The following is a 72,089-nucleotide window of genomic DNA, read 5'->3' on the forward strand; positions in this document are numbered from 1 at the left end:
ACCGACACGCAGACTGGTGCTGAGACTGAGACCGGCGCTGATACTCAGACCGGCATCGAGACCGGCGCTGAGACTGAGACCGGCGCTGCCTCGGGGAGCGAAGCCGGTGTAGAACCGAAAGCAAAGAGGCAACGGCTTCCGAACAAACTCAGGACTACTAGACTGGTGGTCACGGAGGTGGACGATGACATTTTTGAGCCAAAGGTGCCCGAGGAAGCGCGCAAGTGCTACAGCAATCAAATAGGCTGCATTGTACGGACAACCGCCACCATCAACGATGAGAAACGACAGAAGATAGATAATATGAGGCCCTCCCTCCTAAAGAAGTTTCACCAGATATTCTCGTTCCCGGGCCGGAATGAAAAGGATTATAAAGATCCAGATAAGGACCCGACAATGAAGAAGATAAACAAAGACGCCATGACCAAGTTTAGCGACGTGTTGGCCGCCTGGAAAACAAGGGTGAAAGCAAGGATCATCGACAACAAGGAACCCTACTCCGAGATTGTAAAGGATAATCCGACAATCACGAAAGAACAGTTTCAAATATTCAAGGCGACTTGCGAGGCCGTAGCTGCCCAAAAAAAGTCTAAGTACATGAAGGGGCTTCAAGAGAGGAACATTGGGAGCCACCACCTCGGAAGCCGTGGTTACGGTGGGAAGATGTCCAAATGGGCCAAGGAGGACGCGGAAGCCGCGAGTCTGGGCATCCCAGACCCCTTGGCGGAGTTCACCGTCCCGCAGGAGCGTGACGTCCTCAGGGCCCAGCACCGTTGGGACCCAGTGAAGAAGGTTTACGAGACAAATGCGGTCACGACGGAGTTCATTAGACTGCTGGTAGTTTTAGTTTCTGATCAATTCGACTACACACGTTAGTCATATTTGTAAACGATCCTTGTGCCTTTTGCAAAGAGAGCAACACAGGATTGCGGACGAAAGCGACTCACCGTCTGAGGCAATGGTGAGGCCCAAGTGGGACACTCCATTCAACCGGGCGTTGAACATATTGAAATGACTCCTAGTGGAGACTCGACCATCGTATGGACGCGTGCACGGTGTCGGAGACGGCGCCACATGGAAGAAGTACTAATGTGAGACCAGGGAGAGAAAGGAAAGACGGAGGTTAACCAAAGAAAACATCGACAAGAAGGTTGAGATTGCGGTTGAGAAGAAATCATCTCAGACACTCGCAACAGTGATAGCTGCCGCAAAATAGGTGGTTGTAGATATGTCTACTTACTTGGTTCCGGCCGTTTTCAATTGGACCAGGCAAAATCCAGAAAAACATGCAGCGGACTTTCCCCTTGCTGACTTCTTGGGGAACGTTGCACCAGCACCGGCTCCCGCACCGGCTCCCGCACCTGCTCCGGCACCGGCTCCCGCACCTGCTCCGGCACCGGCTCCGGCACCGGACGTGCTCGGCGGTGCTTCGTCTTTGGCTGAGCTCGACGCCCTCACGGTATCTGTCACACCGGCCCCCTTCAATAAATGTATAATCTCCCGTTTTCGTTGCCTTTCGAATGTCTCACGTCGTAGACTTTTCTTTGTAGGGTGACGAAACCCCATGCACCATATTGTACACCATCGGCGACCAGAAGGTGGACGTGGGGAAGGCGACGATAATGGAGTCAAAGGAACCATTGTTCCACAGCCGGCTGATGCCCCCGAACGTCTTCAAGGTTTCCGTGGCCAGTGTCAAACCGGGCCACGAGAATTTGCCTCCTCTAATACTAGTGGGGTATGACGATGAGACCCCTCAGCGGCTTGGTGATTGTTGCAATGGGTGGGTCCTCTTGTGGCCAAAGAGCCTACTTCATCTTGAGGCGGCCGGGAGCACACCCACGAGCATGCAGCAGCAAGGTATGAACATCAACACCCCACCTACCCAATTAGTGTCAGGTGTCGGATTGGGTGATAGCGGATGCGGTAAGTAAGAGGCTCCATTAGTTGCTGATGACGTCGCCATGGATGAGGATGAGGATGACGATGGCACTTAACAGTATGTCTATACTGGCGCCTACTTAGGGTTTGAGCGCCATGAGTCGGTGCCTGAATTGCCGTCTCCGGAGGCTGAACGTGTTATGGACGACCTTCCGGTAGTAAAGAAGTTTAGGAAGAGAGCGAGGAAAGGAAAAAAACCTAATTCTATGATCCAGCCGCCTCAGCATCCTCGACTTCAGGACCGTATAAATATCCCCGATGCGGATAAATGGCATATCCTCGGTCAACCAATCCTACCTGCAAGAGAGCTAGGGGCCAGATACGGCGATCTAAGGAGACTTCATGATGATGTGTTGCGGATAGAGAAAGGCCTCATCGCCTCGAAAGACCCAGGATACCCACTCTACGTGGTTAAAGTTCCGCGGCAATTGTCGTACGTCGAATGCTTCCCTGCGGATAAGTTCTTCCTTCGGTTCGATTACATATTCGACATGTTTCACGTGAAGAAGCTGGATTTTACGCTTGTCCGCCTTTATGCCCTGCACATGAACAACATCATCGGGCTTGAGCAGATACCTTATATCTGTGTCGCTGACCCGTACTACATGCATGAGGCCTTCTTGGGAGTCTGCACAAATCACCATGAATACGCGAGGGAATACATCGTCAGTTTCATGCTCACTAATAAGGACAAGGAGGCGATTCTCATGCCTTATCATCCCGTGTAAGTCATCCGCGCGGATATCCTTCCTTCGATTTCAATCATTCATTTGCACGGTGGAGGCTAATTAATTTGAGGTGTACTTATTTTGCGCAGCGGCGGGCGCGCCGTCCTCATCATCCTCTACCCCCGATACTCCCACGCTTTTTACTTGGACTCGTCGAAGAACATTCACAAAAAGGATTACACCCACATCAAGGATGTTCTCGACAGTGCTATGTTTTACTACCAATCACTGGGTGGAGAGGTCAGGGACAAGAAGAAAAGGGGCGGCCGTGTCACCTTCGGCCATAAGACCGACTTCTGCTGCATCCAGCAACCGAGTGATTCTCTTAATGATGGATTCTATGTCCTACACCATATGTTGGAGTACAGATGGGATCACCAGAACCTTCGCATCTCACCTAGATCCGACGATGCCCATATTCTGCAATGGGCAAAGAATGTAGGAGATATCGAGGATCATCAACTTCGAGCTGAGTTCTATCACATCCAGCGTGAACTTGCCCAAATCATCATGAAGGAGGTTGTCGAGAAAACAGGGATGTTCTACGAAGAAGGACAAATGTCGCGGGAAGACGTCCGAACATGGCTAGCCTCTCAGCGTCTCGACATGAAGCCTTTCACTAAGCTCGGGGACTATCTCCCTGACCTCGATGGATGGCACGACATGTTGGAGTGATTGTCGATATATGACAATGTGTCTGTTTAGTCCATACCTTCTGTATGACAAAACTTTGAGTTATGCGCGGCGAAACTTTATTTGTGATGTAATTAAACCGTCCTCCTCCTCACCTAGCGAAGATCACTCTAGTTAGGGCATTTTGGGTACGATGAACTTTATTATTTATGCTTATGATATGTTGTTTCTTTGTCTCTTTCTGTTGCTCAACTATATATGTTGCATATCATCGACTCATGTAACGATGCAGATGTATAGATCATCGATGGCGAAGAAGTGCTACGCCAGGAGTATATATACGACGAGTGGCCGGAGTGTCAGGCCCACGTGTACCGGTTTCCGGTTTCTGAGCGACAGGTAGTAGTTAGTTTAGGTTCATGCTAATGCGAGAGAGGGATACGAACTCATGTACTGCAAGTTCCGCTCTCACTCAAAGTGATAGCTCTTCTCGCGTATATCATTGTTTAGATGGATGACGATGTATTTGCAAGTAATCGAGACTTGTATCGCTATTTTCAAGATGATGATGAGAGACCACTTTGTGTTGGATGATGATTATGATGATGACATGATTTGATGAGACTAGTTGTATATATATGCTATGATTACATTTGTATAAAGCCTATTCAAATACAAAATAAATATGCAGGAAAAAAACTAATAAAACTAGTAGTAGCGATGGGCAAAAGTTAGCAGTAGCGCCGCCTTACCAGTAGCGTTGCAGATAATATCACTAGCGCTCTTCACTGAAGCGCGCTACAGCTATTCATGTATAGCAGTAGCGTGGGATGGCAGCCGCTACTGCTACACGTTAGCTGTAGCGCCTTATCAGTAGCGCATCGCCCCGCGCTATTGATAGGCCTAAAACCCGCGCTGCTGCTAGACTTTTCCCTAGTAGTGTACACTAGATGCATGTTGGATATCGGGCGATGTGTGGAGTGATAGTAGTAGATGCAGGCAGGAGTGGATCTACTGATCTTGGACGTGATGCCTATATACATGATCATTGCCTTAGATATTGTCATTATTAGTCGCTTTTCTATCAATTACCCAATAATAATTTATTTATTATTTTCTTGAGAGAAGCCTCTAGTGAAAACTACGGCCCCCGATTCTATTTTCTATCATATACTAAAACCAAAAATATCTTGTTGTACTTTTTATTTATTTATTTTATTTTTTGTTTTAGTTAGATATATTTATAAAATCTCATACAATTTAATCTATCTCAATCCCGTTGAGGGATTGACAACCCCTCTTACGCGTTGGGTTGCAAATTTTTGTTGTTTGTGTGCAGGTGTTGTTTACATAGTGTTGATTGGTTTTCCTGCTGAATTGATAACCTTGATTTCATAACTAAGAGAAATACTTATCTTTGTTGTGTTGCATCATCCTCTCCTCTTCAGTGAATTACCAACGCAGATACAAGCAATCAAGCTCCCCCGAGCCTCTATCGGCTACGTCATGAGCTCGTCACCGTGGACTATGCATCTGGCCATGTCCGACGGATCATCTCGCTGCTGCAGCACAACGTTCGTTCGTTCCAACGGCTACACCACCAATGTTGAAGCTGCCGGAAATAGGCCGAGGGCACCTGTGCTGGTTTGCGGCTATCGATGCCCTCACGATAAGAAAAGGTGTATAACATAAAATTTCTTGATCTTTTCCATCAAATTTGCACAATTCAAATCTAGTGACACGAACATCATTATGTGTATACACATCTGCAGGAAGGAGCAATATCTTGCAACACATGGATATGGGTCTATCTCGTGCAGAAATATGTAAGTGAGTTCCTCTAGTACCACCTTGGACCACCGATACAATAGTTAGATGAGATGCAGGTCAAGAATGATGAGATAGAAGGTCAAATAAAAAAATTCAAAAAGCTTCGATATGCACTTTTATCTTGTGTTATGATTGGGCTCATTCTCCCAGCTGGATCCGTGGCATCATTTCTTTTTTTGGGAGTCATTGCACTGTTTATGTTCATATTTTAGGGAATTAACTAAAACGGGTGACCATTATTAGTTATTGTTTATCCTTCTACTATTATGTATCTAGATCAGTGATGTTGTTCTCCTAATTATTGTCTTCAACTATTTAACACAAAACAAATAAACGTAAGTATAAATGTAAATATAAAAATAAAACATAAATATAAATATAACCTAACTACAAATAAAAATAATTGCCTAAAATTTTAAAAATAACCAAAATTAAAGTAATCATTAATATAAACAACATATAGGAAAATGGCGCCATGTCAACTGCGCAAGTCAAGGTGCGCCACGGGCCTTACAACTGGCTCGTTATTGTACATCTATTTCCGATAGTTTTTCGTTCCTTCAGTGGTAACAAACCTCTTATCTAATAGGACATGCTAGTTTGTTCTTTTGTTTTCGTTGCTTTTTTCCATTAATGTATTATGTGTTTTTTGTTTTTTGTTACATAGATCGTCCCATGCAACATTACTGAAGACATTGTGATCTTCATGGCTCCTGGGGGACCCTACACTCTGGATCTCAAGAAAGGACCAACAATGACCCAAATGAGAGGAGAAGTATTGGATCGCTTCATCACCCACAATCGTCGCTCTAGGGGTGAAATGATCAAATTCTCCTTAAGAGGACAAAAAATTCAGGGTTTCTGTTATTGTTGCCCACACCGATGATGAGGAGGAGGACCCATTTGACGATGTCGTCTTTGCCCAAAGAATGAGGCTCAACAAGGATGAGACCGACCACCTCTTCGACAGACTTCTGCCAAGCGAGGAGTACGTCGGGGTACCATTTGTGACCGTCTGACAAGGACCAATATTTTTGGCCATCTCATGTTATGTTACTTAAAGTCGTTTGATGGTTAATGCTTAGTGTACAATCTGACTGACTTGGTTAAGTCTCAGTCGACTGAGACCTAGCCACACCCTTTGATAATAGGACATGCTAGTTTGTTCTTTTGTTTTCGTTGCTTTTTTCCATTAATGTATTATGTGTTTTTTGTTTTTTGTTACATAGATCGTCCCATGCAACATTACTGAAGACATTGTGATCTTCATGGCTCCTGGGGGACCCTACACTCTGGATCTCAAGAAAGGACCAACAATGACCCAAATGAGAGGAGAAGTATTGGATCGCTTCATCACCCACAATCGTCGCTCTAGGGGTGAAATGATCAAATTCTCCTTAAGAGGACAAAAAATTCAGGGTTTCTGTTATTGTTGCCCACACCGATGATGAGGAGGAGGACCCATTTGACGATGTCGTCTTTGCCCAAAGAATGAGGCTCAACAAGGATGAGACCGACCACCTCTTCGACAGACTTCTGCCAAGCGAGGAGTACGTCGGGGTACCATTTGTGACCGTCTGACAAGGACCAATATTTTTGGCCATCTCATGTTATGTTACTTAAAGTCGTTTGATGGTTAATGCTTAGTGTACAATCTGACTGACTTGGTTAAGTCTCAGTCGACTGAGACCTAGCCACACCCTTTGATAATAGGACATGCTAGTTTGTTCTTTTGTTTTCGTTGCTTTTTTCCATTAATGTATTATGTGTTTTTTGTTTTTTGTTACATAGATCGTCCCATGCAACATTACTGAAGACATTGTGATCTTCATGGCTCCTGGGGGACCCTACACTCTGGATCTCAAGAAAGGACCAACAATGACCCAAATGAGAGGAGAAGTATTGGATCGCTTCATCACCCACAATCGTCGCTCTAGGGGTGAAATGATCAAATTCTCCTTAAGAGGACAAAAAATTCAGGGTTTCTGTTATTGTTGCCCACACCGATGATGAGGAGGAGGACCCATTTGACGATGTCGTCTTTGCCCAAAGAATGAGGCTCAACAAGGATGAGACCGACCACCTCTTCGACAGACTTCTGCCAAGCGAGGAGTACGTCGGGGTACCATTTGTGACCGTCTGACAAGGACCAATATTTTTGGCCATCTCATGTTATGTTACTTAAAGTCGTTTGATGGTTAATGCTTAGTGTACAATCTGACTGACTTGGTTAAGTCTCAGTCGACTGAGACCTAGCCACACCCTTTGATAATTGCATGTCTGGTCATTTCTCTTAGTGTAGGATTTTGTGTGTGTAGAATCCATATGATATGCTAGTTAATTGACATTGTTGCTATGTATAAATATGTTTTTTATTCTTTGGAAATTGCCTAAGAACCTAGATTTGAGTTGTGGCATCGACGCTGATGAATCATGCCTTGCTGGAGTACGACTTAGAGCATGGGGCACTGCTTTCTCCTCCAGGAGTTGTTGGGATTCCCCAAGTGTATGGGTGAAGCAGAACGGTAACAAGTGTTTCCCTCGGTTAGAGAACCAAGGTTATCAATCTAGTAAGAGTCCCCCAAGATAAAAAAGTGAACGACACTTGCACATAAAACACACAATACAATCGTCCACAGACATCAAGAGGATTGTCAAGCCCCTAGTCTTGCTAGTTACAAGATTAAACTGCAAGTGATAGAGATAGTAGATAGCAATGTAACATGTCATAGTAGAAGTAGAAATTACGTAAAAGAATTCATTAATGGAGAATAGACCTAGGGGACCATAGGTTTACTAGTGGCATCTCTCTCGCTCGAAACTATGGGTGGTAAACCCCTGCTGATTAGATGTGTATGTTGAATTACTGTGTTAATTTAGTTTCACGGACTACGTTCTTATTGTGTTTGTATTAGGTCGAGATGTTGTTGGTGTTGTATTTCATAATACCAGACAAAATAAGTGTTTGTATTTGTATTAACTTATGTTTGGGCAACAAAAAGGATGTTACTTTTACGTATAAATATTTGGGGTGTATATAAAACATATGTGAAATATTCTGACTGCAAAATATTAGGAATGCTTTTAGAAACAGTTTGAGTATCAAAATCAGACCGATCACTTTCATAATTAGTCACAAAAAACTTTTTAAATAGTTGGAGAATTTTCAGGAATATTCAGTAGCACTTAAAGACATAGTTTGAGAACTTCTAGAATGTCTGCAAACACTTTCTGCATATGTACCTTGAACATGAACCATATCATGCAATATCACGAGTGTTGAGAAATGTCGCATGTCATGAATTGAGATTCTACTTTGCGAATAATTCATGAAATGTGTTTCATATAGATCGTGTCGCTTCTTGGCTGCATTAGGCCTTTCCATCAAGGTGCGACGGGTCATCTAGTTTAATGAAGGATCAACCACTATACTATCAAGGTAGATTTGCTGTAACACCCCTCTATACCGGTCGATGTCGAGGGTGATGTTCTGGCCATTGAGGAAGAGCTCCCACGTCATGCCGTACCCTTGCCTGTTTATGGAGGCTACGTCGGTGAAGACGGCATGGTCCCTCGGATATTTGTACTTGAGTGTCGTCTCCTCGGGGGTTGTCTCGTACTGGACATACCGAAGCCCCATGTCAGCCGACGGTGCACCAAATGCAGCATTGGACCCCCAGCTCATGTCTCCCCACGGGACAACCTGCACCAATGTGGCGTTCCGCGGGAGGAACACCAGGTTGGTGAGTCCCGCGCCATGCACGCCCACCATCACGTCGCATGAGTTCACAACCTCTGCGAACCGGGCCATGTCGCTCACGGCCTCTGGGGCCCCCAACACCACCTCAAAGCCAACTTGTGTGGCAGTTGCGACAGCCTCCGCCTCATTCGCGAACGCCCTCGAGTTGCGGCGCAGCACCATGAGGAGGCGAGGCCTGTCGCCGGAGGTCCGGTTTACAAGGGTCGACCACTCGCGCTTCAGCGAGTAGACCGACCGGAGAAAGTTCCGGAAGTCCGTCATCGTGTAGCCCTTGCGGGAGAGAGCAGGGATGATCCCCATCTCCTTATGGCCTTCGGTGCCGACGTGCACCGACGGGAAGCAACGCACCTTGTCGTCGGTGTCAAAGTCGATGACCGGGTACATGGAGAGCGCGGCGAGAATGCGTTGGAACTTGTCGACCCACTTGCGGTTGTAGTCAGTGATCACAAGCTGGACGCGGCCATCATACTCCCTCACGGTGTTGAAGAGAGGGATGACGCCGTCGGTCATGGCGTGGAAAAAGTTGTTGAGGTAGGCGCCGGTGGAGAAGACCACCGCAGGGACGTCGTGCGTCACCGTGCACCGTGGCGCATCCAGGCCGCTCCAGCGGATGGTGACCGCCCGTATAGTCTGCATAGTTCCTTCCTCCGACTTGCGTGGGTACGGTCGGATCTTTGCCGTCCTGTTCTCTGGCCAGTAGCTGTCATCAGACGCTGAGACCACGTACACAGTGGCGGATTTGCCGTGCATACGGACGTCGCCTTGCACGGCACAGATGTCCATTCGTTCACTGCTGAAGTCGCAAATTGACTTGCTTCTTGGTGCTGCCACATCTGTATCATGCATAAAAGAGTCACTCCCTTTGTTTATAAATATAATATATTTTGGATATTTTGATATGGACTACTTACATAATGAAATTAGTCTTTACAAAAAAACTGATATGAGTGAACAAACAACTAAAATACGTCTATAAATCCGAATAAGCAAAAAATATAGAACATTTTATATTTGTGAATGGAGGAAGTATTAATTAGTACTCCCTCCGTTCCTAAATACTTGTCTTTCTAGGCATTTCAACAAGTGACTACATACGAAGCAAAATGAGTGAATCTACACTCTAAAATATGTCTACATACATCCGTATGTAGTAGTCATGTGAAATGTCTAGAAAGACAAATATTTAGGAACGGAGGGAGTACTTGTTAGAAACATCTCTTAGTTTTTTTGTTCACTCTTAGGAAATTTTCAATTGCCGTTGGATTATTCCATCATGGGCAGCCCATTATTATATACTCTACTACTCATCAATTCGTTCACGGGTTCATACATGTATTCTGACAATTATATGGTTACTATTAGTGGTATACCGTTTTGGACGTGAATAGTAAAAACAATAAATATTTAGAGAATTTAAGAAGTACTTCTGTAATGAACATGTTCAGGTCCTATACATGTTTGAAACTTTTCATGAACAAAAGAAAGATGTTGTGATCTGGGCAAAACAAAAAAAAAGGTTCTAAACGAAGGCTACTTTTTAACATGAAATATCTTCACCTACTTTACAACATATGTTTTTTCTTGGTAAAACTCACTACATTGTTAAAAGAGACGTTCATGTCTGTTTCAAAAAAAGAAATGAATTTTCTTTGACCATATTTGCATCTTTCTTATTTACTGTTAGTCCGGGATCTCGTGGTGTGGCCTTCAAAAGAAATATCTGAATTATTATCATATTAATTTCATGTGGACACTCAATATACAGTGGATAGGTTCCGATCTTTATCTCTCTGAAGTTTTCGTATTAGGCATTGGGCCAAAAAAATTGCAAGGTCATATTATTGTATCTATTTCCACACATTTTTTTTTGTTTTATCTAATTAGTCATGTCACTTCATATATATCTTTCCATGCTAGTTCGTACTAGAAGCTATATCTAACGAAATATCATGTCACTATTTCCCATTTATTTGCAAAAATGTCTTTTTAAAGATTATGAGGCCCATATGATCTACAAATTGACCCGGCTGAGACATTACATACCTTCGCGGGTTCTATTAACCACACATATTTTTGGGACTATTAACCATGCAAGGAGCGTGTGCCATCGACATGTCCACATGTGAGCACCTTTTTCTTAGTTACTGTTTGGCTGATTTCTTTTAACAATATGTGTTCCAATTTATATGAAATCTAATGCCCGGACTAATGGAATCTATGGTTTATGGATGTGCTTGCACTTTGTTAGCAATTTTCATCTTAATATAATTTTGGATTTCGTGTTTATATATACTGATTCTTTAGACTAATTTGGAAAATATCTTAGAACTGTTTATATATATTTTTGGAAAAGCTTACTACGTGTATATATACGTGATTTATGATTAAGATTGATGCAGTACGCATGCATAGAAATGCATTTTGACTGGGTAGACTGGGTACATGGTGATTTTTCAAAGAAAAAAAATACCAATTAGTGCACGTAGCTAGATTACATACAACACACTTATGTACACATATCTCGATGAAAGAGAGGACGAAGGTAGAGATTCTGCTTGCGTAGTACCCCTCCGTAAAAAAGAATGAACGTTTAGGTGCTACTTTAGTTATCTAAACGCTCTTATATTTGTTTACAGAGGGAGTACATGCACTAATAAAAGAAAGATGCATTAGTCTATTATAGGATTCTACTTTGCGAGGTACATAAACATACATACGGACAACCGAAGGGCTAATCGGCTACAAACTCGCAACGTGCAAGCGAATGGTTGAATATGTTAATAGAAAATGTGAAGGCATGGAGATCCAGGACTGCCAGAACATAGAACCGCGCACAAGTATACTCTATCTCACATTTAGTCTTAGTCCTCGAATTCAATTCGTTTGTTATTTATCACATGTTTTCTACTCCCTCCATCTCAATTTATAAGTCCTACGCGTATACCTAGGTTGCCAATTTTATCATCATAATATAAACTATATAACACAAAAATTATACCGTTTGAAACATCTGAAGTTTATATTGGTATATTTTTTGTAATATATGACTTGTATTAGGTTGATCAAATTGACAACCTAAAAGTACGCGCACGCCCTGTAAACTGAGAGAGAGATAGTAGGATTAACATGGTGGCTCTAATTAGTAGGAGTGATTACTATAATATGTTGGTACTGCACAACTAACGCAAAGTCTATCATTATTAAGTTTGTTTTCTAGTACCAAATTCTACTATGTTTTCTCGCGCCACAACCAAATTATGAATGCAAATACGCAGTGCTTGGATATGCAGTACTTGGTATCGTACCTGATTTTATCAAAGAAGCATCTACTCCCGCGTTCATGGCCAGCAACCCCTTTTCGTTTTGGAGATCTGCAACAGATTACAATATATTTAATTTGGCCAGACTTGACTTTTGAACAAGCTCGGTGCTCTGCAGAGAACAAGCAATTAATTACCTCTGTTCCGATCGAGGACGTCCCCGGGTGTCTCGCCGCTTGATGCCGGAGAAGGTGGTGCTTCGACGACCGGATCAGAATTAAACAAAGGATCGACCATTATACTATCATGGTAGATTTTCTGCAACACCCCTTTGTATCGGTCGATGTCCAGGGTGATGTTCTGGCCGTTGAGGAAGAGCTCCCACGTCATGCCGTACCCCTGCCTGTTTATGGAGGCGACGTCGGTGAAGACGGCATGGTCCCTCGGGTATTTGTACTTGAGGGTCGTCTCCTCGGGGGTCGTCTCGTACTGGACGTACCGGAGCCCCATGTCAGCCGACGGCGCGCCAAAGGCAGCATTGGACCCCCAGCTCATGTCGCCCCACGGGACGACCTGGACCAATGTCGCGTTGCGGGGGAGGAACACCAGGTTGGTGAGCCCCGCGCCATGCACGCCCACCATCACGTCGCACGAGTTCACGACCTCTGCGAACCGGGCCATGTCACTCACGACCTGTGGCTCCGCTGACACCACCTCGAAGCCAACCTCTGTGGCTGTTGTGACGGCCTCCGCCTCATTCGCGAACGCCCTCGAGTTGCGGCGCAAAATCATGAGGAGGCGAGGCCTGTCGCCGGAGGTCCGATTTACGGGGGTCGACCACTCACGCTTCAGCGAGTAGATCGACCGGAGAAAGTTCCGGAAGTCCGTCATTGTGTAGCCCTTGCGGGAGAGAGCAGGGATGATGCCCATCTCCTTATGGCCTTCGGAGCCGACGTGCACCGACGGGAAGCAACGCACCTTGTCGTCGGCGTCGAAGTTGATGACCGGGTACTTGGAGAGCGCGGCGAGGATGCGTTGGAACTTGTCAACCCACTTGCGGTTGTAATCGGTGATCACAAGTTGGACGCGGCCATCGTACTCCCTCACAGTGTTGAAGAGAGGGATGATGCCGTCGGTCATGGCGTGGAAGAAGTTGTCGAGGTAGGCGCCGGTGGAGAAGACCACCGCGGGGACGTCGTGCATGACCGTGCACGGTGGCGCATCCAGCCCGCTCCAGCGGATGGTTACCTCCCGGATAGTCTTCATCGTTCCTTCCTCTGACTTGCGCGGGTACGGGCGGATCTTCACCGTCCCATTCTCTGGCCGGTAGCCGTCGTCGGATGCTGAGACCACGTACACGGTGGCGGATTTGCCGTGTATACGGACGTCGCCTTGCATGGCACAGATGTCCATTCGTTCACTGCTGAAGTCACAGATTGACTTGCTTCTTGGTGCTGCCACATCTGTATCTGTGAGATGCACAAAAGAGTTATTAATTGGTAGAAAGAAACTTCTATTTAGTTTTGCTCTTGTCACTCTTGCAGAGATCTCAGTTGCCGTTGGATTATTCCATTGGTACTACTGTACAACTAACACAATGTCTGTTAGCATTAGTGTGTTTAGGCAGACTTAACAGCCATTCTGCTCTGCGGTGAAAAGGTAACTAATTACCTCGTCGACGGGCAACGTCGCCTTGACTTTTGTTTGCACGGATGGCGTCCCCGGGCGTGTCGTCGCGTGATGCGGCGGAAGGTGGTGCATCGACGGCCACGCCGGGTGTCTGGTCGCTTGTTGTGGGAGAAGGTGGTGCGCCGACGGCTTTGCCGGGCGTTTCATGGCGTGATGCGGTGGAAGGTAGTGTATCGACGGCCATGCTGGGTGTCTGCTCGCTTGATGCGGGAGAAGGTGGTGCACCGACAGCTTTGCCGGGCATTTCATGGCGTGATGCGGCGGAAGTTGCTGTATCGACGGCCACGCCGGGTGTCTGCTCGCTTGATGCGGGAGAAGGTGGTGGTGAATGGGCGACCAAATCTGAATTCAATGCGCCAAATTGATGAACCAATTAGAGAACAATCAAGCTCATGGGCAGTATACATAACGTGCTGTAACAGATATGTTAAATCGTTGTTACTACCTCCGTGCCCCTCGTATTAGTATTTAGAGTCATATTTCGTCCATGATTTTAACTAATAAAAGTAAAATTTAAACCTAGTAAAAATAATATTAGCGGAAACTATTTTCAAATACGATTCTAACGATGTAATTTTTGACGACATTCAGTAACATTTTTTAGTTAAATCTATGGTTAAAATTTAGCATAAAATATGAACGAGACCAATAAACCACTAGGGAGGTAGTACATGTCAACTCATACTATGGGTCAAGAGTTTGAGTAATGAGTCTTTGGGACGATGAATCGAAGATGAGCGCGCACACATATAGATCAGATGAACACTCGAAATCTAGACTTGTTGCTTGTAATGTAATCAAGGGGACTTGCAAAGAGTTGTTGCTGGTAAATCGAGGGGACTTACAAAGAGTTGTTGCTTGAAGAGGAAGCTGCGGCATGTGATCGGAGTTGAGCACGACGAAGACGAGGAGAGGAAGCAGAAACCAGACGAGAGCCCTTGCTGCGGCCTTGCCCGCAAGCTTCTTACCCTTGTCGTTCCTCCTGCCCTTTTTCATCTTGTCCCTACTGGCTTGTTCACTTAGCTTGAGTGAACAATGGAGGACACTGACCCTCACAGACTTGGGAGCTGCTCCTACTAGCTAGTATATGCATGTGTGCATGAGATTTAATGGAAGTGGAGGTCAGACCTCAAGACTCAGTATTCTGCAAATCTGTGAGTACTACAAGTGAAGCGTGATGCGATCTCCTTCTTGAACGCGATTCTCATATTACTCGAGACTGGGTCTTAAGTCTTAGGGTTGACCTCGACCTCGAGTGTCATGTCATAATGGCACCACTGCGCTAATCGAGCATACTCCTACTGCCACTAGCATATGTGTCTAGTACTATACGCTACTCCTATACTCTCTCTCTCTCTCCGTCCATTTGTACAGTGTCTGTACTCTAGCTAGAGTGGGTCTTAAGTCTTTGAGTTGACCTCGACCTCAGAGTGTCATGTCATAATGGCTAGCTAGAGTGGGTCTTAAGTCTTTGAGTTGACCTCGACCTCAGAGTGTCATGTCATAATGGCACCACTGCGCTTGAGCATATACTCCCTCCGTTCCAAAATAGATGACTCAACTTTTACTAACTTTGTACTAAAGTTAGTACAGAGTTGAGTCATCTATTTTGAAACGGAGGGAGTACTACTCCCTCGGTTCCTTTGAACAAGTCGTAAACTCTTAGTCATTTCCGCAAGGAGAGGTCAGGAACGTGGAATCTTTCCTATATTGCCCTTGGAAATGGGATCTCCCGTTACACATTAATCTCTCATGTCTTTGGCTGCTTCCGTGCTTGCCAGACTACCTCCGTCTGTGTATATCAGTCCTCATTGTCTTTGATCACATATTTGATTAGCAAAATGTTAATATATGTCAGCATAATTTATGTTGTTGGATTCGTACTTGAATGTAGTTTTCAACAATATTGTTTTTGTTAAATATAGGTTATATCTTATTAGTTAAAATCATGGTCAAAATATGACCGAAATTACAAAAGGAATGGATTAGTTGTAATAATCTACTACTCCCTCCGTCCGGAAATACTCGTCATCAAAATGAATAAAAGGGGATGTATGTAGATGTATTTTAGTTCTAGATATATCATTTTTTGTCCATTTTGATTACAAGTATTTTGGGACGGAGGAAGTACTCCCTCCGTCCGGAAATACTTGTCGGAGAAACGCATAAAAATGAATGTATCTAGAACTAAAATACATCTACATATATTCATTCCTCCAACAAGTATTTCCGGACGGAGGGAGTACTACTTAAGTATTAGTTTTAGTGTGAACCACAATAAAAGATTGGGAAGTTTGAAGTTGAGTGCGCATTGTCTCGGGATAGAGGCATTGAGCCTGTTGCATGTCAGATGATTGTCAGGCCATATGTGGTTAAACTTTCTTCCGGGCATTAATGATATGCATGCCATATGCTAATGTAGGTCAGACTGTATGAGACTAGCCACAGTGCATAGTAACATACACTAGTAACATACACATAGGACGAGGATTTAGAGCTCTCGGGTGCTCCGCACCCCTATATGTACAATACCAGGAAAAAAATACCGAGAAATTTGAAAAAAAAATCTGAGATTTTGGAATATCAAACGTGGGTTACCGATGTACTCCCGTATGAGGTTTGGTGAAAAAAATAGCAGGAAACGTATTCACGGCAAAAAAGACAAAAATTTCCTATGTATAGCAAAACACCGTTTGTGTACATTTTTTCCGGGCAGTAATTCCTTCGCCACGGATGCGTTTTTGGGTATTTTTTCACGAAATTTCGCACGGAAGTAGATTGGGGACCAGGTTTGACATCCCGAAAATTTAGATTTTTTTGATTTTCTGGGAATTTTTTACGAATATTTTTCGTATAGGGGTGTGGAGCACCCGAGAGCTCCTGTGTATTTTCCCATACACATATTCCTAGACTATGTTACTACCTTCATAGTGGGTAGTAACATAAATGTGATAACATGCAAAGCTTCATTTATGAGGTTATAGACTCATATTGCATTGGGACATGTGATGTTACAGTAACTAGCTAAGTTACTGTAATTATCTCTCTCCTCATTAACTCATTGCCACATAAGCAAATGTGCTGAGTTGGACTCGATGTTACTGCTGAAGTTATTTCCACTGTGGCTAGTCTGAGACCGTTTTATCCGGTTGTGCCGCTGTGTGCATGTGACCTTGTGAAGCAGAAAAGACAAAGAAAAAGTAGTATCTCCTTTCTCATACCCAGCCCATCGGATTTGTCAACCAAAATATTTTCAATAGAAGAAAAGACATACATGACCTGGCATATATACCACTATTAGAGAAAACAAAACCAGCGTGACGTCCAGCAGATACAAACGCCCCCTTCCACACGCACTTTGAACTATGGGCATGAGTCGTTGCAACACCACACTATTGTATAGTTGAACCGACAACATGAGCCGTTGCAATGCCGCTCCCTGACTCCAGATCATGACAAAATGATGGTTAATCTCCCTGACTCCAGAGCACGACAAAATGATGGTAAAATACGCAAAATCATATTACAAGGAGAGGACTTACTACAATGTTATACTCCCTCCGTCCGAAAATACTTGTCATAAAAATGGACAAAAAGGGATGTATTTAGAACTAAAATACATCTAGATACATCCCCTTTTATTCATTTTGATGACAAATATTTCCGGACGGAGGGAGTACTTGACCATCAAAAACTATGAACCACACATAGCTTAATATAATTATAATAAACGTGAACAGTTTTTCTTTACTTCATCAATCTTTTAATTTACATGGCTTCTTAGCTTCTCCCACTCAAGTGACTTGTATACACCTTACATGATTAATAGATTGCATCTCCCTCCCTCTTCCCAATAGATTAGCTATCTCTTGATTTCCTTCCTCCTCAGTTCAACTTTTACATGTAACAAGAACTTCGAGGCAAAAGTACATTTTCGAAAGTAACTTAATGACAAAACAGAAATGTAGATACGAAGATAGGACAAGGAAACAAAGATCAACCTCCACATTGACAAATCCTTTTCTGGATTAAGGACAAATACAATCTTGCCAATATCTCTAAACATTTCTGTCTAAGTGAACCCTTATGGGCTCCACCGGTTTTGTTTTTCGGTAATATACGTATCATCTAATAAATAACACGAAATTCCACAGAACTGAATACACTGATGAATGGACTATCAAATTTTAGTTGATGCAAGGTTCAGAAAGGAGTTACCAATAATTACATGAAAATATTTCAAGGCTATGGTCTGAGCATAGTTTAGAACATGTGATGTCACTTTAAGTATGTCATTAAACCCATATGTGGAATCTAGCATTGTACGTCTCCTTCAGAATTCTGAAGTCATGAACCAACTTGTTCTTGCAATCAAAGCAGAAACACTAATTTGCTTATGAATGGATTTTGCTCACGCGCTCTTAGATGATAGCAAACCATAGAAATATACCTTATCCTTGGCTAATCTCGGGCTGGATTTGAACAAGGCGTAAGTTCTTTATCTCTTCTCCCAAAGGAGAGGCCAGGAATGTGAAATCTTTTCTATATTGTTCCTGTAAAATCGGATCTCCCATTACGCATTAATCTCTCGTGTCCTCGGTTGCCTCCTCCGTTTTCTTCAGTGCTAACTCCGTCTATATATATTAGTCCGCATCGTATTTTGAGTCAAAGTTTGATCACATAATTGACTAGAAAATGTTAATATGTGTCATCAAAATTTATATTGTTGGATTCGTATTTGAATGTAGTTTTCAATGATATTGTTCTTACTACGTATACTTATATTTTGTTAGTTAAACTATGGTCAAAATATGGCCTATAAATTACGAAAGGAACTAGCATATCAGACCGGGTAGTCGTGTGAACCACAATAAAAGATTGAGAAAGTTGCAACTGAGTGCGCATTGTCTCCGGACAGATGCATTGGGCCTGTTGCATGTCAGGCCATATGTAGTTAAACGTTCTTCCGAGCATTAATGATATGCATGCCATATGCTACTACCACTACTGTATGAGACCAGTTTATCCGGTTATGCCGCTGTGTGCATGTGACCTTGCGCAGCAGAAAAGACAAAGAGGAAGTCATACCCAGCCCATCGGATTTGCCAACCAAAATAATTTCTAACTACTTGTACTACTATTGTTCTCATATATAAATGCAAAATACTTTCAATAACAAAAAGATATACATGATCTGGGATATATACTATGGATGCCATGAAGCATATTTTACCTCATTATTCAAAAAAAATTTGGAAAAGGACCTCATTGTTCACTCTCTCGAATGCCACTGCTGCTTCATTTTCTTAACAGAACATGAAGAAACCACATCTGTTGGGTTTCCTAAGCACATGATTGTGTATTACTTTAACTGTATGAAAGATTCATCAGTTAGAGAACAATCTCTAATCAACACAAACCATGGATCCAAGACCAAGCAGGGTCGAAACATATAAATTAGTACCTTCAGTAACATGTCCATGTTGAGAGAATGCATCCTTCAGAGCACTTTCATTAGTGTCATACTGACACATGGTGACATAGACAGACATGCAGCTGAGAGTTGAAGAAATAGCAAGCACTGAAAACATCATGTGCTATATCTCAACAATACTCTTGAATTGTACATTGATGTAAACTCTTCCTAACATTTACTTTAGTTAAAATTAGCTTGCTTCCCAAGCTACAATTGGGGAGCAAGCACACATATCTCAATCCCAACAGGACATTTGTGTCCGAACATGAAACAAATTGACAAGAAATTGTGGGGAAGAGCAGTATGAGCCGGTGCTCCAGCCGCTTGTGGAGGTGGAGTGCGTAGAGGGTCGGGTCATGCCCATCCACATGCCAGACAGTTACGACGGACTGGGACCTCGAAAGCAGATACGCCGCGGTTTTGGCACACTTCCATTATCATGCTAAAGGGATCTGTGCTTGCCAGTGAAGTATGCTTGATGCCCTTGTACCTATTGATTTTCATGGTTGGCTCTCCGTATATGTTTTCCTTTCTTTTCGCAGGGGGATATATGTTTTCCTTTGAGTTGGAGTGGAGTGGAAATTAGGTATAAGGGCGGGTATTGTTCCCGGAGGATGGTGTTTCACAGTCATTTATCCTCCCAGAGACGAATCTCAAAGCCTTCCTTGACTGCGAGGGATTCAGAGCAGAAAATGTGTCTGTTTGCCTCCACTAGACCAGCCCTAAAGTATGAAGACCCATGTTTTCAGTAAGCCTGAGATACTTCTTTTAAGCCTAGAAACTTGCTGCGGAGCAGAGTTCGTTAGATCCCTTTCTCAGTTAGAAGCTTATACTCCCTCCATCTCAAAATAAGTGTCTTAACTTTATACTAACCTTAGTATAAATTTGTACTAATGTTGAGACATTTATTTTGGGACGGAAGGAGTACATCTTTTTACCGAGTAAGGCATCATCTTTTACCTAAAAATCGTCCACCTAATCATTATTGATCCTTTGGGTGGCAAACCATATTCCATCTGAGATATTTATATTTCTTTTTATTTTCGCTTTCACCTTACTAGAAAAGAATCTCAACCTAATGTAATCCAGCCTTTTCAGCACCCCCTTAGTAGCTAGAAAAATTATAGCATGTAGAGAACCATATTTTTTTGTACTTAGTTTATTGAAAGTCGTCTGCCAACAATTAGCAACTTGCATTTCCAACTACCTTGGACGTTTCTCCTCCTGACCATATTTCCACGTCGCATTTGAGAGGCACCGGAGGTGAATCAGAATTCACAAGTACTCCCTCCGTAAACTAATATAAGAGTATTTAGATCACTACTTTAGTAATCTAAACGCTTTTATATTAGTTTACAGAGGGAGTATCTCACTGGGAATTGGTTCTGTGATGAGTGCATTTTCGGATCACTTTTATCCATTGTTTTGCATCATAGTCATTGGACTGTCAGAATTTAATCGCGTCGGCGCACCTTTTCTTGCGTGTATTTGCCAGGATCCCAAAGAAGCAAGAGATTTTGAGCATTGATTAGAAAACACCTTGGTGTAGGTGAAAATTGTGGCAATTAACGTCATAATAACCTACCATATGAAGAGGAGATCACGTGGGAACAAAACCAGCCACGTGGAGCTATCCAGAACAGAAGATGGTGCACCATATGAGCATCCTGCGCTAGTACCGATGCTCATACTGACCGTTGCGTGCAAGTTGTAAGATTCCCGGTGTATTTACCTCTTAATATTATAAACAATAATACCAACTTCAATTGCTAGTTAAAACATCATGAAGTAACGTGTTGCTTGTGATAAACCAAACCCGTTAATTGGGTGGATATTGATGAAAACAACTTAAAGTTTTATTAGGACATATTTAACGTCGACCCTCAAACCGCTCGCATATGTCTGGATGGCACGGTCCGGACCGTGAAAGCCATCCAACGCGGGCATGTATTGGTCCGCTCGGTGGTCCAGACGTACTTTCTCCCGCAAAGTGGAGACAAAGTGGTGTGGGGGGGGGGGGGGGGTGCAGGAGTTTGGACAGCAACCACGTTAGACTCTGATACCCCAGGCCCTCTAAATCTGTCCTCCTGGCCCCGTTTTCTTCAACTCTGCCACTTGCCCCACTTGCTTTGCATCCGCACCCTCCACCTCTACCGCTACCACTGTACCTCTCCAACTGCCACACAGTCATTGCCGGACGTTCGCAACCAGCACCGACGCGCCCACCCGCCTTCTTCGACAGTGTTCTCCACCCTGAAGCCGTTTGTACCAGGTACACTCCGCCACCCTGCCGACGACCTCCATGGTGGCTACCACGCTCGGCAGGTGTTCAGTCAAATGCCATTGATCGTACTTTCCAGACGCCATGTTGCTTTTTAGAGTAAGAAGGATGTCGGGGTTCTCGACCATGGTGGATGAGGTGTTGTGCGATGCATGGTTAGCCATATCCGCCGATTTCGTAGGCAAGAGCATAGGGTGGACCTTCTGGCAGCAAGTGCATGAATTGTTTCACGAACGAAAGCACATTGCGCCCTATGACATACACATCATCCATGATCACAATGTGAGGTCGTTATCGTATAGATGGTAAGCCATCCAAACCATCATCACCAAGTTTAGTCATGTAGTTTCTCAGCTTGAGGTAAAGTGGCCATTGCACGCGGCAGATGAGAAGATTGTAAGTTTTGCCTCTTCTTCCTGAACTTGCTGACTGACTCATTCATTCCCTCAATATTGCTATTCATGTTTTATACAACGTACGTGCTGCCGTGATGTACCACAGGACAGAGGGACGACCATTTACGTACACACACTGTTGGATGAAGCTGAAGGTACAACATGTGCGGGACCACATGATCTGTTGAAAAACTTGTTGGACATCGAATTTGGGACATTGTTGTACTTGCATCCTATGTATGGATGTGCTATTTTCTTTCCGAACTTTGATAAATATCAGCCGGTTTGCACGAATATCGTCCGCTAAGTCGAAACCTGACTTCAAATGCATGCTGGCAGCATTGAATTGCTCTAAGCGCTCCCTTTGGATTTTCTTTAGTTTTTCGCACGTGTTTTCTGCTTTTTTGATGTTTTTTTCGGCTTTTTGGTTTTCCACCAGTATTTCTTAGCTTTTGGAGAAAAAAATTGATTTTTTCGCGAAAAAACTCATTTTTTTTTGCATCCGTAAGAGGCACGGATATGCTTTCGTGAGAGGCATGGTTGTACCTCTTCGAAACAGAAAAAACGAGTTTATTTTTTTGCCTTCTGTGAGAGGCACGGTTTTGTTTCCGCAAGAGGCACGGTCGTGTCACTCAAGAACGAAAGAAAAAACGTGTCTTTTTTTCCTTTCGTGAGAGGCACGGTTTTGCGTTCGTGAGAGGCACCAACATGGCTCTCAAAAACAAAACAAAATCCCTTCTGCGAGAGACACGGGTTTACTTCTCATGGAGGCACAGATTTGCTTCCGTGAGAGGCACAATCGTGCCTCTTTCAAAAAGGAAAAAAGGTGCTATCGGTTCGGATTATTCGGGAAAAAAGTTTGTCAAAAGCTATCAACATGCGATCTAGTTTTGAAGATCTCAACTTGAGGAATTCAATGGTGAAAATGGTTTGAGATTTGGACACACGGTTTAAGAGATAAAACGCTTTGAATAGACGGATCTACGAAAAAAAGGAAAAACTCCAGGTTGCAACAAGTGGCGCACATGCAATGCACCGCTTGTCGCAAACTGGGGAGGCGGGTGTGATCTTTGGAAGAAGTACTTCTTAATTAGTGATTTCGGATTTACGAGCCATAACCTTTTTTCGGCTTTTCTATCTTGTGGACTGAGATGAGCTTTTCGTGTGTGTGTGTGTGTGTGTGGGCAGCCCCTGGTTTGTTTTTTTTTTTTCTATTTCAGGCTAGACTTGTTATTTCTTTTGAATTTTCCTTGCGGTTAGGATAGCCTTGGTATTGTTATTCGATGCACTAGGTCTCATTTTTGCTTTTATTATGCCTTTTTTCTTGGGTAACTGCTATTTTTTAGGCGAGGTGTGCACTATTGAAACCGCACTGCCACAAGTAGACTCATGTTCGGAAATTTCGATTACAACTGATCACCGTGATATCCTGCGGGTATCAGCAACATAGGGGTGACAACGCTCGTCCTTGATGCCAACATAGATCGCATCCCTTCTCGGCAGCATTAGATCTTTGCGTCAAGGGCACAACGTGTCATCTAGTTAAATGAAGGATTGGCCATTACACTATCGTGGTAGATTTGCTGCAACACCCCTCTGTAGCGGTCGATGTCGAGGGTGATATTCTGGCCGTTGAGGAAGATCGCCCACGTCATACCATACCCCTGCCTGTGTATGGAGGCAATGTCGGTGAAGACCGCGTGGTCCCTCGGGTATATGTACTTGAGTGTCGTCTCATCGGCGGTCGGCTCGTACTGGACGTACCGGAGCCCCATATCAGCCGATGGCGCACCAAAGGCAGCATTGGCCCCCCAGCTCATGTCGCCCCACGGGACGACCTGCACCAACGTCGCGTTGCGCGGGAGGAACACCAGGTTGGTGAGCCCCGCACCATGCACACCCACCATCACGTCGCACGAGTTCACAACCTCTGCGAACCGGGCCATGTCGCTCATGGCCTCTGGAGCCCCCAACACCACCTCAAAACCGATATCAGTGGCAGTTGCAACGGCCTCTACCTCATTAGCGAATGCCCTTGATTTGCGGCGCAACACCATGAGGAGACGAGGCCTGTTGCCGGAGGTCCGGTTTACGGGGGTAGCCCACTCACGCTTCAGCGAGTAGACCGACCGGAGAAAGCTTCGGAAGTCCGTCATCGTGTAGCCCTTGCGGGAGAGAGCAGGGATGATCCCCATCTCCTTATGGCTCTCGGTGCCGACGTGCACCGATGGGAAGCAACGCACCTTGTCGTCGGCGTCAAAGTCGATGACCGGGTACATGGAGAGCGCGGCGAGGATGTCTTGAAACTTGTCAACCCACTTGTGGTTGTAGTCGGTGACCACAAGCTGGACGCGGCCATCGTACTCCCGCACAGTGTTGAAGAGAGGGATGAGACCGTCTGTCATGGCGTGAAAAAAATTGTTGAGGAAGCCGCCGGTGGAGAAGACCACCGCGGGGACGTCGTGTGTCACCGTGCACTGTGGCGCATCCAGCCCGCTCCAGCAGATGGTCACCTCCCTGATGGCGTGCATCGTTCCTTCCTCCGACTTGCGCGGGTAAGGGTGGATCTTCACTGTTCCATTCTCTGGCCAGTAACTGTCATCAGACGATGAGACCACGTACACGGTGGCCGATTTGCCATGCATACGGACGTCGCCTTGCATGGCACATATGTCCATGCGTTCACTGCTGAAGTCGCAGATTGACTTGCTTCTTGGTGCTACCACATCTGTATCATGCATAAAGTGTTACTCCCCTTGTTCATAAACATATATGATGTTTTGGATATTTTGATATGGTCTACTTACATACTGAAATGAGTCTTTACAAAAAAAACCAAGCTTATATGAGTGAACAAACAAGTAAAATGCGTCTATATAAATCCGAATCAGAAAAAATGTAGAACATCTTACATTTGTGAATGGAGGAAGTAATGATTAGTCTAGTTAAGAACGTCTCTTAGTAATTTTTTGCCACTCTTGGGAAATTTTCATTTGCCGTTGGATTATTCCATTATGGGCAGCCTTTTATTATATACTCTACTAGCCATCAATTCGTGCACCGGTCCATACATGTATTCTGTCAATTATATGGTTACTATTAGAGGTATACTGTTTTGGAGGTGAAAAGTAAAAAGAATTAATGTTTAGAAGATTTTTAAGTAGAACTTTCCTAATAAACATGTTCAGGTCTTATACATGTTTGAAACTTTTCATGAACAAAAGAAAGATGTTGTGATCTGGACAAAAAAAAGTTCTAAACACAGGCTACTTTATAATGTGAAATATGTCCGTCTACTTCACAACATATGTTGTTTTTTTGGTAAAAAAACACTAAATTGTCATAAAATACAGACATGTTTGTTTTAAAAAGAAATATACTTTTCTTTACCATTTTTGCTTCTTTCTTACTTAGTGTTAGTCCGGGATCTTGTTGTTTGTGCTCCGAAAGAAATATCTGAATTATTATCATATTAATTTCATATGGATATTCGATATACGGTGGATAATTATCTATCTTTATCTCTCTGAAGTTTACGTATTACACATTGGGCCAAAAAAGATTGAATGGTCATACTATTGTACTCCCTCCGTCCGGAAATACTTATCCTTGAAATGGATAAAATGAATGTATCTGTAACTAAAATAAATCATTTCAAGGACAAGTATTTTCGGACTGAGGGAGTATCTATTTCCGCACAGCAAATTTTTATTTATCTGCTTAGTGATGCCACCTCACATATATATCTTTCCATCCTACTAGTACTAGAAGTTAGTATATCTAGCGGAATCTCGTGTCACTATTTCCCATTTATTTGCAAATATGTCTTTTTCAAGATCATGAGGCCGATATGATGTACTTCCTCCGTCCGGAAATACTTGTTCTCCTCCGTCCGGAAATACTTGTCCTCGAAATAGATAGAATGGATGTATCTATAACTAACATAAATCTAGATACAACTATTTCGAGAACAAGTATTTCCGGACAGAGGGAGTAAAATTTGACCCGGCGGAAACATTGCATACCTTCGCGGGTTCTATTAACCTCGCTTCTTTTTGGGACTATTGACCATGCACGGAGCTTGTGCCATCGACGTGTCCACATGTGAGCACCTTCTTCTTAGTTACTGTTTGGCCGATTTCTGTTAACAATATGTGTTCCAACTTATATGAAATATAAAACTCGGACTACTGGAGTCTATGGTTTATGGATGTGCTTGCACTTTGTTAGCAATCTTCATCTTAATGTAATTTTGGATTTGGTGCTTATATTGATTTTTTAGACTAATTTGGAAAATATCCTAGAATTGTTTGTGTATGTTTTGAAGAAAGCTTACTACATGCATCTTATGTGTATATTTATGATTAAGATTGATGCAGCACGCATGCATAGAAATGCATTTTGACTGGGTAGACTGGGTACACGGTGATTTTTCAAAGAAAAAATATATCAATTAGTGCACGTACCTTTTTTTTTAGAAAAGGAGGATGACCCCCGGCCTCTGCATCTGGGCGATGCATACGGCCACTTTATTAATTATTCTCACAAGACCTTACAAAGGCATACAACAGCAAGACTAAAACCACCATCTAAGCAACAACTGTCGCTACACATATCCAATTGATGAAGGGGCGCAGATAGTCTAGGCCTAATACCAAACAGACATCGCAGCCAAACCTAAACATCTAAGACCTGAGGTCCCAACTAGAACGCCTGCCGGGTATGGGGCACCTACCAGTCCGGCGCACTCCTCAACCAGGACGCCTGCCGGGTATGAGGCCGCCGAAGCCACCTGCCACCAATCCATCTTCAGTGTTGTACTGCTGCATCAACCTTGTCTGGTCTAACTGCCGTCGACGCCACCACGACACCAGGCAGCGCCACCTCACTGCGCGAGTTCATCTCCGCGCATCGGACTCCGAATCTCCACAGCGCCACGCCGCCAAGATCCGCCGCCATCAATGTATAAGATGAAGTACCACTCCATCAAAGAAACCGTCCTCTGTTCCCCGAGCCCGTGTGTACCTCCATGAATGACGCCCCCAAGGGGGAAACGACACCAGAGTGTCGCCATCATCCGATCAACTGATCTAGGGTTTCCCCCGGAGGTAGCAGAGAATGACCTTGAACTTCTTCACGGCGATGCCTTTAAGAAGGGAACGACACAGACAGCGCCGCCCCCGCCGGCCTTTGCAGTAGTCAAAAACAAGTTTTCACTCAGATCTGTTCGAAGAAACTTCATCTCTCGTGAACGGGCCACCTCGTCCTGCGACGTCCCCGGGAGCGGGATCCCAAGATCCGCCGCAACCGATGCCGCCACAAGGACCCACCACCCAACCGTCATCCCTGAAGGGGACGACGCCACCATCGTGCTCAGATCCGGCATCACGCCAACGCCTTCGGCCGCCCCCAATCAGATCGGTGAAGGAGGATAGCCAACGCGAGCGCCCACCACCGCTTAGGGCCGCCGGACGACGCCCAAGCCCGACCACCCGAAGGAGAACCGATCTGGGGCGGGAAACCCCAGATCCGCCGCCGCCAGCCCCCGCAGCGCCGCCGGGATCCCATCGGGCCGCCGCCCGAGCGCGCCAACTCCGCCTCCATGTTGTACGCCCAGGGACGCCGATGCATCTCAGCTAGAGGATCCCCTCATGAAGAAAGGAGGAAGGCCCGCCGTCCGCCGTCCGCCGGGCGAGCTTCGCTCGCCAGCCTCCTTCGGCGGCGGCGGGGAAGAAGGGGAGGAGGGAGGTCGAGGGCGGTGGCGGTTGGGGACACAGATCTCGGTGAAAGAGAGGACGAAGGTAGAGATTCTGCTTGCGTACAGATGCATTGGTCCAACTCAATAAAAAAGGATAGTCTAGGATTCTGCTTTTCGAGGTACAAACACATATGTACTGCCAGAACCTAGCGCGGCGCACAAATATACTCTATCTCACATATAATCTTAGTCGCCGAATTCAAATTGTCTGGTTATTTATGGCATGTTTTCTAGGATTAACATGGTGGCTTTAAAGATGCCTCTAATTAGTACTCCCTCCGTTTCTTTATATAAGGTATATTTGTTTTTATAAAATTTCAGAATGTACTGCGCATTTCTTCTACCTCATAATATCCTTGTTAGCCCTCTAGAAAAAGGGGAAAGTATCTCTTTTCTCATTGTCTATATCTCTCTTTGTAGCAAAAGAAGGAAAGTATCTCTCTGACGATTGCATGTATCTCATACTTTTCTCGACTAACTGATTTACATGCCACTAACAAATAAATTTGCCAAGGTTAATTTCGTCCTAACATGTCTATAATTTCATGCCTTGGTCACGATGCCAAAAATGATACACATCTATCTATACCAATATAAAAAGACCCAGTGGGGCAGATCCAACAGATCTTGGCCATCCATTAGCATTAATCCGACAGTCCTTATTGTCCTAATGGTGAGCAACTAAACACGTTTAACAATAAACACGTTTACTGCTAATCAATCATTTCTCTCCCTGATTCCCTTCCTTACGTGCATCTTTGACAAGAATGGAAACTGCCACAATGAACTGCCCCATGATGTACATAAGGAAGGGAATCAGGCGGTGCTTATCTGTTGGATTAGTACAATTTTCAATACATTTGTGGGAAGAGATGGACCTGCCGTGATGGTGTTTACACAAACAATTTCTTTTGATACTACTTTTGTAAATAAAAGCAGGTATATTTTCAAACCGGATTAAGATTACACGTGCGTTGCACGTGCGCTAGTTACATAAAGGAACGGAGGGACTAACTAGGAGTAACTTCTATAATATGTTGGTTGTATTAGTCTGTTAGTTGTATTAGTTTGTTTGCTACCAAATTCTAGTATCGCCAACAGTAACATGTTTTCTCGTTGCCACCAAAGCGCCACAACCAAATTATCAAGAGATGCAAATACCCAATGCTTGGATATGCAGTATAAAACTTGGTACGTACCTGATTTTATTGAAGAACCATCTAATCCCGTGTTCATTGCTAGGAGCCCCTTTTCGTTTTGGAGATCTGCAACAGATTACAATATATTCAATTTAGTCAGACTTGACTTCCGAACAAACTGACTGAAACTGTGTGTTCTGCGGAGAACAAATAATCATTTACCTCTGTTGGCATCAAGGACGGCGCCGGGTGTCTCGCCGGTTGATGCCGGAGAAGGCGGTGCTTCGACAGCGGCAACAGAATTAAATGAAGGATTGGCCATTACACTATCGTGGTAGATTTGCTGCAACACCCCTCTGTAGCGGTCGATGTCGAGGGTGATATTCTGGCCGTTGAGGAAGATCGCCCACGTCATACCATACCCCTGCCTGTGTATGGAGGCAATGTCGGTGAAGACCGCGTGGTCCCTCGGGTATATGTACTTGAGTGTCGTCTCCTCGGCGGTTGGCTCGTACTGGACGTACCGGAGCCCCATATCAGCCGACGGTGCACCAAAGGCAGCATTGGACCCCCAGCTCATGTCGCCCCACGGGACGACCTGCACCAACGTCGCGTTGCGTGGGAGGAACACCATGTTGGTGAGCCCCGCACCATGCACACCTACCATCACGTCGCACGAGTTCACAACCTCAGCGAACCGGACCATGTCGCTCATGGCCTCCGGGGCCCCCAACACCACCTCAAAACCAATATCTGTGGCAGCTGCGACGGCCTCCGCCTCATTCGCGAATGCCCTTGACTTGCGGCGCAACACCATGAGGAGACGAGGCCTGTCGCCGGTGGTCCGGTTTACGGGGGTCGCCCACTCACGCTTCAGCGAGTAGACCGACCTGAGAAAGCTTCGGAAGTCCGTCATCGTGTAGCCCTTGCGGGAGAGAGCAGGGATGATCCCCATCTCCTTATGGCTCTCGGTGCCGACGTGCACCGATGGGAAGCAACGCACCTTGTCGTCGGCGTCAAAGTCGATGACCGGGTACATGGAGAGCGCGGCGAGAATGCGTTGGAACTTGTCGACCCACTTGCGGTTGTAGTCAGTGATCACAAGCTGGACGCGGCCATCATACTCCCGCACAGTGTTGAAGAGAGGGATGAGACCATCGGTCATGGCGTGGAAAAAGTTGTTGAGGAAGCCACCGGTGGAGAAGACCACCGCGGGGACGTCGTGTGTCACCATGCACTGTGGCGCATCCAGCCCGCTCCAGCGGATGGTCACCTCCCGGATAGCGTGCATCGTTCCTTCCTCCGACTTGCGCGGGTACGGGTGGATCTTCACCGTTCCATTCTCTGGCCGGTAACTGTCATCAGACGCTGAGACCACGTACACAGTGGCAGATTTGCCATGCATACGGACGTCGCCTTGCATGGCACATATGTCCATGCGTTCACTGCTGAAGTTGCAGATTGACTTGCTTCTTGGTGCTGCCACATCTGTACCTATAAGATGCACAAAAGAGTTATTAATTACGTGTAGTAGAAAGAAACTTCTTTTTTAGTTTTTATCTTGCCACTCTTAGAGAGATCTCAGTTGCTGTTGGATTATTCCATTGGTACTGTAAAACTAACACAATGTCTGTTAGCATTAGTTTGCTTAGGCAGTTTTAACAACCGTCCTGCCGAGAAAAGGTAACTAATTACCTTGTCGACGGGCGATGTCGCCTTGACTTTTGTTCGCACTGACGACGTCGCCGGGCGTCTCGTCGCGTGATGCCGGAGAAGGTGGTGCCTCAACGGCCGCACTGGGCGTCTGCTCGCTTGATGCGGGAGAAGGTGGTGCATGGCCGACGAAATCTGAATTAAATGAAGGATCAACCCATATTACTGTTAGCGCCAATTTGATGAATTAGATAGAGAACGACCAAACTCATGGGCAGCGTACATACTAGTACTGTAATAGATATGTTAAGTATTTAGAGTCATATTTTGACCATGATTTTAACTAATAAAAGAAAAATTTGTACATAGTAAAAATAATATTATCGAAAACTATGTTCAAATACTATTCCAGCGATGTAATGTTTGACGACATGCATTAACATTTTTTAGTTAAATCTATGGTTAAAATTTAGCATAAAATATGAAGGAGACCAATAAACCAGAAAGGAGAAAGGAGGTAGTACACGTCAACTCATAGTATGGGCCAAGAGTTGGAGTAATGAGTCTTTGGGACGATGAATCAAAGATGGTGGTGCACGCGTATAGATCAGATGAACACATGAAACCTAAAGAATTGTTGCTTGTAATTGAGGGGACCTACAAAGAGATGTTGCTTGTAACTGAGGAACCCACGGCATGTGATCGGAGTTGAGCACGACCAAGACAATGAGGGGAAGCAGAAGCCACACGAGAGCCCTTGCTGCTGCCCTGCCCACAAGCTTCTTACCCCCCTCCTTCTTCATCTTGTACACTGGCTTGTTCACTTAGCTCCAGTGAACAATGGTGGACTTGGGAGCTAGCTAGCTAGTCGTATATATGTGCATGGGATTTAGTACTCGACTACTGTAGTACGAGTGAAGCGTGGTGACGCGATCACCTTCGTGAACGGGCTTCTCATACTAATCCAGACTGGGTCTCTAGTCTTTTAGTTGACTTTAACGTCGGGTGTCATAATGGCATAACTGCGCTAATCGAGCATACTATACTGCCATTAGCATATATGTCTAGTATATACGCTACTCCCATACTGTCTCTCTCTCTCCATCCATTTGTACAGGGTCTATACTCTAGAGTGGGTCTTAAGTCTTTGAGTTGACCTCGACCTTGGCTGTCTTAATGGCACCACTGCGCTAATCGAGCATACTCGCATTAGCATATACTCCCTCGGTTCCTTTGAACAAGTCGCTTTTTTTTTTGCCATTTAGCCAAGGAGAGGACAGGAACGTGGAATCTTTCCTATATTGCCCATGAAAATCGGATCTCCCGTTACGCATTAATCTCTCGTGTCCTCGATCGGTTCTCTCGCAAGTACTACCTCTGTATGTGTGTATATTAGTCGCCATCGTATTTGACTAGCAAAATGTTAATGCATGTCATCATAATTTATGTTGTTGGATTCAGTATTTGAATGTTGTTTTCAATGATATTGTTTTGGTGAAGTATAAGTTATATCTTATTAGTTAAAATTATTGTCAAAATATGGCCCAAATTACAAAGGAATGGAGTACTCTCTGCGTTCCATAATGTAGTGTGTATAGACTTTTTTTCAAAAGTCAAACATTACAAACATTGACCATGTTTATAGACAAAAATATGTACATTCAAAACACCAGATGCATATAATTGGATACATCATCCGTTGTATCTTCATGTTGTATATGTGTAGAATTGTATATACAAATAGTTTTCTAACTCGATCAATGTTTGCTTAGTTTGACTTTTCACAAAATCTATATGCATTATATTACTCCATCCGTTTTTATTTACTCCGCATATTAGCTTTGGTCAAAGTTAAGCTTTATAATCTTTGACAAAGTTTATAGACAAAAATATTAACATGTACAATTACAAATCAATGCCGTTAGATTCATTATTGAACATACTTTCGCATCATATAGATTTGCTATCGTAAATATTTATATTCATTCCTATAAACTTGGTCAAACTTTACAAAGTTTGACTTCGGTCAACTCTAATATGGAGAGTAAATAAAAACGGAGGGAGTATGAAACAAAGAGAGTACTTGTAATAAGCTACTACTAGTGTGAAGCATAATATTTTCTCCGTTCCAAAATAGATGACTCAATTTTGTACTAACAACTTCATCTATTTTGATGACTCAGTTTTGTACTAACAACTTCATCTATTTCGGAGTAAATGATTATAAAAGTTGAAGTTGAGTGTGCATTGTCTCGGGATAGATGCACTGGGCCTGTTGCATGTCAGATGATTGTCAGGCCATATGTGGTTAAACTTTCTTCCGGGCATTAATGATATGCTACTGTAGGTCAGACGGTATGAAATCATTTTATCCGGTTGTGCCGGTGTGTGCATGTGAGATGTGACCTTGTGGAGCAGAAAAGACAAAGAGGAAGTCTTAGCGCCGGATTGGTAGCAATAAGTCACCTGACTTATAAGTCAAGTGACTTAAAACCAGTGACTTATAATTCACGTCTGTTTGGTTATTACCTGACTTATAAGTCACCTGATACACCTTTCCCCACCAATCCACATCATGCAGGTGGTGAGGCCCATGCAAAAGGGGGTGACTTATAAGTTTTAAGTTGGGATGGAGCAACTTATGACTTATAAGTTGGGGTGACTTATAAGTCAGGTATGTTTGGCAAAATAAGTCACTTTTTTCACTTTTCGACTTATAAACCAAACAGGCCCTTATCTCCTTTGCCATAGCCAGCCAATCGGATTTGTCAACCAAAATAATTTCTGACTACTTGTACTATTGTTCTTGTACTTGCACATAAATAAGAAATACTTTTCAATAAGAAATGTAATATTTCCCCGACTATTGATGATCGTCGGCGAGCAGGCTCACATGATGCCACACCCATGGCCTTGACGCCGATCTGCCCTGACAGAGAAGTGATGTCCCCCACCACCACCAACGACCACCTCGCTCGCAAGGAACCACAGTCACATCCCAGGCCGAGCCTGGCCCCACCTCACCTACCTGGAGCACAACTCCGATCCACCTCTAGCCCAGATCTAGCCTGCCCAAGCTAGAACCATAGATCCTCGCCTCTCCCGTCGCGCTTGCGACCGGCACCACCGGCACCCACCCAACCCTGTGCACCGTCGGCTTGGATCCAGAAGAAAGGAGATGGCCACCGTCCCCTGAACGGCCTACTAGACACCGGCTGCCGCACCACCACAGTCACGACAAGCTTGCCCCGCCCCGTCATGACCAAGAGCAGCCGCACGAGGAGCAGGGAACCACCGCCACCATTGGCCACCACTGGCGGAACGCGGCACAACATCCACCAGCCCGCGCCGCCTGCCGGCCAGATCCGGCCGCTGCAGCCCAGGTGCGCTCCACCCTTCAGTCCTTCACGAAGCCCAACACACCACTGCCTCACCAGCATGCCAAGGGCATGCCGGTGAGCCGCCATGCCACAGAACCCCACGCCAGCACCGCGCTCAGGCCCAAGGGGACCGCCCCGTGCCACCGCTTCCCGCGAGAGGAAGGAGAACGGGGCCTAGCGGTGGAGATCGAGAGGACCCTAGCCGTCGGATTTGTCAACAAAAAATTTCAATAAAAAAGACATACATGACCTCGCATATATACTACTATTAGAGGGGGAAAAATCAGGATGACGTCTAGCAGATACAAACAGAGAGAATGGCATTTTAACATATATTACTTATAGGATCCTCGTCGTCAACTTCTTCATACCACTATAAGTCACTATCTTCTTCTTTCTTCACACACTATCTCTATCATACAAATCCAAGCTCACAATGCGCCCTTCCACACACACTTTGATCTAAGGGCATGAATCGTTGCAACACCACAATACTGTATAGTAGAACCGGCAACATGAGCTGTTGCAACGCCCCTCCCTGACTCGAGAGCATGACAAAATGATGGTTAATTACTTGCCGATAATACAATAAGTTTCGAATAGAATACGCAAATTCATGTTACCAAGTGAGAACTTAGCATAATGTTATACTTGACCAGGCAAAACTATGCACAACACATAAGAGTCTTCGTCGTATTTTGTGTCAAAATTTGACCATATATTTGACAAGCTAAATGTTTATGCATGAGACCAAAATTTATATTGTTTGATCATATCTGAATGTAATTTCCAATGATATTGTTTTTCCTATATATAACTTATATTTCGGTAGCTAAAATTATGGTCAAAATATGACCCAAATTATGAAAGAAACTAGTGTATCAGGACGGGGTAGTTGTAAATAAGGTAGTGTGAACCACAATAAAAGATTGAGAAAATTGCAACTGAGTGCGCATTGTCTCCGGACAGATGCATTGGGCCTGTTGCATGTCAGATGATTAACAGGCCATGCAAGTCACCAACTTATAAGTCGAAAAGTGCAAAAAGTGACTTATTTTGCCAAACAGCCCCAACTTATGAGTCACCCAACTTATAAGTCATAAGTTGCTCCACCCCAACTTAAAACTTATAAGTCACCTCCTTTTGCATGGGTCCCACCACCTGCATGATGTTGATTGGTGTGGGAAGGTGTGGGAAGGTAACTTATAAGTCGGGTGACAACCAAACGGGTGTGACTTATAAGTCACTGGTTTTAAGTCACCTGACTTATAAGTTAGGGGACTTATTGAAACCAAAAAGGGCCTAAACTTTCTTCCGAGCATTAATGATATGCATGCCATATGCTACTGTAGGTCAGACTGTATGAGACCATTTTATCCGGTTGTGCCGCTATGTGCATGTGATCTTGTGCAGCAGAAAAGACAAAGAGGAAGTCTTATCTCCTTCTCATACCCAGCCCATCGTTTTGTCAACCAAAACAATTTCTGGCTACTTGTACTATTGTTCTTGTACTCACACACAAACGAGAAGAAGAAAAAATGAGAAATACTTTCAGTAAAACAGATATACATGACATGGCATATACACTACTATTAGAGAACAAGATCAGCGTGACATCTAGCAAATGCAAACAGAGAGAATGGCGTCTTAACAATCACCTGCAAAAATGTCTATGCGTTGCGACGGGAGGAAAAAACAACATATGCATCTAGCCCGAAAAGCATAGCTCAAGGGCCCCTACTGATCCACGTCCTTGATTTCAACATGGTGCCTCGCCCGTGTTGCCCATTATTCTCCTCTCGCCGATATTGGTTGCAATTTACAACTAATCACAATGTGTTTCAATATGAGTCAAGGGGATGAGCTCGGGCATCACACGACACCGATGCCATTGAACAACACAAGCGCAATCAAATGTTAACAAATCTCGTCGAGCTTGGAGTCAAGGCCACCATCCGTTCATACATATCGTTCCTCATACTACCTCTTGCTTTTGACTTGAAATGTCATAGACTTGTTCCACCGACGGAGGACGGGTCCCTCACATGTCATGACCACTTAGCGTCTGATCGTCTCCTAATGGGCGCCAATTTGTCACACACCACATGCATATAACTCGAGGCATGGGGCCTAGGATCGAAACTTCTCTGCATGACTTGGTTTCTTCGCCGTTCCTCCTTCCCTTGATGCCAACAAAACCAAAACTCAAATCAGTCGTTTACTCCATTTGAGCCTTGTTGAGGCATAGACCCATTGGGAGGAAGCCCAACGGCTCACATTTTCATAGTCCAAGAATAGACTGCACATTTCAGACTTCAGACTCGAGATGTTTCACATCGAAACTCACATTGACCTCCGTGACAAAGAAAAAAGCAAAAAAAAATATAATGAAATCAAGCATGTCGTTAGTTTTGTGGAGTATAAAAACTGATTAATTACAACACACCATGAATCACATACAACAAATAGATGATTAGCATGTTTGCTACCACAAATGATTTGCAGTGTAACACTAAGATACAAACAACAATAGATGTCCCAGCCTTCTCTTAACAATCAAAATTTTTGCATCGAACAAAGGCATCATTAATTTCTCAAGTAACATCAGCTTTTAAAAGTTTTGTACAACCATTTTTTTCTGTTCCAATATTCTGACAACATGACTACATTTTCAGGTTGATGTGTACATGCAACCAATGGGGGCAAAAGAAATGGTTCTCCAAGCAAGAGATTGCGAGCATACATGGGTTTATATTACCTGCAGAAATTCCCCATAATTAAACATTTCTTCTTTCATGAATGCAATAAACCTGATGAATTTCTTAAAAATTCAGTCATTGACTTCACATGGAATCAAACTGCACATGTACTTTCTTTAAAAAAACTGCATATGGAAAATGAATGGTTCCTAAAGTGTTGGACCAGACATGTTCGATTGAATTGTGTTCAGAACTGGATCAACTTATAAACGAGATAATTACGGCTATAGTCCTTGTACTCTCCGACGCGTAACATGATGGTCATCGAACTTGCGGAATGCTCCACTACTATCCTTAAATACGAAAATATGGTCCACGTCTCCCACTACGCCATACATCTAGACTCTGATACCACATCAGCATACAGTAGAAATGTGGGTCCCACATGTCAGTACGCGAGAGAGAAATAGTATAACTCAAAAACATAAACTGGGAGCGGTTGCGTTCGAACCTGAGAGCCCAGGACATCTGGCAACGTGAGCGAGCCACAAGAGCTACATATGCTACATGTATACTAGTGGTCTATAAAGCTTAATGTAGAAAATAAAATTGGGTCGGCATGTACACTTGTACAGGTAAACATGAACTTTTTCTGAAATTTATGTGAATTAAAAAATGCAAGAAAATTTATGTGTCTTCATTCAGGACCACAAGCACGCACAATTGTTGTGCATCCTTATTGTTTATTTTCTCAAATGCAAAATCATTTTTAAAATTAACAATATGTATTCTTAATAATGTTTATAGTATTTTTAGGAAGTGGTTATACTTTTGCCCAATTATATGCCCAGCTATCAGTTTTCTTATTGTTTTCTTCCAAGTTCGTGTTTATGTTTCCTTTTTTATCTTTTTATTTAAAAATGAAATGCAAGAAAAGTTTACAATAATTAGAAATACATAATTATCGTGTATCTGAAATCTTCATTTCATTTTATTATTAGTTAAATAAAATAGGTAAACATGAACTTTTTCAAATTTATATACATTTAAAAATAATAAAAATTACATATCTTCATTCAGGACCATATATATTCTTTTTTGTAAATACACAGTTACTTAAAAAGTTGACAACATGTATTAAAAATTATTGTGTAATCCTAATAAATTTTAGAAATATATTAAGAAAATTCAACTTGTATTTAGAAAATCAACATGTTTCTTGAAATGCAAGAATGAGTTTACGCAATAATGTTTTAATACACGACGAACATGTTTTGAAATAAACATTGTCAATTTTTTGAATGCATGACAAAAATTTAGGAAAAATACATCTAGAGGTTTGTAATACACATGAGACATTTTCCTAAATCATTCTGAACATTTTTTCAAATTGCACAAACACTTTATTTACCTTTCATGGTAATTGTAAAACTTCCTTACATTTACTTTTAAAATGGAAAAAAAGATAAATAAATGTGAACCTGGGAAAAAACAAAAAAAAAACAGCGGAAAAGGAACGTGATGGAGGCACACTATGGGCCAGTTCTTTTGGGCAATTCTTCGAGAATCGCCCCCCCCCCCCCCCCCTCCCTAGCTTCTCCCAGAATCGCCACTATATATATTTTTTACAATCCTATCTAGTTAAGGTCTAATTAGCTAGGATTGTAAAAAAAATATGAAGTGACGATTCTGGAAGAAGCTGGGGAGGGGGGCGATTCTGGGAGAATCGCCTAAAAGAACTGGCCCTATATATAGGTGGTTAGCTTGTGCGCACATTACAATCAGCGAGCAGAGGTGTCAGCTTCAAACCTCTGTCCTGCAATTTATTTTGCTATTTTTTCTCTCTCACTGTACTGACATGTGGGCCTGTGCTTCTACTGTATGCTGACATGGCACCAGACTGAGCTGTAGGCGTATCGTGAGACGTAGTCAGGACCGTTTTGGAGCGTATCCACATATTTGAGGACCGTAGTGGAGCATTTTACGAGTTTGAGGACTGTCGTGTTACAGGCCAAAGAGTACAGAGACTGTACCTGTAACTATCTCCTTACAAACTGAAAAGTAGGTTGCTTCTATTGTCTTAAGGAAACATGAGGAGAACATAACAAAACGCATATAGCTACGTGAAAATTAGTTGACTTTCCTAACTGATCTATGGATTTCACTGAGAAGCCAAGAATATTGGTTTGCTCTCTGTTGTGCAGTTTTTTTTTTGACGCATATATACAAGAATAATGAGACTTATCTACTAATTCACACGTCCATGAAACCTTTGCTTGGTCCTCTAATTCACTTGATGAAGTTAGAATTCTTTTGAATGAATAAAATCTGTCGGGACAACTTCCTATCAGCCGGTCTAATTGCACTCTTGTCACCACGACGAACTCACACCCAACTGGCAGTTGAAGCATATATATATGTTCAGTAAACCAGGTGATTACCACCATCCATGTTTTTCTAGCATATTTATGGGCATCCAAGGTTTTATGCCTGTTCATCAAGAAGATGCGCATGGACAGATATCTTGATGAACTGAAGCAGTGGCCATAGCAGAAGGAGTGCTGAACACTGAACAAAAACATTATCGATGCAGTATTCGGTCAAAGCTTTCTGTCGCCAACCAGGGAGAGCCATAACTCATGCAAAGTGCTAGTCTGGAATTCACATTCATCCACCCCTGTCTGCTATTGTAACTGCATGAATAGCCATCACCTCACCAAGATGTACTCCATGCAATTCTGTAGGCCCTAGCAAGGTTAGAACTTGGAAATTGGGATCAAAGCTTGGTGAGTTAGACAAACCTCTCACAGCTAATAAATGTCCCTATGATCTTGTATTCATAATCTAAGTAGTCCCTCCGTCCAGATTTACACGTTGGAGAAATGGTGTATCTAAACCTATTTTTAATTCTAGACACATCCATTTGTTTTCATTTCTACGATAAGTAATTCAAGACAGACGGAGGTAGTAGAAACAAAGCAGCCAAGACAAAAATCGCATGCGCTTAATCTCGGACGTAACGGACTGGTAGATTTTCCGTTGAGGAAGGTTGCACATAGCATGTCGAACCTTGGCGGCGTGTGGATGGAGAGGGGGTCAGTGAAGACGGCGTGGTCGCTCAGGTATACGTCCTGAAGTGTCATCTCCGGCGTACTCACATCACGATGTACAATGAATGCATTTGTGAGGGCCAGAGCCATTGCTGAGCCAGTGTGAGGTATGGAATCGACGTGTTATTACATTTTTGAAAAGAAAATCAAAAACCTCGAACGTAATATACTTATGATGTGATGGTAACGGAGCGGTAGATGTGTTGCAGGACCCCTGTGAAGCGGTGGATGTCGAGGGTGACGTTCTGCCCGTTGAGGAAGGTCTCCCACAACATGTTGAATCCCTGCTTGTGCAGGGAGACGGGATCCGTGAACACGGTGTGGTTCCTCGGGTACACGTCCTTGAGCGTGGTCTCCTCGGCGGTGGTCTCGTACTCGACGTAGCGAAGCCCCATGGGAGCCACCGGCTCGCCGTAGGAGGTCCAGGCCGGCCACTTCATCTCGCCCCAAGGGACGATCTGCACCACCGTGCCGTTGCGCGGGAGGAACACCATGTTGCTCAGCCCCGCGCCGTGCACGCCCACCAGCACGTCGCACGAGTTCACCGTCCCCGCGAACTTGCCCAGGTCGCGCACAACCTCCGGCCCCGCGGCTACCACCTCGAAGCCAACCTCAGTGGCAGCTGCTATAACTTCCGCCTCGTTCGTCAGCGCCCTCGAGTTCCTCCGCAGCACCATGACGAGACGAGGCCTTCCACTCTTTATGGGGGTCACCCACTCACGCTTCAGAGAGTAAGCCGACCGGAGCAGGCCGCGAAAACCCATCGTCGTGTAGCCCTTGCCGGAGAGAGCCGAGTCAATCCCTAGCTCCTTATGGCTCTCCGTTCCGACATGCACCGACGGGAAGCAGCGCACCTCGTTGTCGGCGTCGAAGTCGATGATCGGGTAGATGGAGAGCATGGAGAGGGCGTGGCGGTACTTGGCGATCCATTTGCGGTCGTAGTTTGTGGCCACGAGCCGGACGCGGCCATCGTACTCCCGCGCCGTGTTGTAGAGAGGCATGATGATGTCGGTAATGGCGTGGAAGATGTTGACGCCGTAGCCGCCGGTGGAGAAGACCACCGCTGGGACGTCGTAGGTCACCGTGCACCGCGGCGCACCCGGTCCCGGTGGGGCTCTCCAACGGATGGTCACCTCACGGACCAGCTGCATCGTCGGTGTCTCCCACTTGCGCGGGTACGGGCGGATCGTGATCGTCCCATTGTCTGGCCGATTGTCGTCAGACGCTGAGACGACGTAGACAGTGGCGGTTTTGCCGTGCAGACGGACGTCACCTTGCATGGCACACATGTTGGTGCGATAGCTGCTGAAGTTGCAACTTAACTTGCTCCTTGGTGCGGCTACATCAGCATCTGCATGCACACAATAATTATAACGTAATTGGTTAAAAACTTCTCTTTACATACATTTTTCTGTAACTCTTGGAGGAATTAAATTTGCCACTGAATTCTACCATTATGGGCTATCCTCCTTTTGGATGAAAAAAACCATATTGGTACTGTACAACCAACGAAAAGCCTGATATCATTAGTTTGGTTTGCTACCAAATTCTAGTATCGCCAGCAAATTAAATGTACTCTTTGCATGTTAGCTGAGTGGCCCAAACAAAATATGAATTCAAATAATGATTCAATATTTTTTTCGCAAAATAATAATAATAATTCAATATATATTCAGTATACTACTTTGTATCTACCTGATTTTATCAAAGAACCATCCATTCCCACGTTCGTGACGAGGAACCCCTTCCCATTTTTGAGATCTACAATAGATAACAACTATCATCAATACCAGTTTTCCCAAAGCCTGGATCTATTCCATTTCATTATAATACCATACCACAAAACTTAAATCATACTGTAAGGGTTTACCACTGAATGGTAGCACTCCCTCAGCTCCAAATTAAATGAAGTTCAAGCTTTGTGCTAGCTAAAATTCCCTATTGTTTGGCCAAGTCTGCAGATAAATGTGCTAATATCTACACCATCAAATAAATATAGTACACAAACATATTTTATGATGAAAAGTAATTTTGGCATTGTAAATGTTGTATACTAGTACACAAACATATTTTATGATAAAAAATACATTTTCATATGCTATACTCGGGGGTGGAGCTTGACAGAGATTGTTGAAGGGCCAAAAAGACAACTTAATTGTGCTTAATCTTGAGTAATCTTTAAAATTTAAGCCTAAGTAACAATTCAACCTACTCTAAGGAATTTTCTAGGGTAGGGGGGCGTGACTCAGTTTGTTAGACTGCCCAAGTGCCCATAGTCTGAGTAATTTACTTATGTGACAATAATTTAATGAGAAGAGATATGTTATGAGTAAAAAAGACAAGATGAGTTTACAACCTAATAAATAAAGTATACTACACATATATTACTCCCCACTATAGAGATAGTAGCATATGCTTACTAACATATGCATGTTACTAGTCTAAGTTAATCGCGCTATGCCTAGTCTTACTAGGAAAGCTCCGCAGCTGACTATATATATTAAGGTTGTACTAAATCAGCGACGATTACCATGGATTAGAGAGAGTAGCACATACTAAATCCAGAAGTTGGAATCATTTGGACAGAAACACATGCGTGCACTGCACATTAGTCCTCAGATCTATTGTGCAGGGAAGAGAAAGGTAATTAATTAGTTACCTCTGTTTGCATCGACGACCTTGTCGGGCGTCTCGTCGCCCGACGCCGGAGAAGAAGGGGGTGCTTCGACGACCGGATCTGAATTCATCGACCACAGGGCAAATAATATTGTTGTTAGTGCCAAATCGAGGATTTAATTAAAGAAGTGTGTTTTGTGGCATACCATGTGCAGCTTTTGACTTGGCTACTAGTTGTTGCCGCGGCTGCCATATCGCACCCTCTACACCAGCTTCGCCAATGCTGGTCTCTGCAACTGCAAAAAACAATGGAACGCAAGTCATCTCCACCTCTTGTTTTACATACGCATTGTGACCGCAAATACTCCCTCCGTCCCAAAATAAGTGTCTCAACTTTGTACTAGCTCTAGTACAAATTTGTACTAAGCTCAAGACACTTATTTTGGGACGGAGGGAGTATATGTTATGGGAGCGCCTATTTATCAGTTAATTGAAAAAACAATTGTGTCAGTCTAATTGTTAGGCGGTTGGATCGCCATCCAACGGCCAGTATCAGGCCATACTGTTCATCTTGAACCTCTCTTTCTTCCCCATCCCGCACAACTGCCTGCCTGCTCTGCTCCATCCCATCCGTGTGCCTCTCCTCCCCCCATGCATTGATGTACATGTTGTCGCCGCGACCATCCCTCTAAGCCCTGCCAATATGAACCAACACCGACGGCTCCCGCACTCCCAGACTCGCACTCGTGAACCTGCTTCCTTAGCTTTGCCTGGGACGCCGTAGCTTGCACCGTCGTCCCCGTCTCCAGCGGGGTCCTAGCTCGGCCTCGCCGGGGACGACGCTTGTCACTGCGCCTCTCACGTTTCCCACACCTTCGGTCTTGTTTGAATTCGATTGATTGACGCCAACAAAAATTTCAGGCACCTGGCGATTAGCAAAACCACAAATATATACAAACTCGACGGTCGCAATAGATGAACCAGCAATACGCGCTCAAGAATACTACTAACATAAAAACCGATTGATTTCTCGAAAAGGTACGCTCAAGGTAACACTAAATGTTGACCCGGCCGGGTCGATCTTGTCAATCTAAAGGTGAGGGATCGATCTTGTCAAGCATTATCTTCTCCATAAAAACGATCTATGGACCGGATTCTACTATATATCAAGAGATAAATGGAACATAAACTTAAAAATATATCGTGATGCGACAAAATTAAGCTCAAGCATATTTCTTGTTGGCGAGTCGTCGGTGGTAATTTAGAGAGAGCACTTACTGTGAACGACCTGCTGCGGCATGAAGTCGGACTTGAGGACGGCGAGGACGAGGAGAGGAAGCAGGAGACACGCGACGGCGGCGGCTCCTCCTCCGCTCACAAGCTTCTTACCGCTCTCGTTCCTCCCGCCCCTTTTCATCTCGCTCGCTCGCTCGCTCTTGTGCGTGCGCACGTACCTACTGGCTTGATCACTTGGTAGCTTGCTTGCTCCAGTGAATAATGGTGGGCACTGATCTTCACTGCTAGTAGTAGTATAGCATACTCCTCCTACTTATGGGTATCTCTTGCGAGTGAAGCATACTGTCAAACGCGCATTAATGCGCGAGCTTAGTTTAATCCAAAGGTCTTGAGGTTGACCTTCCAGCAGTACCGTCAGTCACTAACTCCCATGCACACAGCATGTGCATTTGCTCTAATGGTGAACATCGAACAGAGAGCCCTTTGCTAAACTAAGCATACCATGGACAGAGCGCCATGGACTACCGGCGCGTGCATCGGCTCCTCTCACACACCTTCTCAGCGTTGATATCAACTACCCGCAAAAAAAAAAAAAAAAAAAAAGTTGATATCAACTGTGGCAGCACCATCTCCGGATCCAGATCGTGCTGGCGTGCTGCAATATTCACTTGTTATAACCAACGCTTCTTCCATATAAATATCGGAGTAGTATCTTTTAAACAGTACAGTGATCCACAATGGAAGATTCCCGTACGAAGTTCGAGTAAAATTTTATTTGTTTCCGTTCCGATGTGATATCATCGAATAACATAGACGAATGGTTGGTTGGCTTGCGATTTCAACTTTATTGGAGGTTTTGTCATTCAAGTTTCCGAGTCGGATCCAAGGGGCGGACAGGGTTCCGGTCCCTGACCTGACCGAGCCGTCCTTTGGACCAGGCCAGAATGGCCAGCCGAACGGTCTGGATTTTAGGTGGCGGTTCAGACCAGGCTAGACCGGGTGGCTCGCTGGATTTTGCCACCGTGCGTGCCGTAGTGCCGCCACTAGAGCTCCCAGTGCTGACTGTGCGTGTGTGTGCAGCTCGCCGTGCTACTGTACTGCTAGGTGTGGCACGTGCGAGTGTAGGTTCTCTGCCGGTGCTCCATCGTCACATCGGAACGGAAACAAATAAAATTTATATGGAACTGTGCATGCCATCGTCACAGCTCGCCATGATCGCTGTGCATGCGTGGTCACCGACGCAATTGGACATTGTCGGGAGAGGCCCAGAGGCATGCAGGAGGGAGGCCACACCCTCTTGAGTGCTGTGGGTGGCTGCGGTCGACGTCAAGGTCGAGATCGGTGGCGGTGCGCGCACGACAGCCATGGCGCACACGGCGGCAAGAGGCTACAGAGGACGGGAAGGAGAGGGGAAACAACCACATGCTCACCATGAGCATGTGAAGAGGTCGGCGAGGCCGGGGAGGCGGGGACGGTGGCCGATGATGGTCATGGTCAGAGAAGACAGGATGCGTGCTGTCGTCTCTATGGTGTTCTAGACCAATTCATTGCATAGGGAGGACGATGGCGATATGGCGGTGCTCAAGGACATGGTGGTTCAACCGGGAGCTGGAACGGCGGTGGTTTTCGCCCTGCAGCTTCGGTCCAGCTCGGTCGGACCGGACCAGTGGGCCTTGTGAAGAACCGGACTGGTTTCTTGAGTGAACCATTCGGTCCGGTCTAGAGCGGGCCACAAACGGGCTGAAAAGCCCGCTTCGCTCCGTCCAGCCTTAGTCTGATCCACGGTGGCCTTTTTTTTCCACCATCACTTGCATAGTCAATCTCTCTCAAAATGGGGTGCACCCACACGTGCCCTCTCTGATGGGCCGGCCCGTCAGATTGACGTGGTGGCTCGTAGCACGCAGCTGCCCAGCGTCATTCGATCGGGTACTTTTTTAATAAGTAAATTGAAAAAAGTTCACCCATTCAATAAAAGTTCATCAATTTCGAAAAAGTTCACAAATTGAAAAAAATACATAAATTTCAAAAAAGTGTATCGATTTCAAGAAAATGTTTGCATACCAGGCACCGGGCTGCCCTTTTATTGTTTACTCTACCAGGTATTCTTGGTTGATTCTTGTTATATCTTGGGCATATCTGGTTACCGGTCTGTCATACGGTAGGATGGAGACGGTCATCAACTCACATCTGGAGATAGATTTACATACGAGTTGTACGAAGTACAGTACATGATTGTGTTATTTTACCTGTCCGTTTAGGACATGATTCGACCATGTTTTTTTTTACGTATATATATGTACATGCATAGCCACAAGTAGGCTTTCAACACCCCAACGTGAGGTTGTTGAGAGATCAATCAATTAACAACGACCAGCCGACGGCAAGCTAGTTGGTCATGTCGTCGTTCGCCGGCGTATCCATCTTGGACGACGGCAAGTTGTGCACTTCCACCATGACCTTCGCTGACACCAGCTCGGCCTGCTTGTGGTCCAAGCTAGGTTACGCTCGTATCAAGAAAGAGACGCCCACTGGTCAGAGCCTCACCTCTCGTGATTTCGGGGTAGGAGGCCATCTGAATGATTTAGGAATATACTTGCCACGATTGAGCTTTTCCATTGCATGTCAATATCTCTATTCCTAATGGAGCAGTTGGTAGTCTCGCTTCCAGGTTTTTTTTCGTCCCACCTTTCATGGTTTTTTTTGGTACCTCCTCTCACTTCATCGGTTTATTTTTGCGTCACCCTCTCACACAACAAAAGAAATCTGAATAGATCAGAACTTTCCATACTAGCGCAACTTATTTAGTAATGTAGAATCAATTACGAAAAATCTCTAAAGATCAAATCTAAATTAATTAACCTTACCTTAAATCAGTCAATCACATTAATTAGAAAATAAATAATTGATTTTCAGAAAAATCGCTCAATCACGTTAACCTTACCTTAACTCAATCTCCAAACAAAGGAAACAATACATCGAGGGAGCAGTAAATAAACTCCCTTTCTTATTACATGTATATGATCTTCCCTTTCCTCTCCGTTGTCGAGCGTTCTTGATTCTCGAGGTCGATGCTTGTGCCGTGTCACTGGGTCGTGACGGTGCCGGAGGACGAGGACAGCGAGGCCGGGTGCCGCGGCACCGCGTTGGCCGCGGCCGGTGAAGGGGGCGAAGAAGGGCGGCTTCCTTGGCCGTGGCTGTGGCCGTGGCCCTGGGAGTTGGTGCGGTGGAAGCGGCACTTGGAGGACCCGTCGTGGGTGGCCGGCGCGCAGACGCACTTGGAAGCGGGCCCGTGGCCCGCGCCGGACGGCGCCGACGCCGACCTGGGCCACCTCCTCCGCGTATTCTTGGAGCCGTAGTCTCGCTTCCAGGTTTTTTTTCGTCCCACCTCCCATGGTTTTTTTGGTACCTCCTCCCACCTTCGCTGGTTTTTTTTCATATATTTTTTTTCGTCCCCTCCCCCCACTTCATCGGTTTATTTTCGCGTCACCCTCTCACACAACGAAAGAAATCTGAATAGATCAGAACTTTCCGTACTAGCGCAACTTATTTAGTAATGTAGAATCAATCACGAAAAATCTCTAAAGATCAAATCTAAATTAATTAACCTTACCTTAAATCAGTCAATCACATTAATTAGAAAACAAATAATTGATTTTCAGAAAAATCGCTCAATCACATTAACCTTACCTTAACTCAATCTCCAAACAAAGAAAACAATGCATCGAGGTAGCAGTAAATAAACTCCCTTTCTTATTACATGTATATGATCTTCCCTTTCCTCTCCGTTGTCGAGCGTTCTTGATTCTCGAGGCCGATGCTTGGGCCGTGTCACTGGGTCGTGACGGTGCCGGAGGACGAGGACAGCGAGGCCGGGTGCCGCGGCACCGCGTTGGCCGCGGCCGGTGAAGGGGGCGAAGAAGGGCGGCTTCCCTGGCCGTGGCTGTGGCCGTGGCCCTGGGAGTTGGTGCGGTGGAAGCGGCACTTGGAGGACCCGTCGTGGGTGGCCGGCACGCAGACGCACTTGGAAGCGGGGCCGTGGCCCGCCGGACGGCGCCGACGTCGACTCGGGCCACCTCCTCCGCGTATTTTTGGAGCTGTGGCTGGCTGATTTACATGAATTATTTCCCTCAGTTGTGGTGGCAAAAATACACATAATCCATATTGTTATGCACTACCGTGTGTGTGTGTGTGTGAAATAGATGGATTATGGTCCCGTACTCGATAAGATGGATATGTGTGTGTGTTAGAGAGAGAGGGAGAGGGGGAGAGAGAGTGAGAAAGTGGGAGGGAGAGAGTGCGTGTGTGCGAGGATTTGATGGTAAAAAAGGTCGCCAATGTCACTTGATATGTATGGAATATTAATATTGAACTCTTAAAGTTAATGTGGCCCCGTTGCAACGCACGGGCGTTCTTCTAGTATACACAGAATTACAATTCTAACCATAAATGAGAGATCACCATAATATCGATACTCCTCGATTTAGGGGATTAGGAGATATGTCACGTTACGTGACATATTAGTCTAACACTCCCCCGCACACTAGTAGAAAAAGGGCCTATAGTCCCGGTTGGTGAGGGCCTTTAGTCCCGGTTCATGAACTGGGACTAAAGTGTCGGTACTAATGCCCTGACCCTTTAGTCCTGGTTCAATCCAGAACCGGGACAGATGGGCCTCCATGTGGCCTGTCCGCTGAGCCTAGGCAGGAGGGCCTTTGGTCCCGGTTGGTGGCACCAACCGGGACCAATAGGCATCCACGCGTCAGCATTTCTATGGCTGGGGTTTTTGTTTTTTTTTTTTTGAAGGGGGGGGGGGGGGTTGGGGGGTTAATTTAGGTGTTTCATATATTGTGCTATAGCTAGCTAATTAATAGAGAGAAGTGTCCTCTCTTTTGTCCGTGCTTGGTCGACGCTACGTACCATACATACGTATAGAGAGGACTAGCTAGACACACTAGCTAGCTAGTAAGCAAACAGAAGATCGTCATGAACATATATGCATACAGAGAGAAGTGATATCGACCACCTCTCCTTCTCCGAGAGATTGGTCGAACAACAAGTTCTCGTATATCTATCCGACACTACCGGCTACATATATACAATAATTATCTTTTACAAATATATAATCTCCTAACATACGGACGCGTGGTCCACATAGTATTCTCCGTCTTCAGCGATCACGTGGTCAAGAAAGAATGCCGCCAATTCCTCTTGAATTGCTCGCATGCGATCTGGTGCTAGGAGTTCATCCCGCATCCGAAACATCTAATTTTAAGAAGGGGGTCAATACATATATATATATATATATATATATATATATATATATATGAATGAATGAAACTCAACACAAATGATGGTAATAAAATAAAATTGTGAATATTGTTATTTACGCACTTCATATTGTTTGTCGGAGTAGCCCCGCTCACAGGTCGTGTGGCGGATGGACTCGCAAATGTAGTATCCACAGAAATCATTCCCTTGTTCCTGCCACAACCACTTTACAAGAAATAGAGGTCAATCAAACTGATAATTAGCAAGCATGCTAAATGGTATTGATGAAACTAGCGCTTGAATCACTAGGAGATGCGTGGAATATGCTACTATATAGTACTTACTTTCGGGTGCCTAAATTGCAGCTTCTTCGGTAGTCCCGGAGCTTTTTTGGTGAATTTTCTCCAAGCCCTGCCATACAAAGAAAACAATTACTTGATATCAGAAATGAACAAAGTTGCTGATATGGTGGATAATGATCGATTTAACTTACTTCTCGAGCATTTCAGTCATGTCCGCATACTCCTTGGGATCTTTTCGCTTGGAGTCTAAGACAGTTACTACTCCCTTCTCAAGCTTAATCTCTAGGAGAATATAGTGGTAGCTGCGCACACATGCATAACTCATCAATATTATATTACTATAACCTGGACTAATAAGGAAACCGAATATGATGGTATGAAGCTCTCCAAAGTTATTTTGGAACGGAGTCCTAGATAGGATAATTCACTTTTTGGTACAAAGTTCAGCAAGAACCTTCCGAATATCGTTATTTGGAAGGCCTTTGCTGAAATTCGTACAAAAAGGCAAATTATCCTATCCGGGACTCCATTCCAGAATAACTTTGGAGGACTTCGTACCACCATGCCATGGTTACTTCCGGCTAATGATGAAGCCATGGATTTCTTCAATACGTTGACACTAGGAAACCTCTCGACCCCTCGGCGATCCTCGACCCCTTGAACCCTCGACGACCCTGGAACCCTCGACCCCTAGACGACCCTGGAACCCTCGACCCTAGATCCCTCGAACCCTCGACCCTGAAACCCTCGACCCTTGACCCCTTAACGACCCTCGACCCTCTACCCTAGTTCCCGACCCTCGATCCCTCGGCGATCCTCGACACCCTCGTTCCCGATAAAAATTAAGAAGAAGAAGAAAAAAAAGAGGAGAAAAAAAGGAGAAGAAGCCCCTCTATTCCTTCTTCTTCTCCTCTTTTTTTTCTTCTTTCTCTTCTTCCTCTCCTCGTCTTCTCCTTCTTCTTCTCCTTCTTTCTCTACTTATTTTCCTTTTCCTTATTTTACTTTTTCCTCTCCACTAACATAAAATGCACTAACCTAAAATGCAACAAACAAAAACTGCACTAAATCGATCAACTAACCTAAAATTAGTGATAAAATGCACTAACCTAAAATCGATATCTACTAACAACTTAAAAAAATTAATACATATATGAAAAAATGCATATATGAAAAAAAAACATCATCATATCATCAACACAAAAAAATAGTATTTTTTCTAAAAATTTATCTTTTGCATATATACATCAACATATATATGCACTAACCTAAAATGCACAAAAATGCTATCGGAGAGGGGGGGTATATCGACCCCCCTCATGTATCAACATACATACATCGATCTATACATACATACATTTCTCATATATACATACATACATTTCTCACATATAATTTTTTTTGCATATATAAAATACATATATGCAAGTTTTTTGTATCGACCCCCCTCATATATATACATATATACATACATACATTTCTCATATATAAGTTTTTTGTATCGACCCCCCTCTTCTTCTTCCTTTCTTCCTTCTTTCTAGCTAGATATATAAATTTTTGCATATATAAAATACATATATACTTGCATATATGTATAAATTTTTGCATATATAAATTTTTGCATATATAAACTTCTGCATATATAAAAAAAGAGGAAAGGGCGCCGGCGGCCGGACCGAAGGCGGCGGCGTGTGGTCGGGGCGACGGTGACGGGGTTGGGGAAGGGGCGGCGCGCGCGGCGACGGCGACGGGGTCGGGGAAGGGGCGGCGCGCGCGGCGACAGCGACGGGGTCGGGGAACGGGTGGCGCACGCGGCGACGGCGACAGGGTCGGGGCAGGGGCGGCGCGCGCGGCGATGGCGAACTGAAAAAGGGAGTACATTTCAAACTCCAGAACATGATGGTGCAAACGGTGAACTGAATAAAGCTATAATGGGCCAGTATACTACATGGAGCATAAATCTGCAACATGATTTTTGTAGTTATAGTAATATTACTTTTTTCGAAAATGAAAATCTATTTGCAGCATTGGTGTGAAGCATGCATACCCGTACACAATCAAGGATTGAAGTCCAAATCTCAGCATGTTCCACGTCACCAGAACATCATCGTATTCCCAAGTAACCAAAAGTATTGTTACTCCTGGTTGCCGTGAAATTTCTGCAACAAAGAGGGGACAATTCAGTACAAAGAGAGATAACAGAGAGAAGGGAGACGTAGTGTTGTTGTCGTTGTGCCCCCTCACCTCCCGCCCCTGCAACTTGAAACCATGGGCGCCTCTGCACTGCAACCCCGTATGCACATACGTCCCTCTCCCTCGCCCGACACAAGACACACAAGCTAGCACCGGCCAAAAATCAATCAATCAATCAGTCAGTGAGGGGAAGCTTGTTGATTGACATCCAAAAATTCAATGAGTTAGAGAGCAGAATAAACTCATTAACAGCACACATAAACAACCAGCCATCCCCTGGTTCAAACTGGTACTGGTATAGATTTACAGATTTGACGGTTCGATTCAGGCACCTGCCTTGGATGTTCCTCGTGATTTTTCGAGGCCGATTTCAAAGGCCGGCATAGAGGAGAGCTTGGCATTGAGCTCTGAAAAAGCACATCATGTATCACACGTACAGTAGCACCCAAGATGACTGAAATCAGCCTGATAGAGAGGGAGAGAAGACGTACCGAAGAGGATGGGGCACCGGTCGTCGCCGTACTTGGAGCCATCACCATATTTCGCCGGGCGCAGTCAGCGGCATGACAGAGGAGACAAGGGTGCGAGCAAAAGAGACGCCGGCGGCTAGGGTTAGACCGCAGCAAAGCATAGCCACGCCAGTTGTGGAGGCTTGGAGCACCTTTCGCCACGACCGCCGTGGTTGCAAACCGGCAGTCCCTGGTGCACCTGCCGGCCTGCCTGCCTGCGTGAGGAAAGGAAATCTGCGTCAAGGAAGAAAGCGAGTGGAGACACACCAGGGGGCGGCGGAAGAGGGGAGCGGCATGGACACGGTGGTGGAGGAGGATGCGCCGTCGCCCGAGAAGATCTTCTCTTTCCGCCCCCTCGTCTCTCGGTTGAACACGGAGGGGGCTAGGTCTTGGGCGGCGGTGGCGGCCCTCTGGAGCAGCGGCGAGAGCGCGGATCCGGGAGGCCTTGGTTGCTGCCACCTCGAAGCGACGCTTCCTTGACGAGGACACGTCCGTCAGCCGTAACCTACGGTGGCGCATCGCCGATCTGGGAACGCCGTCATCGTGAGCTTCAATCTGGAAGCGCAAGCGCCGAGGCGGAGAGGCGATCCCGGCACGTCGCCGATCTGGTGGCGCGTCGCGCTGTTGGTCGACCCCGGCGGAGATCGGGAGCCATCTCTTTCACGGCGGAGAGACGGCGACTAAGGCAAGAACCGGCACGTTAGCGGCGGCGGCGAAGGGATGGAGGGCGGCCGCGAACGAGGGCAGTGAGTCGGGCGTGCGATTAGGAGAGTCGTGCGATTGGTTTAGGATTTTTTTTCGCTGGTTAATTTTCGCCGGTTTGTTTAGGCTAGTTTATTTTCGATCGTGTCAGTTCATTGCAACGGGAGGTTGGGCGCGTGGGAGCGGGTGTGGGACTCGGTCGCCGGGTTTTTCTTGGTTTTTCGCGGCTGAGCGGGAGGTGGGAGCAAGTACCAAAAAAGACCATAGTAGGTGGGACGAAAATAAAACCCGGAACGCGACCTACCAACTGAGACATTAGGAGTAGAGATTAGTGTACGACAACCTTCGGTATAAGGTCAACGTACACATTCCAATTAAATATTTGTTGTTCCCATCTTAATTCTCGACTCTGACTATATCACTCAAACCATGCACGAGTATGGCGTTTTGGATCTCGGCCTCCATGGAGGCAGAATTTTTGGGAAAAAAATCGGTTACAAAAAAACCGGAAATTTTTTCTACAAGTAAACAAGGATGTAAGGTGTATATGTGTAAAATTTCAGAATGAAATATGTTCAAATGTGACCTGCACAAAAAAAAACAAGTCCATGGTCTGGGAGGATGAAATTAAAAAGCCCCAGTTTTTTTTTTTGCACACCCATCATTTCAACGTATTTCGTCCTGAAAATTTACACACTTGTGCATTATGCCTTCATCTATGTCTATATTTTTTCCAGAATTTTTTAAAATGTAAAACTATAAATTTCGATGAATTCTGAAATTTGCATTTGGAAGCCTCCACGGGGCTCAGGGCTCCACAAGCAATTTCAGAGGAGGCAAACATGCTACACTTACATAAAAGCATACGTACGGTCACGTAATTAGACTAATTACTAAACACACACACACAATTCCAACTGGATGGGGCCCCTCTCCTAATTTCCTTCACCTGAAAAAGCCACCTAAGCCATCACGTTACTTTACGTTTAATTGCTACGTAGGTGTAGCATTGCTCTTTTGGAGGCATGCACCCTCTAGTTTAGTCGAAAGTTATTTCTACAGCAACAAGTAGTAGTGATGTTGCCCGGCAGCCCGGGTGACAGTCATCATGGAAGAATCAACTGCCACTCGTGCTGGTGTGGCTGTCATATTCCCTGCACGCAGGCTTTTCCACTGTGCATGTAGCAGACTTTTTGTGATCGTCCGTGTTAGAGATTGGGTTTGTTGTGGGTTTTATTTGTGTCGGGCGGGTTCTTGTTTCATTTGGTTTGATTTTATACATTGTTGGGTGGGGGTATGTAGCTAGTTTGCGTTTTCTTGATGGGGTTACATTTCTGTTGGGTTGTCGAATTACGGTGCAAGAAAATAAATGGCTGCGACCAGCAAGAAAAAGCAGAGAGGCACCAACACGTACACAACAACGCGTACCCAACCATCATATTAATAAGTGATTTGGAATATGTATATCTGTTTTCAGGGTTAGCAATAGAGAGGCTTGCACTATGTTTGGGATGTTGGGATGAGGTATGCTCACTCCTGGAGGCAAGAGATGTGCAAATGCAAGCACAAGTCACTCACTGCTGGACCGAGGATTTTGGACCTTGGATGGAGAGGAGAAGAAAATCGTTGTAATTTGAAATGGAGAAAAGGAACCCTAACCAGCATATATACACTCGATGCTTTCATTCCATCATCCACCGCTCTCTCAATGCAAGTAAGGTACACGACGTATGTGACTCAAAGCATGCTGCATTCACAATGAAAAGCCTGCGTGCTCGCGCAGGGAATATAACAGGCACACCAGCACGAGCTACCACAGTAAAAAAGAATCTGTTCTTGGTAGTACAAGATCTCATTGGGTCGTCATGATGGTGATGCTCTTCTTGGTACATAGTACACTACTCAATTCTCGCAAAAAAAATTATAAAAAATAGTACAGTACTCAAAAAGATGCTATCTGTAAGATTATTATCAAAAAAATATATGCAAAAAAAGGCATCTGTAAGATTATCATGGACATCGGCATTTTCAAGTGCCTTCAGTTTTGATAAGCGAGTACATGCCTCAACTCCCGGCTTCTCCTTCACACAGGCTGACTGGATTGAAGCTTTGCATGTGCCCGGCACAAATTTGTTAATGCGCCGGATGATCTTTTTTCTTTAGAAATTTTTTGATCTATTCATCAATTATCAAAGTAGTGCAATGAACATCAAAAATCCCATAATATAAGAACGTTTTTAGCACTACATCTAGATATAAATTAGTAGTACAGAAGGTCAAAGGGCAACTAGAAGGGGTGCAGCAAGCAGAAAAAAAATACTCCCTCCGTCCGAAAATACTTGTCATCAAAATGGATAAAAAGAGATGTATCTAGAACTAAAATATGTCTAGATATATCTCTTTTTATTCATTTTGGTGACAAGTATTTCCGGACAGAGGGAGTAATAGCTACGGGGCATCTCCAATGTAGACGCTGATGTGAAGCCCCTAGTACAGCGCATGCACAACGGATGTGTTGTCGCTTCGACCTGAACCCTGCAAATGCTCTGCTCTGCTCTGCTGGACTGACCACATCACGAATCTTTACGATGCTCAACATACAAGATAAGGCCAACTCCAAAGACCAATCGTCCTGCCGCGTCTCTTTGGGTAAACAGACACATATCACGGTCCATCCAGTGAAAGCAAACAGACAAATGTCCGTTTTTTATCCGCCAAAGACGTAGCGTTGGTGTCGAAACGAACAGCGCGTGAAATGGCGGGAGCCGCGCCCTTATCCTCCCCTGGCCCGTCCGTCGGGGACACAACGCACCCACTTTCCCTCCCTTTTCCAAAAACCATCCCACGCTCCCCTCCTCCATGGTCGGTGACCCGAAGCAACGTGACGACCAGGCCGCCACCACCACCCGTCCCGCGACGAAGAAGAGGAAGAAAGAGTGGTCGGAGCTCACGCCAGTGAGGTCGCTCGGCTTGACATTGAATCGGCCAGGAGGAGGTCCCGGCGGACCGTTGCAGCGAAGAAGAAAGACGTTGTCGACTATGCCGCCGAGGCCGTGACCGCGCAACACAAGGCCGCCATCGACCACAATGAGGCCATCATCGCCAAGGCCACGCATGTAGCGACCACGCAGGCCCTTGTCGTGCTAGGGTTGTGCCAACCCGGGCTGGCCATTCTCTCCGCCGCAGCCATGCCCGCGGCGAGCACAGGCTCGTCGGTCATTCACCCTCCGTAGTACCAGTCTCTTCCATAACATCGGAGACGGCCGGTTTTCATCTGCCACGGTAGCATACTCAAACCCGGTTGAGATGGCCGGTTTTCATCCGCTGAGGCAGCATGCTCAAACCCAGTTCTCCATGTCATCGGAGACGGACAGTTTTCGTGCGACTACAACGCGTTCATGGAGAACGTCATCTACGAGGGCCATGGCCAGGCCTTCCACCCCTAGGGCCAAGGCCAAGGCTTCAATTCCAACGTGACCAAAAGCCAAGACGGCTGCGATCAAGATGGTGCCGTCCACTACGAAGAAGAAGAGGCCGACGATCATGGCAACTCATGGCATGAAGATGAGGCCGACGACCATGGCAACTTATGGCAAGACCAACTTGAAGCCTGACGAGAACTTAATACCTTGCAAGAAACTTTGCACGGTATGATGACTCAAAAGGAAGTGAGGAAGGAGAAGCGTGATGCGGCATCTATTGCCTTGCAAGAAACATATGTTTGTCAGCTGCTGGCTTTGTTGCCAGCATGAACTATGGCCGTTGGCATGAACTACGGCAGCAGTGACAAATTTTCTTTTGCAAAACATTTCAGGCGGCCGGACAAGATGCATCCGCGCGTTGGGTGCACGACCGGCGCATCCAGAAAACGGCCAGACGCCGCCACATTGTGCTATCCAAATGGACAAAATCCGGAAAAAGCAGAGTCCGTTTGAGGTCGTGAGATGGAGTTGGCCTAAGCGGGCTTCAAAACTCCCGAGTGCTATTGTACATTTTTATTATGGGTGTGGCTAGGTCTCAATCGACTAAGACTTAATCAAGTTTTTGTCAAGTGGCAATATCATACAAAGAAGGGAAAAAAATTGCACGGAACTTCACGTAAGCTTTCATGAATATAGCATCGACTGAGACTTGGTTAAGTCTCGGTTCTCGGAGATTTAGCAATCAGGCTTTGTTATTTATTTCCAGTCTTTAATTTTCTGTCTTTCTAGTGTGTGTGATTGTTCATTGTTTTTGAGATATATAGCTCAGCATCCATGCTGAATGGTGTCTTTCTAGACTAGTGTGTGGGTGTGTATAAAAGCCCATGCAGCTAACCAGACGCTCGTAGGTCATTCTCTCTCTCTCTCTCCCACCCTCAATTTGATTTCAAGCATACGGGGCGCGGCAGCAGAGACCACCATGACCGACCTTCCCATCGGAGAGCCGCCCAAGACCAAGGTTGAGGGCAACACCTCCAGCTTGTACGACAAGACGCTGTCGACGGCGTCGAACCTGGCGAGGCTGCTGCCGACGGGCACCACGACGGCGTTCCAGACGCTGGCGCCGTCCTTCACCAACCACGGCGAGTGCCTATCGGTGAACCGCTACTTCACCTGGGCGCTCATCCTCTTCCTCGGCGTGCTCTGCGCGCTCCTCTCCTTCACGGACAGTGTCACCGACCGGCACGGCCACACCCGCTACGGGTTCGTCCACCCGTGGGGCTTCACGCCCTTCAACTCCGACGACCCCGACGGGGGCGGGGCCATCCCCACGGGCGAGAGCAGGAGGCGGCGCATGCGGTGGCGGGACTGGCTGCACTCCGTGTTCCGCTTCGTCGTCTTCATCTCGCTCGCCTTCTGCGACTCCGGCGTGCAGAAGTGCCTGGTCCCGCGCGAGAGCCGGCAGTGGCGCGAGTTCCTCGTCAACATGCCGCTCGCCTCGAGCTTCCTCGCCAGCTTCGTCTTCATGATCTTCCCCTCCACCAGGCATGGCATCGGCGCCGGCCCCGGGGCCCCCGCCGCCCCCCTCCACAACCTCACCGACACCAATGCCGATGCCGCCGCCGTCAAGAGTGATGAGCTGAAGAAGAGCAAGAGTGCTCCCGTGGCCGCAGACACCCGAGTTGTCCCGTCCACCAGCTATGAGCTCCACCATCTCGTCTAGCTCCTCGAGCTCTAGCTATATATGCATCAATGCATATGGATGCATTAGCACTAATCTTGATGTGTGCGTGGTTCGGTTCCGTTGGCACCTGAGTCCTGCGGGCGCTGCATCCATTTCTGCGACAAGTAATTTCGAACGGAGGGAGTAGTATTTAGTTATCACTTAGCTGCATGCTAGCTAGCTACTGTAGTCCAGGGTCGTTAACAAATTTAATTAGCTATATGCATGACCGGCCGTTGTGGACAAGTTACACCAGCGCTGCTCGTCGATCGTCATGCTTCTTGTTACTATTTGGTGCATCTTCAACCGCGACCCGTAAATTTTTCTCCCACATCCGTCCATGTACAGGGATATATGGAAGGCGGCCATCCAACCGAGTAGCCACATGTATTCAAAACATCTAGCTAAATATTTGGCTAAAAGAACCTACTAAAACACGACCCCTTCTGCCAAATGATATGAGCACCTTCAGCCAAATCTAAGCATGTCATGCAATGGTGAAAGCCAACCTTCCACCATATGAATTTGCTTAATAAAAAAATTAATTAGCACCTTCCGCCAAATGAAATATACTATTCATTACTACCTTCCACCAAAATGCTGGCTCTCCGTGCAAAAAAATTTTAGTGGGACATCTTGCATTCCAATTACGATGGATGGACCGACCAAATCGGCGGCCGCAATACGGGTTACATCATTTGCATGCCACACATGGCCATTCTGGTTATTACCTCTGCCACCATAGGAAGCAAGCACATGCGCTACCGTGGGACAAAACATGACTCTATGGTCAATGAACGCACGGCAACGCTGAGCCCTGGTTAGAAAGAACTCTGGCCGCCGCAAGTGCAACATCGCCATCAGCATCCTGCGCGATCACACCCGTGCCCGCGTACATAGAAGCATCAAAACTAATTTTAACAAAGTCAGGCGGAGGGGGAGACCATTTTAGCGGTGACCTCTGACCACTCCAGAATCATCACACTGGTCACAAATACGAATATATAAGATTAGCACAATGCACTCTGCCAAATACTAGCCATCGTGGGCGGATGCAGAGTACAGACGGTACATGGTGGCTTTTTGTTGGTCATGTAGGTGTCTGGACTCCCGCAAAGCCCCCCCCCCCCTCCCCCCTCCTCCAAATTTTTGTCCCCATTTTACGGGAGAAAGTACGTCCGAACCGTGCCGCGGATCGATACAGGCCGCGCTGGATGGCTTCCACGGTCTAGACAGCGCGGTCCAGACGTATGCGAGAGGTTTGAGGGTCGGTGTTGGAGATGCCCTTAGTGCCTGCGTGTGTGTTGGCCTTGATGTGTGTGACCGTATGCAATTTAAGCAGAGTGGTGGTGTTGCCACACAGAGAGGAGTGAGATGTAATCTCCGCCGGGACCGCGGTGTGGCCGGCCGGCAGGAGAGCTCCCCTGGGTAGTGTTGCGTGTGTGCGCTCACTGTCAGGTGGAGTGAGTCTCCATGTATTCTGTTCATGAGTCGGAATATAGGCGAAGATACAGGCGTTTGTTACTGCAGCGTTCGTTGCCGGCAAGCTAGTGACACGCTTTAGAGTGCATGTCCAGAACTCGTTCATGATCGCTTGCCTAACAAGCTCTTTCATCCAATGTGGTCTTGCAATCCACTGAATCGGGGAAAGGACATAGGGCTCATCTGGATATTTTGTTTCATCCTCGAGTGAAGTACTAGTTTCAGCGAAATCATCGCTCAACTGAGCATGTAACTTTTTGATTTGACTATGTTAGCGTCCATAGTTGCGAAGCGAGTTAGCATTTTTGTTTGATCTTGCATTACGCACAGACCAATGCAGACGATAAGCAGCCACATCGAGCCTCTCCAAGAGCTTAGTTTTGCTTTCTTGTATGAGTGGGGAGTGTGAGCTTGATGTAGTGGTGGCACTACTTTTTTAGCAGATTGCGAGCCTCGGTGATAAGAGCCTTACGTTCCTCCTTATCCTTAGCGGAAGCAAGTTTTTTGGCCTTCTTGGTTTCAGCGGTATGGAGGGACATCAGGTTCTGCGTCGGGTGATAGTGAGTCTTGCTTCCATTTCAATGCCTTCTTGGTTTCAGCGAGATGGATGAGTGCATGACGTGCTGTTTAGTTTTGCCATCACTTGGGAGGGATTACGTGCCAGATACTCCCTCTGTTCGGAATTATTTGTCGTGAAAATGGATGTATCTAGACATATTTTAGTTTTATATACATCCATTTTCAAGACAAGTAATTCCGAACGGAGGGAGTATGTGATTATGCAGCAAGCTCGGGCACATTAGTAAGCAAAATATTTCTTTTCCCACGGAACAATTTTGTATGATAATTTGGCCAGAAAAAGGGAACCGAAGGTGTGCGATATGCATGTATTTTTGTGAAGCAAATACACGCAGCATAGGAGGTATATGCATGCATGCCCATACGTACAAGGCCTGTGCACACTTTTTCTCTCAAACATCAGGCAACACGTGTAGCCGAGTCATCCCGTACGTAGTACTTCTAGGACACCTTTTACTTTTTCTTGTTTCATGGCACCAAAGAGAACTTGTAGTAGAATCATCACACAATACTTTCTGAATTTCTCTCTTTTTTATCACATCAAAGAGAACTTAAAATCCAGCACAAAATACTTATTGGTTCGGCATCAGACCAAATTTTGCTTCTGGCTGGTAAAAGAGAGCAAGAGAAGTTGGACAACGATGGGAGGAGAATCAGGTCCCACTGGGCATGCCATTTTGTTTCAAAAACAAAATACATGACAAACGCGGAAATAAATTATGGGAACTCTGTATTTTATTTATCATCGTACATATTACAAGTACATCAATGTTAGATGCTCCCATGGGAGTTTGTCTATTTTTCCTTCTTGCGACTATGCTTAAGGAGTATCTGACTTGGAGAGATTGCGTGTAGTCCACTGATTCCCGGCGCTTTGCTTTTGCAATGCATCCAATTAATTACATCTGCAGGTCGAGCCTACAGAAAACCTCCGACTAATCTGCGTGCGGTCGTCGTCGTGTACTTTGCTCATCAAGATACATGGAAGATGTAGGGGAGAAAGGTTATAGATCATGATGATTCGTAGGTGCGGGTGGCTTTGTTCTGCAAGGACCCAGTCACAATATGCCATCGTCATGTCGGTATTTGGAACGGAAATTGTTGATGAAGATGGTGACTTTTGACTCGTCGGTGCCCAGTCATGTACCCATGAATTCGTCGAACATGGACATGTGTGCAGAGGCGGAACCAGGATTTTTCAAAGCCTAGGGCTAAAACTAACTGACTAAATATAATGTCAAATACTAGGCACATCAATGTGCGTTATAAGTATGACACAAAATCACATTGAAGACGACATTAAAATTCATTATTATAACAAGAGGAAAATCCATAAAAGAAATAGTTTAACAAAGTGCATCATTGCGAACATGGTTTGGTACCAAATTAGTGAAGACTTGCTTAATTCAAGGCCCTCGTTTCTTCACCATCAATAGTGCAAGGACCTGGATCTGCAAACATAAAATCAAGTATTTAAAATCAAGACACTGGACATAGACTAAATCAATGGTTCGTTTGAAATTTTGCCAAAAAAAAAGAGAACATATTATACCATTAACACGAAGTCCACGAATAATAGCCCCTTTGTGTTTCCTCATTTTCTAATAGCATTATATAATCTTAATATCACCAATGCTTGCAAATACATCACGCTCAATATAGCACACCAAACGGTGATTCATCCTTTCTTTGTATATGCTTCTATTCCATAGTTTTCAGCTCTTGGTTGCTTAAAGAGAAAACAACGAAAACAGAAGCCAGCCTTTTTAGCAACACTACATTTCAACCAATCATGCAATTTGTACCACTCTTCATGAAAGCTTCTCATCTGCTTCCCAATTCTTTCCTGTTCATAAACATGGCCCGTTAGTCCGACATGCTCCCATGGCCAAATACTCTCTTCTAGCGGCCTCCCTAACATCTGGAGGCAACTCTTCAATTGGTTTTGGGGGGCCGGAATCAGGATTAATGTCATCCAGATTAAGCTCCACACGTGGTTCACTTTCTTTTGTACTAACTCCCACTGGTACTAATTCTGTAGCAGCGCGTTTGTTTGGGGGGAGTTGGAGGTGGGGAATGGGAGTTGGAGGCCCGTGGGACTTAACTTCCCTTGATTGGGTCAGGGACATGGGAGTTAAGAGAGGTAGGGGAAAGGGAATTCGGAGGCCCAACTCCCATCAGACTCTTCCCGGGGGGACCCTAGTAATTCAGCCAGGGAGTGGGAATTGACGTTAAAAAAACGCGAGCTGTTCCTCACGTCCCGCGGCGGAAGGGGATAAAGGCGCGAAAATTCTAGAGAAAGCGCGGTAAAATCCTACCTGATTACCCCTATTTAGCAGCGGCGCCATTCTTCCTCTAAACAAATCTTCGACCCACTAATTTCTCCTCCTTCTGCAGAGATGGCGGCACACACGAACAGGAGCTAAGGTAGCCCCTTTTTTCATCTTTCCATGTTGAATTCGTGGATATTTTCATGCCAATCCAACCTTGTTTCGTTCACATCTAGTTGTATCCCATCTGATTTTGCTAACAAAATTGGATTCGTTGCTTTTCCCTTCACAAACTGATGCAGATCTATTATTCTTTCTATTTTTTCTCCTGCTTCACAGGTCGCAGATTTGTCTCAGCACTTCGTTTCCCCTTTTCTATCAGGAGCAAGAGAAACCAAAAGGCTGCAGGTGGGAAGTAATCCTTCATTTTCTATCTCCTTTGTTCCCTTGTTTGATTCGTACGGGAAAGTGTAGAGAGGTCTCTGTCTTACATAGTAAGTGATGGCCTTTTTAGAAGCATAGGTGGGACATGGATGGGTATAATTAGTGGATGAAATCTCTTGTGCTTGTACAATTTTTTATGCTATTCTTCAGCTGCAGTTGTAGATCATCGCTGGCTTGCCGTTGTGGCTGCTACTTGCACATGTATATAATCAAGATTGTTCAGGATGTTTGCTTCATGCTCCTGTACTTTCTAAGTACAGTTTTAAATACACAATTAAGTGCCAGCTGACAACTGTAAGTGGCATATGCAGATGCATATTTTATTGAGCATATATGCATGTTTCATTGACACATATTTTATATACACATGAACACACAAACAAATCTTGATAGCTGATACAGATTAGATGTCTTTTAAGTCCCTTTAAGGGGCGCTTAAGGCACCGTTTAGGAAATGCCTCGCCGGTGCCCAGCAACAAAGTGTCTCATCTTGTTTGAGATTGTAACATATTGATGGAATAAAGTGACCCGGTCTCGTCGGCGCTTGGCCATAAATTTGGCTAGCCTTGTTGGCACTAGACATATGATGATCGTGATTTACCATGGGATTGCTGTAGATTTTTGGAACAAACACATCAATGCACACCATGGGATTGTAAAGTTTTGGGACAAATACACCAACACCCGTCATGAAACCGGTGTCCTTCTTCTCGTCAGTACTCGGCCAAGGTACTGATGTAGACTTTTCGTTTGGTAGAACAGGCCTTCTTCTCATCAGTACCCGGCCACGGTACTGATGTAGAACTTGCTTTTTTGGTGAGACTGGCCTTTTGCTCGTCAGTACTCGCCCAAGGTACTGATGTAGAACTTGCTTTTGCCACAGCCTTGAGGCCAGTAAGATAGAACGAATCAAGCTCCCTCGTAAGGGGGCAAGATCAACTTATTTGTTGTTTATCTTCATGGAACCATTGATCGGTACAACTTGCTTCTTTTCTCGTCATGGATTTGAGCTTGCGATCGGATCTTCCAACTTACCATCAAACCCAACCGTTGGCGCGCGAAGATCAACATGTCAATAGAGCTTCGGCGTGCTTGAAGAAGAGTTGCGGTGTGGAGAGGAGTTGCGGCATGCGCCTGGGTTCTTGGCTAGATGTGATGTTGCGTGAAGTATATATATGTGCAGCTGACGGCTAGATGGATGTGTGTGTAGGCGATGGATAGATTGCGGCGGAACAGTTCCCGTAAACCCGTCCCGCAAATTGTTTATGGGACATGTTTGCGGGATCTGTTCCGCGCCGGAGGGCTCGCGGTCCCGCAAATACAATTATAAGCAAATATTGTCAAGTTCATCATCTCAAGAGTGCATAAAACTAGTTCATCATCATATATTTACATCACTAGTTGATCATCATACTAATTCATCACATCCAAAATCATGCGCAACATACGTGCTATCAAGTTTAGGCTCATGAATGCGTGATAAAACAAGACAAAAGATGCTCAAATGACAGATCGATCAAGAACCATTCTCATTGTTGCGTAGAACGTCCCCACCAACACTACCCCTAGCACCTCCATCGCCATCGTCCACATTGACCGAAGAGCTCGCACCACCATCTTCACGGACTTGAACCGGAGAGCTCGCACCACCATCAAACAACTTGGAAATCTGATACCACATAATAAGAGCGAAGGTGACCCATCTTTCGATGAGATGGTAATTATCATTTTCGGTGGAGTATGACTACGAACGCACGAAGACGTCACGACTTAGCAATTGCTAAACCAGCTTCGAGTGGTTATTGACCATGTTGGAGCATGATCAACCTGACCACGAGGGTGTATTTCCTGCGGGCAAATGAAAAACAAGTAAGAAACTAATATTGCAATCTAGATATTGCGAATTTAAGAGGAAAACTTTATTGGTGAAAGTGGGGTTCTGAAGCGTCTTGGCCTAGTCGTTGGACAGAAACGAAGTACGCGCGTCGCGCTATGGCGAATTTTAATCTAAACAAAATCCAAGTCTAATCGGTGCCTTAAGGCTGTATTTATAGGGATAAAAGAGGGGATTTCGTCCATCCTTGGCAAGGTGGGACTAAAACACCTCCTGAGTTGTTTCCTACATAATACGGACTCTAAAAAATTGTCTATGAAGTAGTATTTCAAAATTACATGGGCCTGACCCAAAAATAAGATGGCTTGACACCTATAATAAGATATGGACAAAATTTATGAATGTATATCTTGTATATTTCATCCATGTCCTTGTATGTCATCATGGTGGCTTCAAAGTACTGAAAACACTTGGTTCTTTTTCCCTTGTGTGTGCCATCCTCTCCATGCTTGATTATGCTCTAATGTTCATCCTTCTTGTGCATGTGAGGCCCTTCATTTGTAAGAGGAAACCGAGTCTGTGTGGATTTGTTGACAACAACGAATTGACTGATAACAACAAAAAAGATTATGTATTGAGATCTGGGAGGTTAAGAAGAAAAGGATTTTTTTCTTCCAAAATGTTGTATGGATTGAGCTTATCCTGGTTTCCACGTCCTCTCAAAGAATTTAAAAGGTTTCCGCCCCCGCCGCAGTCTCCCAGCACGCACAATCAATCTTTATAAGTCACCTCGTCACCATATTGGACTTGTAGGTGAGTAATATCTCCGATTGATTTCCTTTTATTTTCTTGTATGCCGCCCTTAATTTGTTGCTCTCGATTCAGATCTGTATTCTTGTATTATTTGTTGGGTTGAGTTGCATGCAGTAGGCTGATGATGATGATTTGTTGGGCTTGATTCATTTTCATTTGGCGATGGATTCGTACATACGTGTTCGAATTCAATTATTTACAGGGATCATCAAGGGCCAACGTCCACTCATTCATCAACCTCATTGGGTTTTGATCAACGAAGCGAAAAGAAGGATGCCAAAGCGGCGGCGGCGGCACGGTGAGCGACGTCAGCGACTTTACCTTGTCTTCGACGACTGGTGCCATGGATATAGCATCCGTGAGGTAAACTTGCCGTTGCCCGGCGGCGACGACCATGAGCATGAGCACACTGCTGTGAATGTGATAAAGCGTCGTTTTCCAAAACCTTTGTTCCGCATGGTGGCGCGGCGTATGTGGCCCACCTTCTTCACCTCAGCCTTGGGCGCCAGGATCTTGGCGATGCATCCCAGAGACCCTGAGGGTGACTTGCCCGGGAGCTACTTCCCCATGTTGGACGTCCGCTCACGGACCATCGCCATTGGCCCTGCGCCAGAATGGGTTATGGGTACAATCCACTACCTCCCCGTCGGCCAAAAGCTATTCATCCTCAGCTCCCAAGCCTTGTACATGCTCTGCTTGGATGAGTGCTGCCCCTCGGGGGATCGATATTCCAGCATGGAGTGGTCGTGGAAAGAGCTCTCCAAACAGCCGTTCAATGTTGAAGCTGTCACCTCCTACTCTTTGCTCCCTGAACCTGAACAACACATCTTCCTCGTCAGCACCAAGAACGGCTCTACCGAGGCCACATTCGCTTTTGACACGGATAAGCTTTCATGGAAACTGCTTGGCAATTGGAGGCTGCCCTTCGCCGGCCGCGGCCACTATGACCTGGACCTCAACGGCTTTGTCGGGCTCTCCAGAGAACCGGACACACTTTACTGCTGCTGCTGCTACATGCCCATCTCGCTCAACTCTGTTGAAGGGCAGTGCCCTCCCCCTTCCTTCAACCTCTGCACCGTGGACAGCCTATTGAGTGATGAGCAACCAGCTGATATGCATGTAGCAGGGCCGGCGACCCTTGTCTACATGGGCAGCCGCAGCAAATTCTGTCTCATACAGTGCGTCTCTGTTAAGAATGATGGCCCTGCTGCTGCTGATCTGCATCACAAAAAAGATGATGAGGACGATGATGCGTGCCTGCCTGGTCACTGCATGTATCGTTTGACAACATTCTCTCTCAGGCTTGATGATGGAAAGCTGACGACTCGCAAGAGCTCTAAGGTGCACTACTACAAAGTGCCTAAAGCAACATCTAAGTCGTTCCTCGTTGAAGATCCTGTGGCATTTTGGATGTAAAATTCTAAAATTGTGTCATGGTAATCAGTTCCTATCTTTATTTTTTTCACTTAGTTAATTATGACTATGTTTCCTTGAATGTTTAGTAATGTGCACACTATGTGATTCAGTGAATGTATTGCCTTCTGTTTTTAATTTTATATGTGAGTTTGCAACAAGAAAGTATTCCATGTATGCCATTACATTTTTTCCCGATAACACAGCAAGCTTAAAAAGCTGCAAACGTACTATCTGATCTACTATTGTATGTGTTTCATATGCTTGTGATCTCTGGTTTGTCACGAAAGCTGTCAGATGAGATTTAGTAGTTTTATTACTAGCGCCGAAGATGCGTGGCCTGCGCCATGCCTGTGGCACGCCCTGTTTATTTTCTGTATAAGTAGCTCTATTTCTACATTTGTTGCATGCAAGCTCTTCTTGGTAATTAGACAGGAACAAGTGTATTTGTTATGTACTGTGTGATTGTGTTCATGCCAAGTTCATATGTGGAGGAGGTGGCATATTGAGATAAAAGGGGCTGACTGGAAGAAGTATTGGACAAAAAGAACATAAATCGGCCCAAGTGGTTCATTTTTTATGGCTGGTTGCTCAATGTTCAATGGTACATAATGTATTGTTAAAGGTTGTAGTATCTTTTTTTAGGGATGTAATGAGAGATATAGCTACTGCTAAAAATATTTGCTGGCCAAACCCAAAAGAGGGAAAGATAGAAAAAAAATGGACTACGTCAACCGGACAGGACACATATTGCGGGTGAAAAACTCGTACTGTATTACTCAACTTATAATATTACACTCATCAGCAGCTAGTTGGACAGTTTCCTCAGCACCAGAACCTAACCAAGTTATTATTCTACCTTCGGTACGGGCAAATTTAGCTAAACTGTCACTAACCCTATTCTAGGATCGAGAAAGATGAGTAATACAAGATTCACGAAGACTCGATAGATGTCTAATTTCTGTAACTAGTGAAGAGTAAACTGATCTATCAGCTTGGCATGGATAAGCTTTACTGCCACAATTGAATCCATCTCTATGGATACAGGAAGATGGCTTCTCCACTTCAAGAGCTACACCACGCGCCATCGCGGTTGCACCACCACCCACATTGTCTTACTGCGAGCACCAACACAAGGCCAATAAGACCGGAAAGAAGAGCCAAGCGACGGGAGCAGCAACACCAAGGCCGATCGGGAGGGAACCACCTCCACCGTCGTCGTTCGAGAGGCCCGCGCCTCTGGCACAGTCGCGGTCGCCGTCCGGACACGACAGCGGGGCAAACCAGGCTACCCCTGGCCCGGCCAGGCCCAAAATGGGCCCGCTAAACCCCGCCGGCCACGCTGCAGCAGGCTGGCGGCCGGGGGTCAGGGATGACCATTAGGTTCCTCGTCTCGAGGGATAGCTTCTCCATATACATACATATAGTTGCTTACTTGAATAGCTCGCATATACACTAGACGGCATGGACTTTAGGAGGGAAGGAAGGAAGCTTAAGGAAGGAAAGAAAAGAAGAACCTTGTTCTGATCATTGTCCTCGACGACGGTGCGGACGACTTGCAGGGACTTGAGGTGGATCATCCTGCTGCTGCTCTTGAGCAAGTAGGCGAGCGTGGATATGATGTCGTGGGTGCGCACGAGGTTCTTCTTGGCGCCGCTCCGCTCGCATATCTGCGAGATATAGGCCATGGCGTGCATGTTGTCATCCTCAGGGTGAAGCTTGAGGGCGTTTCAGGCCTTCTCAAGGTCCTTCAACTCCGACCCTGACCCCGACGGTACCTTCCCCATCGACGACACTGAGAAGCAGGAGGCGGCGCATGCGGGGGCGCGACTGGCTGCACTCCGTGTTCCGCTTCGTCATCTTCGTCTCCCTCGCCTTGTGCGACTAGGGCGTACGTGTACAAGTGCCTGGTCCCGGGCGAGAGCCGGCAGTGGCGCGAGTTCCTCGTCAACATGCCGCTCGCCTCGCCAGCTTCGTCTTCATGATCTTCCCCTCCACCAGGCACGGCATCAAACGTGTGCTTTGTTTCAATCATCAATTTTTGTCCCTAGCTATCATGCATATGAGATTTGCTTTTCATCCTTTTTGTTTCAATCTTCTTTTTCGTCCTTGCTTTGGTACGTTGTACCGTACTATGCATGATGTGGATGCTGACTGTACTTTTTTTTGTATTATATATGCTGCAAGGCTACCCAAATTTATTTTAACCATCATGTGTGTGTCTGTGTAACTGTTGATCCAGCTGTAACATCCAAAATTTCTATGATATAGTTAAATTCATAAAAAAATGATTTTCCATATATAGTTGTGTATGCGGTTTTCACATTTCAAACTAATTGATCTGGTTCTTATTCTATATCTTGTTTGGATGGCAAGCAAGGTTCTTAGGACCATGTATTTTGAAATGGATTAGGACTCCGTGGTAAGGTTGCAACAGAATCGGATCGTGGCATTACAGCGATTTTTCATGGAACATGAAAATCTTACATGTCGCCAATGGTGTGCCATAGCACACGAAACAATCCGAAAACATGGATTTTTCACAACATCTTTGTAATCGTGTATTGGGGTTCACAGGCATGAAAATCGTAATAGGATCCCAAAACATTGAGCTATAACTCACAAACAAGCATGGATAGGTATTTTTGACGATGTTGTTGTAACCATGCACTGGGGATCGTGAAACGTGGAAATGCTCTGGGGACCCCAAAATAGTGAGCTGGTGATACGCCGAGTTTTGGCTAGGTGGCTCGATCTTCATGAGTTGGAGAAGTAAGGAGACAGGAACACAAAGAGCATGGATATAAACACGAAGACAATAGGATAGCTATCATAGCACCCCCGTCATAACACCCAACCAACAACACACAAATAAGCAAGGGTCGGAAGGGGATACCCAAGGCAACACACACACTCTATGTGTTCGGTTTCCCCCACCACATGGAATGATTATGGTTTCTCCTAAACACAAGGGAAAGCATGAACAAATGGGTGTTCCCCACTCATGGATAGGTGAACTGATGAAATGATACTGATGGTTAATCTACAAGTGTTCTTTTTTAGTATTAGAGTAGTATAGAACTAAGTGGTTAGGTGATAAAAGAAGGACCAGTCCAAAGGAGACAAAAGATGGTCAAAAGGAAAAGAAAGAACTATTACAAGAGCAAAAGACACGCAGTTCGCTTCAGAGAATGTCTTGATTGAAAAGGAGGTAATAGCACCCCAGATCCATGAACTTGCACGAGATGTGATGATTTAGTCCAAAAGTTGCAAAATGTGACTGAGAGGTCCCAGAACTTGCACCCCTATGTGATGATTTGGTCCATAGCGAATCACAACGCGAAAAGTGGCACTTTAGAGCTTGGACCGGTCAGCCCTCGCATTTTTGCACAAAGGCCCATGTCTTCCCGTGGAATAAATCCGCACTACATGACCAGAAACAGCACAACGGTCCTTGCTCTTGCCAAGTCCCTCCCACTCCTCCCCGGTGACCAAAACATAATCATCTTTCTCTGTATCGTTCATTCGCCTTATTCATATCGCGGTCATAGGCTCGTAGTAGAATAGAATAGAATAGGTCATGGATAAAAGGGTGGGGGCCTTTGCCCCCCGACCTGCAAAAAAACATTATGCAGATTAACCATACTCACCTGATGGCTAAGAAGCCTAGGTCTCTTGGCACGGAGAGGAACACTGTCAAAAAGCACACCACAAGCGACTGCCATGTAGATCATCACAGTGTCGTGTAGTACACGAAGAAAGCTCACGGTCATCTGTAAGGGCAGGACGTAGTACAACGTGAGCCTTTGTGTACAATCGTGTAGTACATAAAATCAAGTAGAAGCGACCTCTATTTGTGACTGGTTCATACTTTTGGTGGCTGTCTGCTGAAGACAGTGTTGCATCAGCCACATTACAATGGTGTCCAAAACATCACCATAGACCAGATCTTTGCCTCATAAATCATAATAAGTAGTAGCACACAAAGATTGCAGGGAGATGACTCATACAGGACCAAGAGATATGTGCTTGTACATTGCACAAGGTAGTATAAAATTCACCTCCTTGCACTTGTGTTGTGCCACATTTCTATCATCGGCTTGGAGAAAAAATAAAATAGCACTTGTACATTGCAGAAGGTACATGAGCAACAAAGAGCCTCATAAACAAGCTCACAAGAAATGTTGCTAAGAAATGACTCCACAGTACCAAAAGCTATGCATAGGAATAGCACTTGTACATTGCACAAGGTACAGTGGAGTCCATTATATCATCGGCTTAATGGCAATCTAAAATCCCAGTACACCCAAAAGGTGGTCTCTTAGTACCACGAAAAATTCCATGTCTGCATAACATCAGACACTAAAATGACACCTCTAGAAATATGTCAGAGCAAAAATAAGAACAATGAAACCCTGCTAGCACTGGCTTAATACAAGCGCATCATCTAGCACTGGCTTAACAAGGCAAAAGGAAATCATCGGCTACAACGAAAATGCACACACAAATTGAACGACAAGGAAGTCAGGCAAATCTGCAACTCTGCAATAATCAAGCAAATCTGCAACTCGAGAGTGTGTTTGTAGGCAGGTAGGCAAGCAATAATCGACAGCAAGATGCCATGTACACATTTTGTCATCTCTACATACATCTTCATCATCTTTATTATCAGGGTGCAACTTAACAAATCATCACCATGCATCACATGTCTTCAATTGTGAGAATTTGATCAAACCATTGATTGTAATAATCCCTGTGGTTGTGATTGTCATAATACTTGATACTCCTACGTACCCTATTAATAAACATGAACAAACCAATAAAATCAAGCTACATACACATTTACATCCATCATGCATATATATTACATACACAGCACAGCACCAAAAAACAAGGTTCCAATTTCAAACACAAAGGATGGCAACAAGAAGATGATGGATGTCATGTTCATGGCCGGCGTGCCTGGGCATGGAACGCGCTGGAGAAGTTCGGGATCCTGTCCAGGTGCCGGAGGGCGCGCTCGGCGGTGTGCCGGGTGCGCGGGTCGCCGTTGCGGTACGCCTCCACCAGCGCCGACGCCACCGTCTGGTCCGCCGCCACCTCCTGCGCGATGTCCTCCACCCGCAGGATGCGCTCCACCACCCACACCGCCCGCCGCCGCAGCGCCTCCGTCCGGTTCTCCACCAAGATGTCCACCACCGGCCGCAGCCCGTCGGCATCCCCAAGAACCCCCACACCCTCCGCAGCCTCCACCCCGTCCCCCACCAGCGTCGCCAGTGCCGCCAGCGCCGCCTCCACCACCTCCGGGTTCAGGTGGTCCAGGCACGCCACCAGCCGCTCCACCGCCTTGCCTCCGGCCCCGCCTTCAGCTAGGCAGAAGCTCTCCCGCAGCGAACAGAACCCACCGTGCACGCGGCACACCCCCACCGGACGACCTGGAGCAGCACCCGTCGACGATGGCACCCCGAAGCACGCACACAGGAAGCCGCCGGAAGGCGCTGGCGGCGGGGGGTCAGGGATGACCGTCAGGTTCCTCGTCTCGAGGGACAGCTTC

The 72,089-nt window shown here is 45.3% G+C and overlaps 4 protein-coding genes and 1 long non-coding RNA gene across 6 annotated transcripts in view; 1 reads left to right on the forward strand and 4 right to left on the reverse strand.

Annotated features, from left to right (window-relative positions):
- Nucleotides 1-8,476: 8,476 nt before the first annotated feature.
- LOC123135283 (uncharacterized) lies at nt 8,477-15,108 on the reverse strand. The gene is made up of 5 exons (XM_044554335.1): nt 14,687-15,108; nt 13,824-14,183; nt 12,350-13,621; nt 12,198-12,263; nt 8,477-9,725 (listed from the first exon to the last, which is right to left on the reverse strand). Exons 1-5 carry the CDS (start codon nt 14,835-14,837, stop codon nt 8,536-8,538), a joined length of 3,039 nt encoding a protein of 1,012 aa, XP_044410270.1. The 5' UTR covers nt 14,838-15,108; the 3' UTR covers nt 8,477-8,535.
- Nucleotides 15,109-23,531: 8,423 nt separating this feature from the next.
- On the reverse strand, nt 23,532-34,010 carry LOC123139836 (uncharacterized). Its single transcript, XM_044559535.1, has 6 exons — nt 33,686-34,010; nt 30,586-30,738; nt 29,113-30,384; nt 28,951-29,016; nt 26,577-26,582; nt 23,532-24,721 (listed from the first exon to the last, which is right to left on the reverse strand). Exons 1-6 carry the CDS (start codon nt 34,008-34,010, stop codon nt 23,532-23,534), a joined length of 3,012 nt encoding a protein of 1,003 aa, XP_044415470.1.
- A 5,737-nt stretch (nt 34,011-39,747) lies between these two features.
- On the reverse strand, nt 39,748-43,855 carry LOC123135284 (alpha-1,3-arabinosyltransferase XAT3). 2 transcript variants are annotated; one of them, XM_044554336.1, is made up of 5 exons: nt 43,627-43,855; nt 42,555-42,644; nt 42,392-42,469; nt 41,428-41,493; nt 39,748-41,083 (listed from the first exon to the last, which is right to left on the reverse strand). In XM_044554336.1, exons 1-5 carry the CDS (start codon nt 43,763-43,765, stop codon nt 39,903-39,905), a joined length of 1,554 nt encoding a protein of 517 aa, XP_044410271.1. In that variant the 5' UTR covers nt 43,766-43,855; the 3' UTR covers nt 39,748-39,902. The 2 variants fall into 2 exon arrangements, with proteins under 2 accessions (XP_044410271.1, XP_044410272.1); XM_044554337.1 differs by lacking the exon at nt 41,428-41,493 and having other exon boundaries at nt 43,627-43,853.
- An 18,060-nt stretch (nt 43,856-61,915) lies between these two features.
- Nucleotides 61,916-62,601, forward strand: LOC123135285 (uncharacterized). Its single transcript, XR_006465905.1, has 3 exons — nt 61,916-62,067; nt 62,159-62,188; nt 62,371-62,601. It is a non-coding gene; the product is annotated as an uncharacterized lncRNA (long non-coding RNA).
- An 8,572-nt stretch (nt 62,602-71,173) lies between these two features.
- LOC123140149 (U-box domain-containing protein 24) overlaps nt 71,174-72,089 on the reverse strand; it is a 5,869-nt gene continuing 4,953 nt past the window's right edge. Inside the window, exon 4 of the mRNA XM_044559886.1 lies at nt 71,174-72,089. This exon is cut by the window's right edge and continues 1,018 nt beyond it. Within this exon, the coding sequence (XP_044415821.1) occupies nt 71,483-72,089 (607 nt within the window). The 3' untranslated portion in view covers nt 71,174-71,482.

Source organism: Triticum aestivum, chromosome 6B (assembly GCF_018294505.1).
Source record: "Triticum aestivum cultivar Chinese Spring chromosome 6B, IWGSC CS RefSeq v2.1, whole genome shotgun sequence".
In the NCBI taxonomy this organism is placed as follows: Eukaryota; Viridiplantae; Streptophyta; class Magnoliopsida; order Poales; family Poaceae; genus Triticum; species Triticum aestivum.

Bases quoted from the DNA above. Each gene is read 5' to 3' on its own strand.
- LOC123135283 (XM_044554335.1), bottom strand. From the start codon at position 14,837: ATGAAAAAGGGCAGGAGGAACGACAAGGGTAAGAAGCTTGCGGGCAAG. The intron at 13,622-13,823 runs GTAATTAGTTAC...TGCATCTCACAG, and splicing joins CGACGTTGCCCGTCGACGAG to ATACAGATGTGGCAGCACCA. The intron at 12,264-12,349 runs GTAATTAATTGC...AATCTGTTGCAG, and splicing joins CGTCCTCGATCGGAACAGAG to ATCTCCAAAACGAAAAGGGG.
- LOC123139836 (XM_044559535.1), bottom strand. From the start codon at position 34,010: ATGGCGGCTCACCGGCATGCCCTTGGCATGCTGGTGAGGCAGTGGTGT. The intron at 30,385-30,585 runs GTAATTAGTTAC...TGCATCTTATAG, and splicing joins CGACATCGCCCGTCGACAAG to GTACAGATGTGGCAGCACCA. The intron at 29,017-29,112 runs GTAAATGATTAT...AATCTGTTGCAG, and splicing joins CGTCCTTGATGCCAACAGAG to ATCTCCAAAACGAAAAGGGG.
- LOC123135284 (XM_044554336.1), bottom strand. From the start codon at position 43,765: ATGAAAAGGGGCGGGAGGAACGAGAGCGGTAAGAAGCTTGTGAGCGGA. The intron at 42,470-42,554 runs GTATGCCACAAA...CGATGAATTCAG, and splicing joins CAAGTCAAAAGCTGCACATG to ATCCGGTCGTCGAAGCACCC. The intron at 41,494-42,391 runs GTAACTAATTAA...TATCTATTGTAG, and splicing joins GGTCGTCGATGCAAACAGAG to ATCTCAAAAATGGGAAGGGG.